Source organism: Poecile atricapillus, chromosome 5 (genome assembly GCF_030490865.1).
Source record: "Poecile atricapillus isolate bPoeAtr1 chromosome 5, bPoeAtr1.hap1, whole genome shotgun sequence".
Lineage (NCBI taxonomy): Eukaryota > Metazoa > Chordata > Aves > Passeriformes > Paridae > Poecile > Poecile atricapillus.
Window position 1 is genome coordinate 25,732,646 of NC_081253.1, and position 69,241 is coordinate 25,801,886.

General features: G+C 38.7%; 4 protein-coding genes and 2 non-coding genes across 11 annotated transcripts; 4 read left to right on the forward strand and 2 right to left on the reverse strand.

Annotated features, from left to right (window-relative positions):
- Positions 1-3,739: 3,739 nt before the first annotated feature.
- On the reverse strand, positions 3,740-18,677 carry NDUFS1 (NADH:ubiquinone oxidoreductase core subunit S1). Of its 4 annotated transcripts, none has more exons than XM_058839639.1 (19): positions 18,622-18,677; positions 17,642-17,709; positions 17,323-17,414; positions 15,815-15,922; positions 14,795-14,871; positions 14,626-14,707; positions 14,387-14,517; positions 13,477-13,662; positions 11,974-12,108; positions 11,472-11,586; positions 10,330-10,475; positions 9,723-9,851; positions 8,596-8,725; positions 7,954-8,114; positions 6,230-6,384; positions 5,493-5,668; positions 4,653-4,787; positions 4,383-4,455; positions 3,740-4,105 (listed from the first exon to the last, which is right to left on the reverse strand). In XM_058839639.1, the coding sequence occupies exons 2-19, from the start codon at positions 17,703-17,705 to the stop codon at positions 4,014-4,016; spliced, it is 2,187 nt and encodes a 728-aa protein (XP_058695622.1). In that variant the 5' UTR covers positions 17,706-17,709; positions 18,622-18,677; the 3' UTR covers positions 3,740-4,013. The 4 variants fall into 4 exon arrangements, with proteins under 4 accessions (XP_058695622.1, XP_058695619.1, XP_058695620.1 ...); XM_058839636.1 differs by lacking the exon at positions 18,622-18,677 and adding an exon at positions 18,173-18,312; XM_058839637.1 differs by lacking the exon at positions 18,622-18,677 and adding an exon at positions 18,173-18,285 and having other exon boundaries at positions 17,642-17,823.
- Positions 18,678-18,733: 56 nt separating this feature from the next.
- On the forward strand, positions 18,734-22,476 carry EEF1B2 (eukaryotic translation elongation factor 1 beta 2). Its single transcript, XM_058839640.1, has 6 exons — positions 18,734-18,910; positions 19,097-19,219; positions 20,293-20,416; positions 20,797-20,863; positions 21,540-21,665; positions 22,196-22,476. The coding sequence occupies exons 1-6, from the start codon at positions 18,831-18,833 to the stop codon at positions 22,348-22,350; spliced, it is 675 nt and encodes a 224-aa protein (XP_058695623.1). The 5' UTR covers positions 18,734-18,830; the 3' UTR covers positions 22,351-22,476.
- LOC131580015 (small nucleolar RNA SNORD51) lies at positions 20,645-20,724 on the forward strand. Its single transcript, XR_009277802.1, has one exon. It is a non-coding gene; the product is annotated as a small nucleolar RNA SNORD51 (small nucleolar RNA).
- Positions 21,173-21,306, forward strand: LOC131580018 (small nucleolar RNA SNORA41). Its single transcript, XR_009277805.1, has one exon. It is a non-coding gene; the product is annotated as a small nucleolar RNA SNORA41 (small nucleolar RNA).
- A 3,283-nt stretch (positions 22,477-25,759) lies between the features above and the next one.
- CMKLR2 (chemerin chemokine-like receptor 2) lies at positions 25,760-38,850 on the reverse strand. 3 transcript variants are annotated; one of them, XM_058839642.1, is made up of 2 exons: positions 38,705-38,850; positions 25,760-27,895 (listed from the first exon to the last, which is right to left on the reverse strand). In XM_058839642.1, the coding sequence occupies exon 2, from the start codon at positions 27,877-27,879 to the stop codon at positions 26,833-26,835; it is 1,047 nt and encodes a 348-aa protein (XP_058695625.1). In that variant the 5' UTR covers positions 27,880-27,895; positions 38,705-38,850; the 3' UTR covers positions 25,760-26,832. The 3 variants fall into 3 exon arrangements, with proteins under 3 accessions (XP_058695625.1, XP_058695624.1, XP_058695627.1); XM_058839641.1 differs by lacking the exon at positions 38,705-38,850 and adding an exon at positions 34,063-34,249; XM_058839644.1 differs by lacking the exon at positions 38,705-38,850 and adding an exon at positions 29,304-29,457.
- Positions 38,851-50,673: 11,823 nt separating this feature from the next.
- ZDBF2 (zinc finger DBF-type containing 2) lies at positions 50,674-59,338 on the forward strand. The gene is made up of 8 exons (XM_058840510.1): positions 50,674-50,727; positions 50,778-50,979; positions 52,064-52,170; positions 52,826-52,877; positions 53,442-53,493; positions 54,051-54,156; positions 55,015-55,142; positions 56,490-59,338. Exons 1-8 carry the CDS (start codon positions 50,674-50,676, stop codon positions 59,305-59,307), a joined length of 3,519 nt encoding a protein of 1,172 aa, XP_058696493.1. The 3' UTR covers positions 59,308-59,338.
- The last annotated feature ends 9,903 nt before the right edge of the window (positions 59,339-69,241 follow it).

Here is a 69,241-nt window from a genome sequence, read left to right on the forward strand (position 1 = left end):
GAGTAACCTGGGTACTTTGCTGATACCATTCCATCAACTAATATGTGTTACTGCAAGTGTCTTTTGGATAAAACCTTACACAGCAGAAAGGACCTTGACTTGTATAAGCCAACAGACACAGTGAAGGATTTGGTGTTCATTTCTGAACTAAGTTTTCCTTACCTTCCTCAGGTAATTCTGGGAGAATTTAGGCATTTTGACATTTTATGTGGTTATTGTACTCCTTATAAAAAGCTTACTGCAGTTGTCAGTTATTATCCTTAGCTCTCAGCTGCTCTCCAGAATTCCCCATTTACTTACTACTTTTTTTTCCATGTTGGTAGTCACCATGAAGACCTCTTCTTTCCATTTGCTTCTCAGCACTTTCTCTGTTTGTCATGTCAGTGCCTTGAAAGACTCATCTTCCAAACCTTCAGCACTAAAGGTGATTTCATCTTACTGCGTATTTGAAGGACAACACAACAAATTACTAGGAGACTGTCTTGTTTTGGGAGAGGATGTCTTGGCTTAGCCATTGTTTGGAGTATTTTATGAGGAGCAGGGTTGTGGGGACAGAGATGAAGTTATATTACCTTACCCCTTTGGATTTAGGCTGATGCCAGTTTGCCACCCTGCTTTTCCTTTAGAGCTATGATCCTGAGCTATTTTTCTGCTATATTTATTTTTTCTGTATTTTTCAACATTAAAGTACAGCACATCCCTCAGTCAAGCATGTATCAGACTGTCTTGCAAGAATCTTATCAGTCTCAGAAGAGGCACTGATCCATAATCTCGTACTTCTTGGGGAAATGCTACAGACACCTTCTTTTCTGCCTTGAGCTATGCTTCAAAATGCATTAAAAATGAGTCAGTTCCAACTGTTTTTATAACTGGCCTAATTTTGCTGGACATTTCAGAGTCTTATGAGGACATACCTGTTTGACTTGAATTCTGCTAGGTTTCTTTTTATTGAAGCAGCTCACTACACTGCCCAGGGTTTTAAGCACTCTCTCTTTGGAACTAGAGGGATGCACCCATGGTGGTGCTTTCAATGGCTACTCAGCAGGGTTTGAGGTTTGTTTTTTGAGGTGTTTTTTGGTTGGTTGGTTGGTTTTTGGTTTGAAATCACAGCTTTAGACTTAGATGCTTAAATTTGCCTGCAGTTATAGTTACAGTTTCTCTTTAATCTGAATGCACCTGGCCTAAACTTGCTTGAAACTGTAACTGCAGAGTATGGTTTTACCTTGAATTAATTCACCCTTTGCCTTCTCCACTTCCCACAAGCACCTGCTGAAGACTACAAAAAGGCAAGGTTTAATCTGAGTCATGTTTGGGATTAATAGTTTGCACACAAGAGCCCTGTTTACACAGGGCTGTGCTCAGAGAGGAAGACACTTAATGACCAACTCCATCCATTTCTCACCAGACACATTCCTGCTCCTTGGCAGGCTGTACAAGCAGGAGGGCACAGGAGCAGGCGAGATGAAGGTTACCGCACCTGAAGGCAACTGGTCATGCAGCCGCTGAGTTCTGCCAGTTGGCCACCAGGTGGAACCAGGGCTGCACTCGGGGAATTGCGTCTCCTCCGGGGCTGTGCTCAGCTCCAAAACAAAGCCTAGCAAAGCCCCTGCCCACCCCATTGGAGTCGGCATAAAGGCACCCCGCAGCCTTGCACCTGGCAGTGAGCTGCATCAGCTCACTGACGGCTCAGGCAGTGCTAGCACCTGGCTGGTCAGCCCTTACCGTAACCATCAGGAACAATACTCACTCAGAGCTTGTTTATCTCTCACCATCCCAGCTCTTCATTGCCACTTTTTCATAATTCTCTAACCTGAGGTTGCAGCTTCAGGACCAGCAAGTAGTAGCACTAACTGTGAACTTTTTCTCTTAAACAAAGAGGTAGGTTGTGTGAATAGCCCTGTTTCTGTAATTTTTGTTCCAATATTTTGCCCAGCCTATGTCACTTCCCTGCATTTGCAGACCCCTCTTATCCTTTTGTAAGTAGCTGGGTAAAAGTCCTCATATCCACCAAGTGTCCAGCCACCAGAGCAAACAGAAGAAATAAGGGATGGGCTACGCTCTAAACTCAGTGGATAAGAATGCTAATTTAGATTTCTCTTTCCTATCCAGTTTCCAACAATCAAATTTATGGAGAGCCTTGTTGCTATTACCAAATTTGGCTGAAAAATTCTGTACTTGACTAGTTAGGTGGGAAAGAGAGTAAGTAGAAACAGGACAGAGAGCACCACATGTACTTCTTCCCCTTCTTGCCTTTCTTGATAAAGGCCGGACCAGTTTTTGAAGAGAAACAAGAATCTACTATACGTACTAATTGAAGGATGTGGAGCTGTCAAAAAACCAAAAAGCATGCCAGTAGTGCTACAACATTTAAGGAAAAAAAACACATCTAAAGCTTTTGAACCTTTATAAATGTTGAAGTGATAACTGACTTGTTGCACAGCTTAAGTTACTTCTCTGTGTTTGTACAACATGGGGGCGGGGGTGAAAAGAGGTTTTCGTCTTAGGAGCCTGAGAACCAAATGTTTTTCTGAATACAGAATTCAACTGCACTTGTTCTTCCTAAACATTTTGGCATATGTCACACACATTTTTCTTTTGCTATGTGTGAATAAACCCCTGTTCCTCCTAAAGAAGTAACATTCCACAAGGACAGGAGGATTTCATGCTGTACTTAGTCCTGTGAACTGCCACATCAAAACTAGACTGCAGTCTCCCTCACTAACAGGCATATCAGTATCTGAATAAAATGAGCAGTTAACCTTTTCTGTACTACCACAAGAACTGACCCTGCCCCTGTTGGTAACTGGAGATGGCAGGCTGAGTAAAACCATGCCCAGCATTTAAGACTTAGCTCACGTGAAGACACTCTGATATACCAGGATGAGTCTTCTCCTGGGCAAAAGGAAAACAATTTTTTAAAAAGTTCCATGTTTGTTACTGAAAAATTTTGAGCATGGAAGAAAAATGGAAAACCAAGACTTCTACAGCAGCACCTTCACACACTCAGTATTATTCTACACTGAAAAGTGTAGCTTTTCCTCCTGCAAAATTAACTTTTTTTTTTTAAAAATAATACGGTTGGAAATTATGGCTTTATGATACTGTTCTCATTTTCAGAATTCCTGGAAGAATTACACTGAACTTTAGTACCCAGTTGAAAAGGAAGTTATCCTTCTTCCAAATTTACATTAACCAGCATAATACAGAGGAGAGAGTCATTGTTCTGAAGTTATTCTAAAGCATAAAACACCCCAACCACCCAAACAAAAAATACCACACACAACCCCTTCCCTCACTTTGCTATATAAAGATCAATGCACAAAAAAACTATTCTGAGATTATTTTCTATATCTGAACTGGTATAAAGGCCTTTAGTCTTTTTGCTAATTTTTAAAGCAGTTCAGTATGAGGAAAGCTACTTTCATTTTTTCCACAACATCAAAATTATTTGTATTTCCTCCAAGAGTACTGAAACTAAATGAAGAAACATATAAGTATCCAGAGCTGAGATAGGTCTGAACACTGACATAAGCCAGGTATGAGGGACAACCTGTTTTAAAAGTACTTTACAAAAATAGCATGTTCACATTATGACCAGGGTTTAATATTAACATACCTGGATACTCTGGAAAGAAGTTACAGTCTAGTCTTTTTGCCATGTAAACCCCTTCCTAGAAAATCAACTGAGTCTGAGTTGGTTACTGATTTCTTTTCAAGGAAGAAGCATGAGCTACATGAATTACATAGGTAATGGGTGGCTTGGTATTTATAATTTATTTGTATACAATCATCATGTACTCTGCCTCTGGGTACAGTAAGTTGAGTGCTGCATGTTCCTTCAGACACAAAAACAGTCCTGTAGTATGATGGGGCTATTTGAAGTGATGGAAATGTGAATGAAGGAAGAAAAAAAATACAACGGCCTGTCAAATAGATTTTGAAAAAGAAATGTTATCAGTCACAGCAATTAACTGCAACAAAAACCTAGAAGGTGGTGGCAGTCTGATTAGTCTCTAGCAGATGGATGGCTCTTCTACTGCATGGGCACCTTCAACAACAGCTTTCACACACTTGGCCATTGTCTGGGATGCTCTACTGATGGAATCTGTAAAAAAAAAATCCAAATTTGTCAGTGCACAGACACAATATAAAAGAAATTTAGTACAAGACTGGATACAAAGAGGATAAATAAAATCACTTCGTTGAAAATAGAGTCTGTGCTTTATGTAAATTCCAAATAATTTTACTAAAAAAATTTGTTTCTTCAAAAGACTCAAATCCTATGTATCTTAGCAGAAAGCTTTAAATGAATCATAAGTACCTTACTTTAAAGCTAAGTGAAATGTTTTGATTTCAGAATGGAAAGACCACACTATACATACCTGTCATATAAAAGTCTTTTATTGTGAGCTGAGGTGGAACAAGAGGATCAGCAAGAAGCTGTTGCTTTGCCAACTGTGGTAAGAAAGGAAAAGAAAGTCACCTATATGATAGAAGGTTGTTACCAAAGCATTTGTTTAGTGAATTCTGCATTCAGTGCACTCAGTCTAGGTCAAAAAATTCTTCTTGTACTACTAATATGAAGATTTAAAAAAAAGCATTATGCTATATAAGAGCACTAAATCATGTCAATATGCTTCAGTTTTGCTTACCTTTGCCAATTCATTTGCCTGGACGAAGTAGTTAGCTTCTTCCACATCATCATATCGAACAAGATTGGGTGATACCTCTTCTAAACGCTTCCGTATTTGATCGAGGTTCTCATAAGGCAAGGTCAAACCAGCCAACTAAGAGATTCACAGAAAGAAATGCCATCAAGTCTAGGGATTTAACTCATAGTGGTCTGGATTACCAATGCATTAACACCCCTAAAGTAAAATGAGAAAATGTCTACACTCCTGAAAACACAGGCAGTTAGAATGCACAGTGTTCTGCTGGACCTCGGATGCCTACGTAGCCAACACCCATGTTAAAATCAAGCTGTCCTGTTTACTATACAAAGGATAAAAATAAAGGAAGTACTTTTCTCCTTCCATACTTCCATTTTCCTTAGCTTACCACCAAATGAGATAAAAGTTGATGCAATTATCAGTGCATCTTGTTCCTCCTGAGTAGTGACCAGATATTTGACCTCATCTAATGATATCAGACCCTGGCCTCAGGGGCCATGCTGTTTTCTTTCTAAAAAGCAAGAAACTGCATGTTCCCACCAGCTTTCCCTAAAGCACTTCATAGAGACCTGCAAAATTTGCAAAGCTTCAACCATTAAGCATTCCAACAGCATACGACAGTGACAGTATTAGAGCTATCCTCAAAAGGGAAACAATATGATTTAACTCGCAGAATTAAAATAGGATTCAATACAGAACATACTTCTTAAAACTATGTGTTTCCCTGAAAAGCTACCTTTTTTTACATTGGAAAATGTTTACAAAAAGGAACTTTACCTCTCAGTATACTTTTATTAGAAGCAATTTATAGCAGCAAAGTACCTCAGAGACAGCTCTAATGATTTTCCAGTCTTCCCTTGCCATCCCAGGAGGTGTTACTGCTACCCTTGTCTGCTGCGCCCGACCTTCGGTATTCACATACGTGGCTGCCTTCTCTGTATACGCTGCTCCCGGGAGAATAATATCAGCCATGGGAGCTCCCACATCCCCATGATGCCCTAAATGCATAGAAAGAAGAAACATATGAGACAAAAGTAAGTCAAAATAAATGCTTTACTAAGACAGAATTTCTGTGTTCCCAGAAAAAAAGGATTTTCTAAGTTTTGCTTAGCCAGTAATCTGAAGCCCATGAGGCTGACTGCTGAGGTCTTACTTGGCTAATAGTCTGGGAAGAATGAATGGACAACAAGCAGGAGTAAGTGGTCTTCTGTTTCTGTAGTAACTCAGATTTGGGAGGCTCTTGGAACAAGGATTCTTAGATTAAGATAAGTTTATGTTTTGGTATGATAGAACAGCTGCAAACTAATGCTGTTTTGCCTGCCAGGTCTGAAGCCCGATTTCAGAAGCCCTATACTGGTTTGTATCCCTTTATTACTCATCAACAGTTTCCCATCTTTACCTAAGAAACAGGTAACCAGTATCTCAGTTATGTGTTAGAAGTTCCCTTTCCTGGCAGAAAACAAAGGCTAAAATTTCTCAATGGGTTTTATGCCACTGTTTCCAACAATTTCTCCAGCTATTAAGATAGCAACATTTCTTAATTTATATATACTAATTACCTTGATAAATGATAAAACACTCTTTTGACAAGTCTTGACGTGTTATACAACCTGAATCTGCTCCTAAGAGATACAATACTTTGGGAGAATTTTTCCTAATTGCCTCCACTCCTGGTTTGAAACCCAGGTCCAAAGCAGCGACTTGGCTTGCAACCCTGTAGGAAAAAATACATCATGACTAAGTAATTTCACAATTCTCCCTCTCCCATCAGAACCAACGTAACTTCTTTTTCTGACTAAATATTTTGAAGGGTTGTAAGAGGTTCCTAATAGTAACAAGACAAACATGAAGCTCAAAGGCAGCTGAAATTTTTGACATAGTATCAGTTAGTTTTGCATTTTGACAACCTGACACGATTTTGAAGTTTTCACAGGGAATCTCACCTATTTAAGATGGGATAGCAAAAATAAAGGCAGACAGTGAAAGTCAGGACCTAGTGGCAGGCAGCTCATTGGTGAAGCTTGATGCTGCAGATGGCATTTCAGCTGTGAATGGAACTCATCAGCCCTTTAATTTAGGGCACTCACATGGAAGATGAAACACCAACTCTGGGGCCATCAGCTGCTTGAAATCATCAAAGACTTAAGACCACTATTTCATCACTATTCATTTACTCACACATAAAAATACTTTAAAATTAATAAAATCATAATTCTCATTTTCTCACAGTCTTCCTTTTCCAAAGCAACAGTTTTGCATAATCCTCCACAATCAGGTGCCAGTCTTACTTAGAAGAAGAAAGAGTCTCTATAGAGTACAGATCTTCCAATGTAACTCATTTTGTCTGACAGAGTCAGACATAGAGGTTGCAGTAAGTTAAGTTGCTTTTTACACTTAAGGTAGAACGGATGGTGCACCCTAAGTACAGAAGTCAAAATGAAAGACTGCCAAACCACACTTGTATTGTGAGTGTTCTTTAACTCATCAGCATTTTGGTACTAAATATTTCAGTTTCAGCAACAGAATGTTATATTTGAGATTCCTTCAGAGGACCAAGCCCTGCTCTAACTATACCTTTTTTACATCAATGAAGCTGCTTTTGGCAGGATAAATTTGTTGAGTCTCCAGAACTGAGAGCCATTACATTTGGTGAAGTAATTTCTCCTTTACAGAGACGGTCAATTTGACAGTCAGAATTTTAGAAAGGGAGCGGTGAAGGACTGTCCAAAGAGAAGCTTGTCTATTAAAGGGAGTAATATCCCGACAAACTGAATAGCTAAGATCAAAAGGTCTCAAATGAAAATTTTTAAAACCTTTCTATTAACTACTCAGTTAAGAAGCTGCATAGTAAAAGGAATATTAAAAAAAACCCAAATGAAGAAACTTTTTTTAGGTATTTCTATATAAGAATATTATTTAAATACTCTTGCCATTTTGTTTTTCTTCCTCTAGATAAAATGCAGTCATTTAGCAAGTGACACTGGTCTGCTGTGCATCCTACTGAGCACTCTGGTAGATGTTATTAAGCTCTCTCGTATTCTATGTCTAAATCAAAACCTTAAATTCTACATTTGAATATCAGAAATTAATAAAAACTCATGGAGAGTCAGGTCAAGGAACCCATTTTTTTTTTAAGAAGTTTAGCTTGTATTTCTGGTTTTTATATTCCCTACAGGTTTTAACCCAATAAGCTGTTTGGGCGTATATGAAGCAACCTACATTGTGGTAACCTGTGTAGCACAATGCACAAGCAAGCTGCTCCTAAGAAAGTTTTAAAGCAAACCTGTGTAGGATGTTCATGACCTTCCAATCATCACCAGCACTGCTCTTGGTCCTGGCATTCTGTGCAATGGTGGAAACAGCAGCATGGATGGCAGCTCCATCACCACGCTGCAGGGCTGCACTGCCCACCACCACCATTGGCTTTTTGGCATGGTCGAGGACCTGTGAAAGCCAAGAATCAGAAATGCATTCCACAGTTACAAAGACAATTCTTGCCACAGATAATGTAATAAATCCCTGAATTTCTCCATAAGTCTTCCATGCAAATCTACGGTTCCAAAATGGTCATTGTTTCATTTAGAGATAAAGCCAAGAGAAACTGCTGTAAGCAGGAAACTATCTTGTTAGTACAGAACTGTATGCTCAATAACCATACATTTAAATGGAAACAGCAGCGCCTGAAACAGCTGTTTTATGTCAAGAAATATCCCAGGAGTTTCCTGCAAAGTTTTACACACCTGAATATATTACACAGTTTATACATACTTGGTGCACACTAATCATTACCTCATCTCTGCATTTGATTAAAAGCAAATAACCCCATCCACAACATGGTACTTTTCTTCAAATCTGTCTCTGGGGAATTCAGATTATTACTCAATACCTGTGGAATTGAACAGTCACACTCTTAAATTCTGTGTACCTTGCAGAAGGCATGTTTGCCAGAAGCAATGTCCTGAAGTATCTGTGGGGACTCTCCTAGATGTTTGTATGTGTAGGTCAAATTCACAGGAGAGCCAACAAGGGCCACTTGCAAGTCATTGTGAAGCCAGCTGAAAATACAACAAACATTTTATAAAAATTAAAGAAATACAGAGTTTTACCCAACCAAAGCCACCAGCTGTAACTTCAGCAGTAACTTAAAATAGGATTGCAAAGGAATTTAAATGGCATTCATCATTTTGGTAAGATGGAGTTTAGCTTTATTCTGATTGTTAAATAAGCCTCTAGGTTTCTTAGAAGGATTATTTCTCTAGATCTATTCCAGAAACTGTACAGCAATACACCTTACATGACACGTTCACAACTCAATTCCCTCCTCCCCACAAGCTTCTGCCAATTCAGTTTTAGAAATCTACTTATTTTTTAGATAAACACAGAAAAATTTAGCTGGTTAGAATTTTTTTTCTTTTTTGCAGCTTCTTGTGGCACAGACTTATAAAAATACATGAAAATATACATCCAAAAGTCTCACAACATTTCCTCCTTTCAAAACTTCAATGCCATTACTGTTTAAAATTATGTATTTTCAAAGATCCTAGCATTAAAAAGGACAGGGCTTTTATAGACCTCATTAGCCTCATACTGATATATCTTATTAAAACTGAATTAGCTACATTCAAAAGTTTGGGAAAGCCACACTACTTGGCAAAGAAAATGTTAAACTGAAATGACTGCTCCTAAAGTCAGCACATCTGATTTGTTACAATACAAAAAGCAATAAACTGCTGCTGAAAATAAATCTTTAAGGAATATGATATAACAGACTTCTATAAAACAGAAAATTTGAGGTGTCTGTGTAATGTAACAAAGGAATAAATGTCTGAGTAGATGAACTTAATGTAAAATGTCAAAGTGAGAATGAACTAGCTCTACACTACAGGGTACTACCCTTTTTCCACACATAAATCACCATTCCCTTTACTAAAAGGTGAACTAAATCCAGTGATCCCATCTGAATGAACACTCTAAAGTTACTGCCTGCAGCTCCGAGCACTGTTCCAAATCCAGATGGATTCACATACTTATTCACCACCAAGGAATACGAACCTCTTTCGAATTCTAGCATTAAAAAGTGGTGCCTCAAACCGTGGATTGGTGCCAACCAGAAGGAGGACATCTGCCTCCTCCACCCCAGCAATCTTGGTATTCAGCAGGTAGTTAGAGCGTAAATCTGTGCTATAACAAGATGTAACAAAGAGGATGAGAATTCAGTAGAGGGAAGGAATGAAGCTATGGTAAAGATTGTAGATGCTCAAAATACTTTTTCATCTCAGGAAAAGAAAGATTTCTCAATCCAAACTGCTAATCATAACTGTACTAAGGTTTTCACACCACAAACAGAAATAGACTAACTTTTTCAGCTCACAACAGCATGTAACTGGCTTTCAGTAACTCACTGTCAAACTGCAGCAGCCGTACATTCAGTACAACAAGGGGTAAAGTGTGCAGCCCTTGCTGGAGTAGAGACTACAAATCAACTCACAATCCATAAATACTCTCTATGTGTGTGGTAGTACTGTAAATTCAAATAAATCCTGCTAATGCATCAGCAATTGTTATCCTTGCTAATTTCAGAATATTGCCATGAGATGATCTGCAGACTAGAAAGTTTATTAACATACTAATTACAGATAGACATTGCCTGTCCTCTTACCCAGCTCCAGCAGTAGGAAAGATCTCTTCAGTGCAGAGCGTATCACAATTCACTCTATTCAGCAGATCTTTCAGAGCTATTAGTGCTTCTGCATCCACCAGCCCTCCTACAACTGCTGCTATATGCTTACCTTCCACTGCCTGGAGCTGGAGAGAAAGGAAGTATAAACATAAACAAAAGAAACCACTGAAATAAATTCTCACTTAGCCCAGGTAAATATCTGTTATATTAGGGTGTGCCAAAGTCAGCAGTGCAAGTGCTGGCCTAGAGCAGCACGAACAGATCAGTGGTGTCTGATTCCTGCCAGGCAGCAACACCAGCCCCTTCAGAACGCATGATAAGCAAAGAGCTCTCTGTATTCTATGCAGGTCTCTCCTCCTCGAGTCACCACTCAGATGTAGCTAATTCTCATTTGGTGTGCTGAGAGAGGAAGGTTGGTGAATGCTTTTATTTTAACAAAGCCACAGTGCAGACAGAATACAAACTCCTGTAACATAGTAGTAGTAGTAAACTTAACTCAAAGGTATTATCTGAGAAGAAGCAGCTTTTGTTACTAACCGGGCTACTGTACCATGGGCAAAAACATCCTTGAAGAAAGTTCAATTACAGTTATTCAATTCTACTTCACCCCCATAAAATTTTTAATCAAAATCCAGAGCACTCATGCAGCACTTCACTTGAGCTGCAGAATCAATCACCACGCAGAGAAAGCACTGAGGAAAGCACAATTCAGATATAAGTAATACAGACTTAATGTCTTTGATAGCAAAAGTGGTGTTGGCACAGTTTAAATAAATTTAAAGGTGTCTTCAAACAGATCAGAGTATTCAGAAAAATTGCTTCCTTCTAAATTTCTGAAGAAACAGTTTACTTTCCTATTTAAAAAGAAGTAATTTCTCTCCCAATGCTCCAAATGAACCCATGATAAGAAAAAAGTTCTTTAAAAGGTCCAATCCATGAAACAGGAATTATTTGTGAAAGTAAGAAATTTAAGTGAAAACACAATAGATTTGCAGTCAAATGTTCCCATCTAACCTTAAAGAAAAAATTATTTTTAATATAACTCACTTGATATTAATATTCATAATACATCCAGCTTTAGAAATTAATTTTAGACTACTTATATTGAAAATTGTTCTTACCACACCAGCAACACGAGCTAATACATCCTCCCATGAGGCATAAACAAATACTCCTTTCTCGTTTTTGATCATTGGCTGAGTAAGTCTCTGACGCTTCAAACCATCATAAGCAAACCTAAGTGAACACCAAGAATATTACAAAAGAGCAAAGAAGAAGACAATTGTTTAATTCTGTGAGTTTTCTAATTGCAAGCTTTTAGAAAAGAGAAAACCAAGCAATATTTCCTTTGAAAGTTTAACTTCTCCTTCTCAAAAACACACAAATCAGTAACAGAAATAAAAATTACTATGAAAAATTGTTACAAAAATTAGAACATTAGAAGTTCAGTGACTTCAATTATAGAACTAAAAAACTTGTTTTATCAATTATTCTTCTTCACTGTAGCTTTATAATACCAGCAGCTGAACACCGAAGTCAGTGCTACTGTGCACATTTCTGGTTCTGCCAAGTGTGCCTTTAATACATGCATAAACACATGTGGTCATAAGCACATCCACACACCTTGTTTTGTCAGATATCCATTCCTCATTGATATCCTCATGCAGCCTTGGTAAAATTCTCATCACTTCTCCAGTCCTCGTGCTCACTACAATGTTGCTTCCAACTGCATCAAGAACATCAATGGACTCTACCTTCCTGTTTAGAAGAACAAACAAACCACTTGCAATCTTTCATATATAAGCAGCAAGTGTCCTATTTTTGGCCTGGATAGAGACAGCTTTCTTCCTAGTAACTGGTATAGAGATGTCTTTTGGATTTAGGGTGAGAATAGTGTGATAACATAGGGATGTTCTAGTTGTTGCCAAGCAACATTTACACCACATCAACGACTTTACAGCTTCTCACCCAGTCCCACAAATTTTACATTTTTCCCCCCAGTTTTCTCTCCTATGCCCCATGGGGGACTGAAAGGAGCAACTGGCTTAGTGGTATTTAGCTGCCTGCTGAGTTAAATCACAACAGTCTTTTAAAGCATCCAGTGTGAGGCATGAAGTGTTGAAGTCACTACAGATCTGACCAGAGGTTGTGAAAACAAATTTGTTATAAGCACTCATTGTATTACTTTAACAAGTACTGGTCTCGGAGTTGCTGCACATGTTCTCAGAGCCGTGTTATGTAACCTAACACCTTGCTGTCTGGATGTGTTCCTTGTTTGGTGTTTCTCATCTCTTGAAAGTGGGTTAAGGATGTAATTCTGTCGCAGTGTGCCACTGGTTTGTGACAGGACAAAATTGCTGGTGGAGACTGATCCGGTACTTGCACGCAGTGCAAGGCTCCGTGCTTCGGGAGCCTTCCAGCGGACACGGTTGGTAATTACACCCCCCGCCTTCTGGAGAGCCGATCTGTGGGGAGGCACCTACCTCCGCCTTCCCCTGCTCCTCCAGACTAATTACAACAGCTCTTGGGGATTTGGAATGTCCTTGGGATGGTCAAACCAGCACGTTCCTATGTTCGAGGCCAGGTTGGATGAAGTCTTGAGCAAACTGTATCTAGTGAGAAGCGTCCCTGCCCATGGCAGGGGTGGTTGTGACTAAATGATCTTCAAGGTCCACTCCAACCCTTAACGTTCTGTGATTTTGTCTCTTGAATGTGTTTCAGGTCTTGTTTAGGGTTAAACAACTAGCTAAGAAAATCACACAGAGAACTGCGCTGAGGCTGAACAGCTTAGTTTCACAAGATATTTTACATAATATCCTCACCAATTAGTGAGTTAATGAATTTGTATTTTCCTTTATATGCATCTTTACTAAGCAATCAGCAAAACCTGCAAGTCCAAAACATTTTAGGGCAAAATAAGGGAAAAACAGTCTACAAGCTATAACATGCTTCCTTTTCATAAATAAGCTGTAACAAAATTTGTGTTAGATTCACTCTATGGGAAAGTCTACAACGAAAACACAGAAAATAAAAATCAGAGAAAGCCCTTGGTATCACAGATCGACATATTCTAAGACAAAGTATACAACAGAGAAAGCTGTCTTCACTATGAGTTACAACACCTACCTTGTCTCCCATGGGCGTGCAGTAAAGGCATATGGCTTGGAGGTAAGAGCACCAACTGGGCAGATGTCAATAATATTTCCTGATAACTCAGACATAAACATTTTCTCAACGTAAGTACCAACTTGCATATCATTTCCTCTTCCGGTTGTTCCCAAGTCATCTACCCCTGCAATCTCACTAGCAAACCTGGTAGATGCACAAAGAAGGAGAAACACATCTGGCATGTACAACTGCAACACAGAACATTTTTCAGCCCTCATCTCATTTTCTTAAGATAAAACATTAGTTCGTACACCTGAAAGAAGAAAACAATTGTTTAGATGCATTAGTCAGCACCATCACATGCAGTACCACCTGCAGAATTTCATTCAGAAAGGGCTACAAAAACTAGGGGGAGTTGTATCAAAAGACACAGCAGCTCAGTACTCACTGTATTACACAAACTGAGACCAAGATTAGTCCTAACTAACAAGTTCTTTCTAAAACTAGTTGGATACATTGTATTCTTTCCCATCTGGCTCCAGTTGGCAAGTATAGCATTCTAGGGCTATAGAACAGCATAAATATAGCTACCAGAGGCTATCAAAAATAAGTAAATCTTACAACTTGTGGCTGAGGAAGTCACATATCCATTCTGGCACCAACACCATGGGACCAGTTCTGCCCTGCAGAACATTGAATTCATTCAATGAATTCATTCAATTCATGCATTGGCCATCTTTCTCTATTTCCTGTCTGGTAGCTCCAGGAAACCAGCTATCAGTCACTAACAGAAATAAAATTTTTAAGTACAATCAGAAAAGAAATGTTTTAAAAACTGACTACCCCTCATGGGGCTTCCTTCACTAGTAAGAAACTGACACAAACATGCCTGCTTAGTACTCTCCTCAGTGAAAGTGAAGGACTTTACCTGATGCATCGAGTGCACTGTATACACCGAGTCATGATGGTTTTGACTAATGGGCCAATGTTCTTGTCCTCCACAGCACGTTTGCTCTCCCTAAATCTGCTCCTATCACTGCCAAACATCATTGACTGGTCCTACAACAAACAATAGAACATACACATATCCAGGCTGCTGGAAAGCACAATTTCACCTAAGATAAGAGCATTATACCTAAGTCTACACAATTTAATTGGATGTTGTACCTGTAGATCACATTCTCCACCCTGATCACAGATAGGACAGTCCAATGGGTGATTTGCCAGCAGGAACTCCATTACACCCTCTCTGTTAGGTTCAGAGAATGAAGTTATTGTCAACATCATTTAGCAGATAATACAACTAAGCAGCCAAAGGAGGCTAAAAGAAAGGTACCTTGCTTTCCTGGACTTCTCAGAGTTTGTCAGTATATTCCAGCCCTTCATAACTGGCATGGCACAAGCAGCAACGGGCTGTAATCACCACAATAAAGTCATTAGAAGCCACATTTATTAGTAATCTGCTATATAAAAAGGTTAAATTAGCTATGATTTATTTAAAATTAAAAATTCTACAATTCCTGGTCCAAATTCAAACAGTTACAGCATCAAGAATGTCAGGTGTAATCCAAGTCAAATCAAAGAGCTTTAGCAGACATCTGGAAAACCTTTAGAACTGAAATTCAGAGTATGAATCATTTACAAGACATTTATTTGCACAAAGACTGTATTAAATTTTGGTATAAAATTCTTAAGATTACTGCAAGATTAACAAAACCTCCTGCTTAGTAAACAAATCCCTCTTAATTTTCAATCACATCATGACTTCTACCTTTAGTGATAACCCAACATTTCCAAAGACACAAACATCAAACTATGGAACTGAAGTTGGGGTGAGCTAAAAAATTTTATGTGTCAGTATAAATGTGTAATCCAAGACTGAACCCCAAAAGAATGTGCACATATTTTTTAGTACTGCTGAAGACAGTGTTCCCTCCTGAAATCAACTATCTCACAACAGATGTCAATGCATTCAAATATAAACTACTAACTGCAATCTTAGAATGAACCTGTAGGTACCAATCCTACAGCTAAATTCATACAGTATCTGAAATTTATTATTTATGTAGTAACAGCTGAAAATGTGTGGCTGAAGCTTGAACTACAAAGCATAAAATGCATCTAACACACAGCTATCAAATGTTCATGTCCAAGAGCAAGATAGTCCATAATAACCTGAGAACTGACTCTACTCATAGGCAATCACTGCAGTCCAGTGGGGAGATGAGAAAAAAACTGCTTTTAGCAGCTGAATGACAACAATTATTTACAAGACTTAAACTAGGCCCAAGCACAGAAAAAAATTCCTATTGAATTCCATGTTGCGTATTCCATATTGCAGTTCCATAAACAATACCTTTGGAGCTTTCTCTATTTCCACAAGACACATCCTACAGTTTCCAGCAACAGAGAGACGATCATGGTAACAAAAACGAGGTATCTGAACTCCAGCCTTTTCACAGGCCTATAAAAAAATAAGAAACAAAGGAAAATTAAATCTATTAGTTAGACTTTTCAGTTCCACCTCAGAAAACACTATGCAGCTTTTCAAAGCTCACAAATAGAGTGCACTTGACCTTTCATCTTAAGAAGTGACCATAAATAAAAAATTGTGACGAAGCAAAAAAAAGTCAGGATATCAATTACAAATACAGTTTCTCTAGCCTTTGAAAGCGACTGAGGAAATGAGAACTGACCTCTCTTTCATTCTTTCCTCCAATAATAGACAGAATTCTCTGCAAGAGGGCACTAGCAATACAAGTAACTTTTTAAAGAACACATATACTCTTTAAAGAACGGTGCAATAAAATAAAAATTGAAAAACATAGAGCAACAATGGGCATAATGATTCCTGATAATTCAACAACACAGATACTTTGTATAAAGATACTCCAGAACAGACAATCTTCAACTTCAGCAGACCCCAAACTCAAAGACAAGACAGAAGAGACAGGAGGACAGAGCCAACAGATCTCCAGAGAACAGAGGAAGACAGCCTTTCCTGCATAAAACCTTCACAGCTAATGGGACCTATGCTACAGCGTTATAGCTATGACTGCCAGAAGATTACCCCCAAATTTGATAAAAAAGCTCTAACAAGATCTAGTTTTTCTGACAATTTTCACCATAAGCAAAAAGAACCACGTTAACAAAACTGAAAGGCTTATTTAAAAAATAGCATTTAAGAAAAATTTACACTAGGTTCTTGCTGGGGGCATTCTAATGCCTACATAAATTAGGAACTTGCATCCAAAGAGCAAGGGCTATATCTTGAAATAAATTGTGTACTTCAATGTTCTAACTCATTATACCACATCCCCATCTAATGGCTTCTTAAAAAAAGCTTTACTTGAAATGTTAGCCTGAAAAGTAACAATAATCAGTACAGGCTGGGAGATTCAGGCTCCCTTTACTCCCACACCAAAAATAATAAAAGCAGGTAAGGAAGAGCACTCTGAATCATAATAACTAATAACTATAAGGAGATAATCCCTTCATTTACCCAAGACACACTGTAAAAAGATACAAATTGTACAGGTTCTGAAAGAGGTCACATAGTGTTCAGAGACAGAAGTTCAACCAGAATTTAACAAAGTCTGTTATTGCATTGCATAAAGTTTTGCAGCTGGAAATGATGCTGCATGAATCTTCTTTCAAGGAACCATGGCATATTTTTCTTTTTCAAACACTGAATTCCCCCAAGGATTTATGTCACATTAAATTGCATCACAGTCAGTTAAAACACCTCTAAAGAATAGCAAGAAACAATGTAAAGACAAGTGGCTTTCTGCTGTATGGAACAGAACATGCTGCCAAGAAGTGAGATGGCAAGTCCCAGAAAACTGAGAATGCCATTCCCCACACCTGCAGTACTGTGGTTCCAGGGTTCACCAATACAGGATGGCCATCCACAAACACCTCTATTTGGTTGCTGGCTGCTGTTGCAGTTGTACGCCCTGAAGGACATGGAAAAAGAAAAACAACTTCCACTTAGTGCTAGATGGAAACTATCAGACTCTCCCACTCCTGATTTTAGTTATAGAGTGCTGATAGAATCACAATTCTACCAACAGTGCAACACAGAATCCCTTAGCCTGTAAACCGAGTATGCATGTGCCCTTCAATAAACGAACCCCACAGACATTTATCACCAGAGACCCAGATATAAACTACAGACACTTACCACATACTCTGGAGGATTGGGTGACCCCAGCTAAAGTCCTGGGGACAGCAAGCAGTCGAAGCATGGTGCTTTGGTAAGAGAGAAAACAGCACTGTTGTTATCAGTTCAAATGGTTGCTGGCAAGTTCTAAACAGGCAAATCAAGAACTTCTGCACCAGTTGCAAAGGAGCACATATGCACACCTATATGTACAGTTATGGGAGAGTGAGTTACCTCCTTCAAACGCAAGATACGATTCTCTAACCATCTATACATCACACATAGGAATGTCACCGAGCGGCCTCTCCGCCTGGAGCGGAGTGCCGGCCCCGGCCCCGCTCCCCCACAGACCGGACGGCGCAGCTCGGCAGCGGCGAGCCCGGTGTCGCAGTCCCCGGGGCCGAGGGCACGGCCGGCGACAGCGCTACCGGCGCGGGGGTCACCTTGGAGGCGCCGCCGCCTGCCGGGCAGCCCCCGGCCCAGCGCCCGGCCCGTCAAGGACACCGGGAGCGGCGGCGGCGGAGTCGCCCGGAGCAGCGGCACCGCCGTTACCTGGCGCGGGACGGGCGGCGGCGCCGCGGGACGGCTGCGCTCCGCCTCGGCCTCTGTGGCGGCGACCTCGGGCCTTTCCGCCGCTGCCCTCAGCCTTCTTCGGCAATCTCCGGAGCCTTCTTCGGCAATCTCCGGAACGGGCAATCCGGGCTCGGCAACCTCCGGAGCGAACTGCTTCGGGTATTTCCGGCAAGCTATCGGGCGAACGGTGTCACGGGAAATTTCCGCCACTAGCCCGCAGCCCTTTCGGCCACCGTCACACGCACTGCCCTTCCCTCGGCTATTTCCGTCCCTTTCCGCCTCTTTCTTCGCCCAACTCCGGCAACTTCCGCTGTGCCAGCGGGGCGGGGTGTGGCGACAGAACAATGTCACAAAACCCCTTTAACGCCGCAAACCTTCCTAGGGCTTATAGTCAGCCTCCCTTTTGTTACCTCGACGCTTTTCCTCACCTCTGGTGTCCCGCCCGCTGCACGCCCTGCACTGCAGTAGCCGACCCGTGAGGAGCTACCTCGTGGCTTGCTATCGCGGAGGAATACACTTACGTGCTCTGCGCGGAGGGATACTGGTGCTATATAAGACAGGCGCAGGCGCGCCGAAGTCCTTTCCCGCGGCGGTGGCGGTCAGGGCGGGCGCAGCGTGTGGGCCGCGCGCCGCTGCTATGGGCTTCGGGGACCTGAAGTCCGCCGCGGGCCTCCGCGTCCTCAACGACTTCCTGGCCGACAAGAGCTACATCGAAGGGTGAGAGGCGGTGGGGGGGGGGTGCGGGGAAGGTGCATCGGGCCTGGCGGAGACAAGCGGTGGTGACGCGGGAGGGCCCTGAGTCACCCCGGCAGCTGTTCAGGCGGCGCTATTCGGTGGCCGCCGCTGCTCCACGTGTTCCTGCGTGCCCCGAGCAAGGGACTTAATTCGGTTTGTTCTTCGCAGGTACGTTCCTTCGCAGGCTGACATAGCAGTGTTCGAAGCGATCGCTGCCCCGCCGCCTGCAGACTTATTCCATGCTCTCCGGTGGTACAATCATATTAAGTCGTATGAGAAGCAAAAGGCAAGGTATGGTTAAACTCTGAAGCTGTAACATCTCCCCGAACTAGCCTTCAAATTGTTGCGTTTGTTTTTCCGAGTTTGAATAAAACTGATTTCTAGTGGCACAACGTGGCATTTTACTTTGTTGGAACATAAACAGCTCCGGAAACAGGGCAGATCTCTTCTATCAGTACGGAGGACAGAATTAATGATTTGCAGTACCGAAGGACACGGAAGGAACAGGAGATATGAAAGGAAATAGTATCTCTTTTTTTCTTTCAGTGGTTTTAAGTGTTCATGAAAGGTGCTGTATTGACATCCAGGGAGATTGCAGGCCCCTCTGAAAAGGTACAGCATAAGTAGGGTCAGTATTGCTACACTGCTTTGTTTGAGCCTCAGCGCTTTTTGGAGGAAACTTCCAAAGACGAGTGGTTCAGTCTCCAGTCCCATTCTGAAGCTTTTGTAATGCTAAAGGAGACTAAGATTCTGAAGCGGTTTCACAAACTACCTGGAAGTTGCTTACAGCTCCTGAAATAAAAAAACGGGTTTATGGTTCCAGTAACAGCTGTTCCCATTAGCAATACAACTGTGAGCTTATTCTAAGATATCAGGACTATATGAGCTGCGAGAGAAGGTAAATTCAGGGAGTTCTGGTATTTTGTCCTGTTGAGAGTGAGGGTTTAGGGTAAAGTACATAGGAAAGTAGCAGTTACTTCACAGTAATGCGTTTTCAGTGACTTACTAATTTTTAAACAAGTGAAAGTAGTTCTATGAAAGCATGAACAAGAAGTTGGTAATTCCTCCTAGACAGAATCTAGTGCAGATAAAGCATAAAAGGCAGCTTTTGCTATCCATGTACTTAATTGGGCAGGATCATACCAGCATTGATGAGCTACAGTAAATCCCATATTCACAGATTGCTCAGCTGGCATGTCAGGAGCTTTAGGGGTTTCACGGGGTTCTGATTTCAGGTAGAATTGGATTTTTACTCTTTTTAGCACAAGGTTTTCATTACAGATGCATTTGTAGGTACATTGATAAGCTGGCAGTGATTGTATTGATGTTTGAGTAGGTTCCTAATACCTGCATTTTTCTTTCAGCTTGCCAGGAGTAAAGAAGGCTTTGGGAAAATATGGTCCTGCTGATGTTGAGGACACAACAGGTGCAGCCACAGATAGCAAAGATGATGATGACATTGACCTTTTTGGATCTGATGATGAGGAGGTACTTGTCACCTTTTTGGTATTGTTTTTATTGCTTTTTAGAAATTAACACAGGTAGGCAGATTTTCACCTTGACCTAGTTGAAGTTACTTGCATTTCTGACCTTGATAGCAGGTCCTACTTGAAATCCTTAACTGTAGTTATCTTTGCAGAATAGGAGAGCTTGGAAGGTAAAAACTCAGAAGGTTGAAAGTAATGTGTCAGAATGGGGTGAACTGTCCAACTCTGACTGGTTGCATGATGAGCAAAACAAAAAATCACCATCTTTCGGCTGACAGTTGTGATGATTTGTTTTTATCTGAGTAGATGCCAGTCAGTTTGGTAGTGCTTTGGAGATGCAGAGGTTTGGTGCTTTCGTGTAACTGCAAATTTCTCTTTCAGGAGAGTGAAGAAGCAAAGAAACTGAGGGAAGAACGTCTGGCCCAGTATGAATCAAAGAAGTCCAAAAGTACGTGTGCTGAGAACTTGCTAATCTTTTACACTTGAGTTAATTTTTATGCATTTGAGCAGGATGGCTAGAAACACTAATTAACTGTAATAACAGTTCAGTTTGACTGGAATGAGACAGGAGTAATGAGCTTCACTTGAATTGCCAATGAGCTTAGCCTTCACATAGCAAATAGGAATGTTAACATGCTTTTTGTTCTGGTTCAGATACTCCTGCTTGTTCTTTCCAGAGATTGAACTTTCTAAAAATGGAGATAACACAAAGGATTTTCTTTAAAAGTTTAGAGTAACTGCTGCACTACACAAGTTCCTCCACAGCTACTGGCCTGGAACTGTTCACGACTGTAGCAGTTGCAGTATTCCCTCTGTGGAAAATTAACTGTTACACAGCATTAGGTTCCTTCTCAGATGTTCTGAAAAGGACTTCCTATGTAACAGACACTGTCAGCTACTTAAATTAAATCTGTGTATACATAATGTATCTACATACTGAATGTTGGGATGTACACAGCTGCAGTACTTCAGAAATGTACATTGGTACGAGAAGCCTGTCACAGCAATGTGAGCAGGAAATTGTTCATGAAATTTGATAAGTTGCTCTTGTGAAATCAGTTTGCAAGTATATTCATGAGGTTTTGAAAGATTCCTACATTTTCACGGCAATTTTCTTCCCCCAGAACCAGCAGTTGTTGCCAAGTCATCAATCTTGCTTGATGTGAAACCTTGGGATGATGAGACAGACATGGCCAAACTAGAGGAGTGTGTTCGAAGCATTCAAGCAGATGGCTTGGTCTGGGGATCTTGTGAGTATGGGGAAATCCCAGAGCAGGGAGAGGGAGAGTGCAGGCCCTTGGGATAGTATATATGACTATATATGAGTAGTTGGACTTGTGGTCACTGTTTGCTGATCTCTGAAATGTAGGTAGCTGTAATGTGGGAACTGCAATCCTGCAAGTACTTCAGTGTCTTTATATGGTCAGAAAAGGTGTGTATTAGTGCATCAGCCTGGTTAAAACCTGATTCAAATACAGGTTTTAAAAGCTGCAGAATTTAAGCTCTGCTATCCTGCATCTCCCTGTACAGTTCCTGATGCAGCAAACACCTTTACCCCACCCACATCACTGGCTTGGGGAAGGGGTGGAGGTCCACAGAGAGAAACTTTTTCAGTCAGTTGTAATGAATGTTGGGTTGTTAATTAGATTGTCCATAATACGGACTAAAGGCTGTTTTTACATATTCCTGCAAATTGCTTTGGTCAGTTCTTAGTTTAATTCTTAGTTTAAGACATTGGTCCAATTACGGAATACTAAATGTTTTTTTTTTTATTTTTCAGCCAAGCTAGTACCTGTTGGCTATGGTATCAAAAAGCTTCAGATCCAGTGTGTTGTTGAAGATGATAAAGTTGGAACAGATATGCTGGAAGAAAGAATAACAGCTTTTGAAGATTATGTACAATCAATGGATGTAGCTGCTTTCAATAAGATTTAAGTCCTGATATATCTAGAATAAATGTTGTTGCAAAAAATGTGCTGTGTCTGTGCTTGTTTCAGAATCTTAGAGTAATCCAGCTCACAAATGGAAAGTTTTCTTCATGGGTAAAGTAGAAGCTGAAACCAAATTTCAAGGCTGTTCTGATGCCTCACTGTAGTACCCAGGAACATGAGCAGAGCATCACTTCAGAGTTAACCGTACCATGGCTTTAAAATACTGAAATGCTCTTTCCTCCATCTTTGGAGGGAATTGCTTCTTTGGAAATGTCTGGGATTCTGCTGGAAGGAGGGATGGAGGAAGGGAAAGAAGCAGGGCTCAGTCAAAGTGCAATGTTTTAGTGACTGAACATTACGAATTCCCTTAGTGTAGTTAGGGTGGTGACTAACCAAATACACCACGGCTTTTGTTATTAGCTGAAACTCCAGTGAGAGAATGAGAGGAAGCTCAAGTGACTTGCAGTGCTCTAGAGATAAGGCCTGAGCCTACCCTGGTACCGTGCCACTTGTTCTGTATCATTTGGAACTTTTTTTTTTCTGTTTTTCTTTCTCCTCTGTGAGGCGTGGAAACATTTGCAATGAAATAACGTCGAGTTTTGTGTCTAATAAAGCAAATGATGTTGCCGGGGCGCCGCTTCCCTGCGGGGCGCGGCTGGTGCCTCTGGGCGGCGCTGCGAGCCCGGCGCTGCCGGCGTGCGGCACCTGCCCAAGGAGCGGGACAGGGAACGGGAGCTGCCCACGGGCTGCAGCCGCTGCAGGGATCTGTGAAAAATACCTGTAAAGGATATAAAAAACACTGAAATTAACAGCGCTTTGAGCTGTTTACTCAGTTCCAGATTGGTTTCTAGATTGATTTTGACATTTATCTACTGAAGAGCCTATCAGGAATAAATCCCAAAAACTGTCTATAGGAATGATACAAATGTAGAAGCTGTCAAAGTTGTGTAGCTTTTAAACAAATTCATAATTCTAGGCCTTGCATTGGACTGACAGGATTTGTGACCATGAAATGGAATCCTTTTATGTGCTGCATTGGTCACTCTGAGATGAAGGTTCCCAGCGTCCAAATCTGACAGCAGCAGCTTAAGTAACTCTTGCTGTTCTTCTCACAGAGCATCTGTGTGGTTATCTGGCACAGCAGGCTCTCTTTCTCCTTGTTTAAGGGTCTGCCAACTTCAGATTATGTAAGAGCTTTGTTTATAATTTGTCTCAGAAAAAAAAAATTAAAATCTGCCTGCTAGAGGCTTAAAGCACTATTAATGATCTGAAAGTGGGTATTGTTACAGGCTCACTTGCCACCTTCCATAAACCTAACTCCTAAACAGTACCATTTCTGTGGCAATTCTCTAGCTGTTGCTTCTGCTAAATCATGTAGCTTAGTTTTACCAATTCTGTCATGGTGCTGTTAAAAGCAAGAAATTAGCAAACACCATATCAGAAAAATTATTTAAAATTCTGCCTCAAAAATCCAGGTTTTCTTCTCTTGGCCATCACTGTTTCTGACCTCCCGTTCAATGTGCTGCTGACCTTGATATTCTTTTCTTGGCTTCAAATTAAAGCCCTAATTAGATGAAATTATTTGATTTATAGATGGTAACTTTGTTAAAATACAAAGTGATTCAAAACCAAGTGATTCATGTGACCTGCCAGACTGGATTTGCGTGTGTTACATTTATGCTAAGCAGGCAGGTACAAACTCTGGTTCTTGAGATTTCTTGTGTGTTGGGTTTTTGCAGGGTTTTTTTTTCTCCCTGATATTAAAAAGAAAGTTGCACAGAAATGAAAGAAACAAAAAAAAACCCTAGAGAGCACAGTATTCCAGTGAAAAAATAGGTAGGTGTCTGGGCAGGAGTATTGCATTCAATCCATATACATTTGTGTTAGGTGTTTCTGGGTAGTGTTTGGGTATGTGCTGGTATATTTCTGTGTCATTGAGCCTGTGAAAAATTGGCACCCTAGAATAAATGAGGCAAGTATCCCAAGTGCAGCTTGAAACAGAGAGAACAGTAGAAAACTCCATGACTTCGATATGTTCTATATGGGAGTACTGGGAAAACAGTTTTAACAAAAACCGATCTACATTAAATCCTTCAGAAACACAAACTGCCCAGGAAGAAGATAAAGCTAACTAGAACCTGTCCATTATGAAATGTGTCAATAGCTATTTCTGTAGTATCTCTTCACATGATGACACAGATTCCTTTCCTTTTTCTGGCCCGTTTTTTCCACTGTGCTGAGTTGAATGAGTGTTCTTCAGTCAAGGCATTGTTGGTATTGTTTTGGATACTCTTTGGAAACAGAAACTTAGAGCATTATCTGTTCTGTTTAGACATCTTGCATTACTCTTGGAGAAATTTAGATAATTCTGTAACTGATCTTGGTGTGAACGATAGCAGTTACATTGCACAATTGTTAATCCACTTAATGCCATAGATCAAGGCTGATTTTGGCCTTATCCAATTCTATCCTATCTCTTTCTCCCACCTGCTTCAGAACACACTTTCTGATCCTTTATGCAAGATGGGACATAGATGCTCCCCAGTTGGAAAATCAGTCTCTGTGCTGTACATAGGAACATGTGTGTGCAAGAAACATGTGAAGAAATGTGACATGAACCTTAAATCCCATAGTAGAAAGGGCCAGGGCTTGATTTCACCTTCCAAAATTTTTGGGAGGGAGCTGCTATAAGAAAAGCCAGTCACCATGCATTGCTGCTAAGAAAAGCAAATGAACATGCTCTTCGGAAACAACAAAATTTTATTACTTCACTTGTACTACAGCCAAGCAAGTACATCATTCTTAGAAAGATGTTAGGGAACATGTGAAGAAAAACTGCAAAATGTTTGATTTAGGAACATACAGCAGCACGGTGCCAAAATATTATGATGAGTAACTATGTACCAGGCAGCAAATTACTCAAAGGAAGAACGCTGCTTACCAGCTTTCCAGCCCAAAGGGAAATACACTGAATTTCCACTGATCCCGCCTGACTCTCTCAGACTTTGGAACTAGAGCCCAAAGAAATAGTTACAGACCAGAGTCAGGCTTTTTCTATTTGTGCAGCTACCAATATTGGATGTACTCATGCATGCATACTTATATATATATTATACAAAAGCAAATCTATTTACATATAAGGCCTCAATTATAGCATAAATGCTACTAATGTGTTGGCAGGCCATATAAACTAAGTAAATTATCTGAAAGGCAGTTTTATTCTCTATGCCTAGGTCAATAACTACGAAAAAACAGTTCAAATTTACCCAAAGCTCTATGCTTTTACTTTCAGTGGAGTTTCATCCCACATTCAACTTTTTAATTAAGTGGTATTGCATCAGAAATTGGTTCACTCCACATAGCATGTATATATATATATTTACATTGGTGATATATATATATCACCACCATGTATATATATATATTTACATTGCATGTGTGATTCTGCAGCAGGCAACAAGTTGGAACGGAACACAGCAGAACTGGGACTACTTCATCTTTCTTATGGGAGTGAACTCCATTTCCTGGATGAACTGTCTTGCCTCTTATTTGGAAAAGAAGTCAAAATTTGGCTAGAGACTTGTAACAGACTACTGATGAATTCACTCCACCCATTTTTTTTAGCTTGACATTAAGGCAAACAAAATGTTATATTATTTCTTTACCTCTGCTTGAAAGAGTAATAGAGAGCAATCAATAGTTGAAAACCTCTGTAGTACTACAATTTTAAACATAGCATGGCATAGAAGCTGTAAGAAATATTTTCACTAATTTTTTGCCCATTTTGAATGAGCCTAATATCTATATGAAACATCTGCTCAGTATTTTGTACCCAGCTGGTGTTAAAAATACACTAAGTTACCAGAAAACACAGGGTCTCCTGTCTTAGTTTTGAGTGTAAGATAAAGAACATTGGGAGAAGACAGTGGTTTTTTCCATAGTTTTCTTTTTTTGACAATAGAAGGCAGCAATTCAGTGTTCTCCATCGTGAGATTCTTCTCCAGTTGCAGAGTGGAGCCACAGATAGCTTCATTGAGGTGGGTGGGCAGGGGATTCCTGCTTGGGGCAGTAGCAGGCAATCAGGAGACTCATGACCCAGGGATGTATGGCCACAGCCTCTTTGATGAGAATGCCTCAAATAAGAAAGGTATCATCAATGGCAAGGAGGATTATTTTTATTAGTGTTCTTTTGATATCAGCGAGGTATGGAACCACAGCAAACCAACAGGATTACAATGATATTCCTCATCAAAAGCCCAGTTACATGCTGATAACTTTCAGTTCAGGCTGGATGTGCACTGCAAGGGCGCACATCCAAATCATGTGTCCCTCAAAAACCCTCAAATTCAAGCAGCAAGTGCAATTAAGCCAGCTGTTTACAGAAACCTGTGTACGTAAAGATGCACATCTGACTGGCAGATGTGAAGTCAAGAACACCTCCAAATCTCCTATCAGCTCTTTTGGAGAGAGCTGGTGACACGAGCAGTCACTGGGCAGTTTCACAGTAGTGCACAGGCGCGTTGTCTGAGCTCCACAGCTGCTCGCTGACCGTTCCCGAGCGGCTCACCTCCCACAGGGCCAGCTTCAGCACCTCAGACACTGTGCTCTTGACCTGGGCTTGGAACTTTTTGCTAATCAGAACGTAGAGGATTGGGTTGAGGCAACTGTTGATGAAACCAAGGCCAGTGGAGAGGGGAATGCCATCCTGTAGTAAGTCATGCAAGTTTTCATCATGGTGAGCAGACAGCTCCACAATGCTGAATATGTGATACGGTGTCCAGCAGACAAAAAAAGCTACAACTACAGCAGTGATGGTCCAGAAAAGCCTGCTAGAAGTCAATACAGTTCTCCTCTTCACTTTGACAATCAGCAGTGAGTAGCAAATAACCATGGTCACTAAAGGAAAGAGGTAACCAAACGCAAGCCTCACCCAAATGAGAATGTGATGTGTCAGCAAAATAAGTTCCTTGTCATGCACATGGAAGTTGTTGTAGCAAATGGTGACATTGTTGAGAACTGTAGCTGTGTCTCTAAAGTATAAGGCAGGGCCACCAATAATTGCAGCTGACATCCAAATGACCCCACTCAGAACGAGGGTGTTCTTCACAGTCCTGTATTTGTAGGAAAAGACCGGGTGGACAAGGCGGACGTAGCGGTCAAGGCTGATGAATGTCAGGAAGAAAACACTGGCAAACATATTAAGCAGTGCAATGAATGAGTTCATTTTGCAGAGCCACTTCCCAAAAGGCCAGTGGAAGCCCATTGCCACGTATGTAATATAGAGGGGCAGGAAGAGAACAAAAATGAAATCTGCAATGGCCAGATTCAGGAACCAGAGTGTGGAAACAGATTTTTCCCACTTAAAGCCCATAAACCAGATGACAATGGCATTACCTGGCACTCCCAGCAGAAATGCCACACTGTAAAAGAAAAGGGAAATAATATGGGCAATGCTGAGGGAGGACTGGGGTGACTCATCTTCCTCAGACAGATCATAGAAATAAGAGTAGTTCTCAAAATCTTCAAATGTCATGTTGCAGAGTGGCTTTCTGGGAAGAAAAGAAATGAAATGGTCAAAGGAGAAATGTTTTACTGCACTGTAAATAGCAAACTGCAATTCTTTCAACTTCTTGGTCATAAACCAAAAGCACTGCCCTAGATTGGCAAACCTGTCACCTTTTATCTGTCAGTTACTAGCACAAAACTCCTGAAGAAATTTGGTCACAGGCATTTCAAGAAATGTTCAAATCAAAACAGAACTTGAAATCTTCAAGAACTGTTTTCCTTACATTAATTTCTTAACAGAGCACTGAGGACAGTATCACTGAAATTTCTAGGAGACTAGATACGAAGTTTTACTGAGGCATGATTGTGCTACTCTTTTCTGGTCAGGTTTCATATTTTACTGCTCTGTTCCTATGTGAACCAAGTTTTGTGGATTATATGTGTCTAAAATCAGAGGAGCATTAGACATGTAGGTAGGAAAAAAAATTCACTTAAATGCCAGGAAGCCAACTTTTATAAAATTTCGCCCACTGCCCCTGCCTCAAATTATAGTTAACAAAATGACAGCAATTTCTCCAGCAACTAAAAGTTCATGGATTTATTCATCTCTTTCATGTATGTCTTTGTGTCAATAAATTACGATTTTTCAGGCCCATTTAACATATTGGATTTCCTTAACACAGAAAAGAATGTAGAGAAGGAAATACATAAAACATATTGCAGGGATAATACACTCTGTGGAATTCTTCAACTAATGAGCTGAGAAACAGGTAATATATGAAAGAAAATAAAGCTTCCCATGAGCAAAAAACACATTGTAAGAGCTATAAATGAAAATATTCTTGTGCCTTTTTTTAAAGACAATTACAGAATTTTCTCAGTTTTCTTCTCTTGCAAAAGCTTCTGGAACTTGCAATTACAACAAGATTTTTCACACAGAAATTCTTTCTGTGGGTGGAAGGTGAAGGGGAGGGGAAAGTGGAATATAAACCAAAACTGAGGGGGAAAAAAAGAAATTAATGGGAAAACAGACAGGAAACAGAGCCTGAACAACAGAAAGAAAAACAGTCAGAAGTTATTTCACAGTGTTTAGTTTGCAATATAAACAAAGCTGCAGCATATCACAGGTGGCCACAATCAGACAAAAGTCTCTGCAATGATGAAAACAATTATTCTGCTAAACTCTGCCATCATTTAAAGCTGAATTTTTTGGCTGGACTCAGCTGCACTGAAGACCTGTGCCTGAGAGCATTCAATTAGCTATATTATGATTTATCTTACCGCTGAATTTCTGAGTTCTATCTCCATTCCGAAACCGAAATTCAGCCCGCGCTTTTGGAACTCAGCTCCGCATTCCTGTAATTCCATCAATTATGACGGGCTAAGGACAACAGGAGAGGGGTCTCAGGAGCACACCGCCTGCAGAACCACATCTGCAAACTTTGTACTTACCTTTCCACCAAAAAGTAGTTCACTCACTTTGAAAGGATTACTCACACCAGTGAAGCTACGCATGTGCACATGCATTAGCAGGATTAGACTTCTCATTTGTAGGTGGATAGACAGGGAAGGAAAAAAAATGGTTGTGTAATTTTATATGTCTTGATTAAAAAAATATGTAGTAAGAGTCAGCACAGCCTGTTCTGTTAAGAGGCTATGATAGCATTTGTGATTTACATCAGGCTGAAAGAATGTTATTTGGTTTGCTGTCCTGATAAATGATACTTATTGGGCTGCATTTATGTAATTACATGCCCCTTGGGGGTGGATTCTGCATCAAATACCACTACCACCCATCTGACTAATTTTTTCAAACAGCTTAACAGCTGCTGAGAGAAGAGTATAAACATGGAGCAGTACCACTAACATCTGGAACATTATATTTGGGCGGTTTCAGAGGACAGGTTAAAAACCGGATTTTTAAGTGGGTTTGCCTATACAAAAAAATATACCTTCAAATCAAATTTATGCAACTAAACAAAAAAAAATCCAGCTATAATGACAATGATAAACATTTGCCTACTGCCCAATAATGTTAATTTTATATTTAGCATTTTAAAGATGATGTATCACAGGAAAAAAAAAAACACATACCCAAATAAATGCCAAATATTTCCCAAGCCTCCTGTAGTTTAAAACTCCAATGGAAGACCACACCTTTAGAATGCAATTATTTTTCCAGGCTTATATTTTTCCTCATCTCTAACTCTAGTCTTCAATGCGGGAACTCTTTAGTAGTGGGAGTAAAAAAGCAGAAGGAACGTTGTTTACCACTGCTCCCAGTGCACAGATGCTGAAATTGGACTCTATGGCTAGGGCTCAGCAAAGACTGCCAATTACATTTGCAAAACCCAGACTTCTGACACTTCTGACATATATGAAGCACTTCTATAGCAGGACTCATGGTGTTAAGCCCTGTCCTGAAAAAGATAAGCAGTAGGTGATTTTCAGTGGAGTTCTACTGGTTTACATCAGTGAGGACACTGATTTTTTCCATTAACTGTAATTAAGCACGGATGTTTCTCTGTGGTCTTGAAACACATTATCCCTTAATGTATAACTCTGTATTTAATAAATTTCCAGAGTCAAAACTGTCTTGCAGTTCAAGTCTAGGTCTTGTGAAGAAATGCAATTGTATACCTCATCCTGTCACTAATTAGCCGTATGATCTTTGACAAATGGCTTACTTTCCAAGCTGGAAAAATTCTCATGAACATGTTTGCAAACTGAGGCTCAGTAGAGAGAACAATACTTTCAGACAGCAGTTTCTGCTTGGCTTTAAGGCAACTGCTCAAAAGGGTGAGGGAGGTTTGGTGCTGTTCGCTGGCTCAGTGTCTTCTGGTCTGGGGATACTGTGCATGGAAAACATTTTTCAATAAACAGGAAAGTGTGGTTAGAGGCCTGCCAATAAGCCTTGGGATCAGCTACAGGTTACAGAACAGTGTTCTATTGCATATGGATTAATATAACCAAGTTACAATTTCATCCTGTTCTTTTTTTTAAATTTTATTTTAAAGAGTAAGCACCCTGTGTAAAGTGTACGCTCAGCAGTTGTTTGACAAGTCTGTTCCTGTTTGGTGAGCCACAAGCAGCTCTGAAAACTGAGCCTCCTTGATTCAGTTGCTTAATTATGAAAATAGTTGACCAGGAGGTTTCATTTCCTGTCCTCTTCTGTAAAACAGAAGTTAATTTCTAAATTACTTTATAGGAATATATTAGGATGGCTCTTGACAATTTTAGATATTGGGGCAAAAAGCAGCTTTATCAAGAAATGCAGATCATCAGGAAATATGTCTAAAATATGAAGCTACAGAACTGCAGGAAAGAGTCTTCACCACGTGTTGCATGAGCAGATTTTCTCTGAATTTCTGCAGGGAATTACAGACTTGGATCTCAGTTGACATACTCACAGCTTTCTACTAAAAGTACCTAGAGTTCGTGTCCTCTGCCACTATTATAGCTAAGCCACAATGACAACTTGGACGAATGATTGGATCTGTCTAAAATAGAACAGCTCTTGTCACACCAAGAATGGCCTTACAGTTATGACATGGGACCAGTTCTCTGGAATCTATTCATGGCTATGCCACATGCATCCTGTTTTACCAGGGGAAGTCATTTGACCTCTCCACACCTCAGCCCTGAGGTCAGTGCAAGGGCTTTGGAATTAAATTACATTGGGCTTTCAGTCTAAAATAGAAAAGAACAAACAAAAAAGTTGCAATTTCCACCCGCCTCACTTGAAGCAAGGTCCTTCTGGGGGTTTGAAGTTCCCTGGGCACCACACAAGTTAGGACCTAACTGAATTACAGTGGCAATCTTTACCACAAATTCAGGCTCAGCCCACACAACCTCTCTCTCTCACATTCAGTCCTTGTTACTTTTGAATTTTAAAGAAAGGTCGAAGGGAAGAATTTATTCATTGCCTATGTTAGTTAAAAGTTACCACAAATATTTGAGTGGTAGTCCCCAAATCTATTTTTTCAGTGTGATAACCAGTGTTTAGAGCCTCTGGCCAGCTAAATTGGTTCCAGAGGTCACAGTAATGGGTCCTGACTTACTAGGAAAATTATGGTTTGGAGGGCTGGCTGTCTCAACAGTTCAGTTCCTAGAGGGAAGATACTACACAAACTCTCCTATCAATGCCTTTTTGAGCAATTGTGAGCACATCACATTCCATGTGTATTATCTGTGGATAAAGGAAAGCTTATTTGGTTGCATCACTTCAACTTTGCTCATTGCAAGAGTCAAAAGCTGGAGAACAACTGGTTTCACAAAAGGTCACCTAAAGCCTGCTTGCCATACTGTGTGTCAACAGGTTTATCCAGGTATTGAGTTCAGCTGAAAGCCCTCATAACTTTTTCTTGGAACTTTGGAGGTGACAAATTTTGAATTTATCTAGCTTCAAAAACATAAACATGAAATTCACCTGGTTGTTTATCTGTAAAGTTCAAAACTCAGGAGGTTGAGCAAATTCATTAGAGGTACACATGTATTTCTGGCAAGCATTTCATAAAGACATAGGATGGATTCAAAAGCACACAAGGAATGCTGATGAAATTACAGACCGTCATAGACTCTTACTTCTCCCTCAAAAGGACAAAGCCACTTGTCTCTATGCAGAAACATTCCTACAGCAGGAGGTGCCTGATATACTCATACTACAAAATTAAATCATAGCTATGCTACAGATTAAGCCTGAAGTTGGCCCTGCAGACAAAGCTACCAGGTATGGAGCATTTTAAACTGGTCTACACAAAGGCAGAATCAAGGCTTGTGTCAATGTCTTCTTTTTCACAGACACATACACAAACAATTGTCTTTTGGCTATAATTTTAATGGTGATTAGATACATGATAACTATTTCATATGTCATCCCGAATTCAGTAACTAGAACGGGTCACAACAGATACAACATGTGACTGGAAATGTTTTTTGAGCCAAAATACAGATGTATTTGTTCTAGCAGATAATAAAAGAATGCAAATAACAATCATTCTCCATTACGTCTCTCAGTGAAGCAGTGTTAGAAATGTATTTTCAGTGTACTAGCTAGACATGTCCTAGAACTTAGGCCAAAACTAACTTTCTTCAAGCAAGGCCAAACACGACCCTGTTAGTCATAACACATCACCTCATCTGCGGTATTGAAGTCCTTTGACCAGATGATAGCCTGATAACACTTGACACACAATGTTACAGGATTAACAAACTTGTATAGCACAGACTCAGTTAATATTGGTAAATCTACAATTTCAGACCAGCAGTTTTGCCCACACAGAAATGTTAAAAAAATGGGAAATCCAACTCGATATCTAAATAAGGCTGCTGTAGTAGGAAAAGTGTCACAGTGGTTCTTGTCTGAATATAAAATACCTTCCAGACAACAATTGCAATTGAGCAGTGTACCATTTCCACAATCAGGGACCTGATAAGTGTCTGCAACCAGCAACTGTCTATCACTGAGACTGATTTATTTTCATGCTGATCCCAAGCACCAAGTCTTCCATTCCCAAAGACGACAAAGAAACACAGACATCTCCAGGATATGCACTGGAGAACGGGAGGGCACTTGATAACTCTATAGTTAGCATTTGTTTTTGTCTTATTCCCTTCTGTTAATGCAGCTGAAAGTAAGAATATAATTTTTAATATTTCTTTGGAATGTAAGGAGTTGATGTAGCCACTGCAAATCACGTAACCACAAAAATCGTACATCAGAGTCAGGAAAATGACTGGTCATATCTGTGAAACTTAAAAGTAGCACCATTTTTAGAGAAAAAAATTCTAATGTTCTTACCAAAAAAATGTAGAAATTCAGCTAAACGGTGACACTTGAGATTTAAAAATTCCCTAATGTATTGTGTGTGGCAGCACTGCCAAAGTATTTACATAACCAGTCACAATGCTTCAGTACTCATAACCCTTACTGAAATGGGGTTCAAGTGAGAAGTTATCATCAGTCTGGATTTCTGGAGAATGCTAAGAATGACTTACAGGAAGTCTCTGATCAAACCAAGTGCTAAATCCAGAGTCCCTGCCTAGTGGTTCAACCACAGTCCTATCCTCCCTTCTTAAACTTAGCACTGACCCTTCTCTCATGGTGAAGTGAAGAAACCACAGCTTCACCTCTGGGAGACCTTTCCCTTCCTGAAGGGAGCCTCCCTTCTGTGCCATCATGCTCATGGTGGTGGAGGAAGACAGCACTTACCTGGGCAGCCCTTGCTGCTCCTGGCCTGTTTTCACTGCACAGAAAAGAAAAGCAGCCTGGATTTCCAGCATTTGCTTGCCATCCCCACTGTTCTGTCCTAGCAGTGCCAGGATACATCTCAGAGCCCAGCAGGTCCACCGTGTATCCTACTGGATACAGTGCGAGGTAACACACTAATCAAGTATTGTTCGTGAGGTAACACACTAATCAAGTATTGTTCTGTGGAAGCTTCACATGTTTTCTATTCCTCCTCAAATGCCAGCAGTATTTTCTTTGGCTATAAGCCACCATAATAACTACATACCTAGAGCAGCAGCGATATCTGATTTTAAAAAAAAATAAGTGCCTCAGCTTCACAGTGACTGGACTGATGGGATAATGAATGCTTGTGTTTCTAATTAATTATGGCTTTTTTAAGGTTTTCGTGCAAAAATTACTTGGAATTTTTACTTTGCATCTGTTTCATATATTTGTGATGAAAGAATATTTTGACTAATGTTCATGTGGTTGTTACATGATCATGCAGCTCTGAGCATGTTTTTTAAATGGTTGTACAATTTCACCAAACACATGCTTTGACCACAACTCCTTCCTCACAAAAAATAGTGAAGTGAGAGTAGACGATACAGAGTAAATGCAGAGGTTTTTTTCTGCAGTTAACTTGGCAGACTAATTAAGGTCAATTAAACATATATTCAACAACAGCCATTCAAAAGGGATTGCAGGGTAACAACAGTCATTACAGAAAAAAATCCAAAGTAACCCTCCAGCAAGATACAAAATATCTATCAAATAACAGATAAAATATAGGTTACAACCTGCTATATTTACAGCCCTTTTAACAAGAAGAGTTAAGAAATAACCCCAGAGGAAACTAACACCACAACTCATTCCTCTAATATGCCTTCATATATCCTACTCAATTTCACAGATTAGTTTCCTAGTCATTAACTACAGTATGCTTGGTTGGGACTGCCCTCTAAATTGATCTCTGTTTTCCTAGGTTTATTCTACCCCTCATTTATATAACTCAGCAGTTTCTTCTAGCATAAATGTAACATTGCTATGCTTATATTACTCGTGACATATACTCTTGCATGTGTATATCAGAACATCCAATTCCAAAATACTGCTAGTATATATCTTATCAGCTGGAATGTTTTGGATAACATACTTTATTATGTTCTCACAGTTAATATACTAGGATCACTGTGTACAGTAGATTAGGGTGTCTACTCGTGTATCAGTGTTACTCTAATTTTCCTACTCATACAAAGCCAACTATTCTTTTGCTACTTTAAGATCAAGTCTATAATAAGTACTGGCTTTATTCCTGCAAAACTGAAAAACTCATATTGTTAAACACAGTTTCAGGAGGCCTAGATTTTTACCTGTTTCTGTAATATGGTACTGGGAACACCCCCCAGCACTGATAGGAATAGATGGCACCTATAATTAAGGTGTTAAATTAGGAGCTTGGAAATACTGGTTTTACAGGCTTCCCATATTACCTTTACAAATCACTTCTCACTTGACTCTGCCAAATATGGTACAACACCCGCATTTAACATTGCTCAGGTTTCTTAAATGGGCAATGGTTCTTAACATTTCCAAAATATGTCATTAAAATGATGTGGGGCTGAAGCTCATTAAAAGGGGAGATGAGAGTGTAGAAAGTGGAATTACATTGACTGTACAGGACTTACTACACATCACTTTCTCTCTCTCCTCTAGAAGGCCTCAGAAGGGAATAAAACTTATGTGCCAGGCTGATACTTGCTGAAAGAAGCACGTATTTTATGTTAGGAAAGTACCCAAAGGCCCTAGTCCTTGAGATCAAAGCCTCACTAGATCTAGGCACTATAAGCATGTAATGAAAGACAATTCCTGCTTTGTTTACAATTAAACAGAATAAACACATACAAGAAGAGTAGGGAAAGGATGAGACATATCTTGCCCAAAGCCAAACAGTTAATTTGAGGGTAAAGTTGAAAGCAGAATAACTTGCCAAAAGAATAAAGAGGCAAATATCTTCAGTGGGTAGATGGAAAAGATGCTGGTTCTTCATACTTGTGCCTTTTGATTCTTTAAATACATCCTTCAAGAAGTATAAAAAAGGGACAAGAGAGCCTGGGTAGGGGAAGAGGAGAATGCTACAAAGTTTTTGCTAGCTAATATCCCTGCAAGAACTGGAGACCTCTACAGTCCCAGCCTTCACAGATAATCCTTGCAAGCTAACCTAACTTGCAGCAAAGAGTTTGGTTAACTTCTCTCTGAGCTCAGTAATGAAAAATTATTGCATCTGCAGTAAGGTCTATTCAGCTCGTCTGAAGAATGGCAACAAAATGGTGGGCCAGGTATAACAGAGCTGCAACAGGCCAGCAGAAATTCCTTTTGGAAAAAATCAGCCATGGGCTAATACGCGAATTTTTGGTCCTGCTTTAAGGTCATCAACCTCTGGAACATACTGAAGATACAAAGAGTACAGAAGTGGCTGAGTTGCCCTGTAAGTACTATATGCTACTTTTGACAACACTTAACTTTCTTTTTATCTTAGAAGCCTCAAGCACACAGTAAAAGTAAAAGCAACTGAGAGAGAGTTCATCTCCACACAATAGCATCTCCCCATCCAGAAGCTTTGTTTCTTGGACACTGCCTACCCCAGTCACAGCAATCCCTTTCTTCTGCTAAGAGGCCACGAGAAACTGCTCCTCAGAGTCAGCTCTCTTGTGCAAAGCCAGCCACAACAGAGCCCGGCACTGTCGTGAAACTGCAGCTTCAGACTGAATGAACATAAATTAAACCATTATCAGAAATAATGAATGCAAATTAGCCAGACAACCAGCCACCACAGTAAGAGAGACAGCTGAACTGCTGGCACATTCCATAAAACAAAATAAATAAATAAACAAATAATAAGACCATTCAATAGATTACAATCCCCTGGAAACCTAGCTGCTGCTTAGTGCTTGGAATAGCAGAGTTATTAATACAAAATGAATATCAAATAACAGATCACAAACTTCAAGTGTCTGTTAAAAAACAGAAGAAGAAAATCCTTTAAGGCAACTGGCTTTAATAGGGAATAGATAAAAATTTTCCTCTTGAATCAATCTATCAGAAATAAAAATCAAAGCATTTCAGAAGTTGCTTATTTAGTTGTCAGCAGAAAAAGAAATTCTTAAAATTAAAAGAAAGAATGTATAATGTGCAGGACATAGAATTTGCATTACTTTGATCAACGCTTTTCCTCTGCCCTCACCCATGCAGTAAAAATCTGTAGTCAGATCCTGCCTAGGAATCCTTAGACAGAGCTTTCCTGATTTATGATCCTTTTCCACAAAGGTGATTAGAGAATCCAAATGATAAATTCATTCTCCAGAGTCAAATAACTTCCACTGTGCCATAGTCAAAGAGATTTTCAGTTCAACAGAAGTGGACTCTGGTGTCACTCATGGCACACAAAAAATCCCTAGGATTGATGCAAAGTTGATAGGACTTCCATCCTGTCTGCCTGGCATAAGTTGCTGATAATGCTTTAAATTCAGTCAGAAGTTGCAGTGATATTAAACCAAAGTAAATCAGGTTATCAAAATATTTGCATTTCCCAGTTCTGAGGCAGAACAATAACATTACGATAATGGAAGTACGGTATCCTATCATAAGTAAGATAATCCTGAAATCAGTTTCTACAAATCTGCTCAGACAAATTCCTTTACCTTGACGTACCCTTAGTCACTCTTCTCCTTAGCTATGAATTAGTAAGCATTTTATATTATTCAGTGATACAATTTTATTCAGCTAGAAAGCAAACGTATTCTAATTTGCAGACAATGTTCAATGTATAAATGCTTTCTAAGTCCACAAAAGCAGGTCTGGGATATTGTTTGGCTTGCAAGATCACATCTAGAAAGGCAACAGGTGACAATGACACTGTTATCACTAAGTGTGAGTAGTAGGTAGAACCTATTCCTGTCTCATTGTGTGGTAGTATACTAGGCTTCAAATCTTATTGTCACTTCCAATACACTTAATGGAAGCTACATCCATATCCTTATTCCACACTGGTTAGGGAAAACACACACACTTTCCAGCTGAGATCACAGAAACCTTACTTAATTCTGCAAAACTGTAATTCTTCAGAAGTATTTTGTTAATCTGCTATATAAGTTGAAATTATTTCTGGTTTCTGTTCTAGAATCTGTTCAGGAAAAAAAAATCAGAACTGATTTTTTTTATTAATTATACTGGAAATTGCTATAGCTGTAGAAGACACACTATCCCTGAGCAAATAAAAAAATTAAAACCAACACACTAGGGGACACAGACAGGAGAGAGAGATTTAAGTCAAGGTCACTTACCATTTGCTGACAGGATAAAACTCCTGAAGCATGTGTTAACATATTCAAAAGTAATTAAAAATTAAATTCACACACATTTTCATATCTTTTCTTGGTGCTGGGGTGGTTCAAAGTAATCTTTGAAGTAAATGAGTATCTCATTCTTTCTTCCAAGAAGCTCTTTTAGCCAGTATATGCTATACCACCTTACATTTGCCAGCAAGTGCTGTTGCAGCTGTAGAGACTCACTATTTAGAAGGGAAGGGAGAGAAAGGTCTTAAATATAAGAGAGTTTGACCCACCTTGCTTAGTTCTTTGAAACAAAAGGCACTGTAAATCAGGGATGTGAGGTCTGTAGCAGGAGGAAGAGTGAAATGATCTGCAGAGTTGAGAGTAACTTCAGTGTGATTCCAGCTGCTTCACTTGGCTACTGCCTTCCTTCTAATAAACTGCAGAATGATATAACGCCGTGTTTGTTTTCAGCTGAGGAAGTTGTTTCCAACTTCCCTTGGTTTTCTAGACCCATTTTTGAAATATTGCCACGCTGTATAATCCCAGTATTTCACCAAAAATAAATGTTAGACATTTGAATGAATCATTTTGGTCAGTGTCCAAGCAAGCAACAGATGTGGTGGCTGATGAATGGAAAGAGACCTTACAGTTGTGGGCTGCTTTTTGTTCTGCAGAGAAGAGGTTGAACAGTATTTCTTTGTAAGCACTCTGGTTTATAGAAAATAATGTTGAATGAGCTGAAAGATGTTTAAAAAGTCTCACTGAAAGCATCATTTTGTAACTGTACAGTGTGATACATTCATTTGGTATTTAGGATTAGTAGATTAATCTCCTTTTGTGTGTAAGAGAGAAGTAAGCTCCTCAAAACACTAATTAGTGACTCTCTGTCAGATAGTGTAACACTGGTCAGGAATTTGAACTGGATTTTAGGTAACTGGGCCTGACTCCCAGTTCTGTAAAGAGCCTGATGAGGTTTTGTGGCCAGGCCTTGTGATCTCCTTGTCGTTCAATTTCTCAGTCAGTAAAATGGAAATATTATTCCACTAGTATCTACCTACCACAGCTTACCTGACTGATGGTACTTCACTAATCATACAATTTTAAATCAGCATCTGTCAGCCTACCCTGCCAGTGGAAAAAATAATTTAACATTATAACAGTGGTACTCTCCTGTCACGAATGCAAAACCTATAACACGTTCAACACTGATCGAATCTAATCTAGGCCAAATTTTCCAGATATCAAATCCACTGATTCCAGTGAAAAATTAGAAAGAAAAATCTCAAAAAAACCAACCAAGCATTAAAGAAAAACAACCAAACCTCAAAGAAGAGTGAAGTGCTTAATGAGATCATCTAAACTGGGATTTCAGCATTGGTTAGCAAGGCAATCAGTTCTTAAGCAACTCTCTTTAGGTTCACAGATTCTCTTGACAGGAACCAAAAACTCCTTCTAGCAAAACAAGTCTTTGTCTTTCCTTCATGACAGTTCTTCTTGTTCTGCCAATACAACTTTAAACACTGAGAGTTATACATGTATACTAAAGTTTCACATGTACATTGTACATGAGTGGGAAAGCCTCTAATTCCATGAAAGGAGCATGGGGATCATGCACAGAGCCCCTGGAACATAAGGAAAGGACAGGGGAGCAGGATTCCTGTGAATATATGGGGACAAAGAGAGGGGGTTGCCTGAGGAAAGCACCTCACTTGTTTATTTCTTGTATTTTAAAGATATCCTGTTTTCTCTAGGTAACTGATTGGTGAATCTTCACTAATAAAAGCTCTTTTAACAGTAATTATCTTCTTTTGTAAATACTGGGATAGGGTAAATACAAGCACCATTTAACAGCTGATCTGCTGAGGGTTTTTTCGCCTGTAATGGCATGTAAGTCTGTGTCTCTAGGTATTTCACCAAGTCTAGTTATTTTAAGGCAGTTAATTCAAAGGTTTGCTCAGTATTATTTCAGCAGGACAAAAGAGGAAATTAAGAGGTAGATAACTCCCAGACATGAGGATAGAACCCCCAGCAAATGGTCACAATTTGCCAAATGCTCTTCACCTTCTTGGTGAAGGGAGCATTCTGGAGAGTGCAAAAGACTCTTACAGCATGGGGTAGTGAGGAATTGTCCTTAAGGGGCTGTTCACCACAAATTAAAACAGGTTTGTGGCTACTCTAACATATATTGGTGTTGATACCTCAGCTCTTACATCCTTCAGAACCAAGGAAGGATTAAACCCCATTTAGCAATTTTCCTCACCCTTCCTTACCACTGCACCAAATATGAAATACCAAATGCTGAAGGCATATTCATAATACAAAATGACAGAAGTAATTTTGCAGAGGAAAGATCTCATAGGAAATGAGATTTTTTTTCAAGAATAGCAGATTACTGCATTTAAAATAATTTTTCTACCTCTCTATCCTACTTACAGTTGCTCCTTTTCCATTGAAAAGGACTTCTGCTTTGATGAGTAATTACCCAGCTTGCACAGTATAAGTAACATAGTAACATACCTGGGCGAAAAACGAAAAAAGAAAACAGATTTTTACAGACAAAATTGCATTCAGTCTGAAAGGTTGAGTTCTGCTTGTTTTCTCTTTAAATCTAAATACAGCATTTTAGTCATATATAGTTTTGATTAACCACAGTGGAAATCTTAAATCCCTGAAGAATGTAAGTTAGGCTCTAAATCTTTCATTGTTTTAGTTCTTTCTATGCTCAGACGCAGTGAAACTGGAATGCTGAGTCACAAATTACATGGTTTTTTAATTAACACTGTTGTGCAACCCATTAACCACTGGCATCATCTGAGTGTGATCTTTCCAGATAATTTTGTGAAAGCTATATGCTTGGAAGAAAATTAGTGAAGGGAAAAAAGGAAAAAAATAAAAATAAAAATAAAAATAAAAAAAATAAAAAAATAAAAAAAAAAAAAAAAGCTTGTTCACTTTCATGTCTTCTTTCTCTTTCTGGAAGTTACATTGTATTTTGCCGTGTTATTTGTGTTTTTTCAACTGGGTAGGTTATCAAAGCCCTGGAATTTTTACTCTTCAGTATGTCAATGTGCCAGGGAGCTCTGAAGAGGGGCATGCATTCATGAGCATATGGAGCACGTGGAGATTGCAAAGCAGGCAAATACTACTTTATACCTGATGGAAAAAGAACAAAGGAGAGGATTTGCGTACAGATAATAGACATTGGGTCGTCCAGCAGCGAATAAACTGGATCTATGGAAAAGCAAGTTAATTTTAAAAGCACTTCTGATTCTTTGGGGGCTTTTTAACCCTATAAAACAAAACAAAAGCACAAGATGTGTGGAAAAAAATACACACTGGAAAAGCTTTCCGAAATTCTTTACTGGTATTAACCAAAGGACAAATTACAAAGCAATAAGAAAGAAAACCAACAATAACTTTTAATTTATCTAGATTTTCAATAATTGCCTGATAGTTCTGATAATTATACCCACTGCTGGGACCACTGGATCTTATCAAGTTGCCTGTTAGTATGTGCAGATAATCTCAGCACTAATCAACATCCCATCAATGTTCCGTAATTCAGTTAAATTGTACAAACCACGAATTTGCAAATTAGGTCAAACAGAAGATATTTCAATTTCTCAGGGTTAATTTCAGCTGAACAACACAAGAAAGCAACTACTTACTGTTGTTTACAGTTCGGCCTCTTTTTTTAGAAAAGTAATTCTTCACTGTTCCTTTTTCCTCACTGTTTGAATACCTCATCGACTAAAACCCACTCTGGAAAGACTGCGTTTAACTACCTGACAATCAGGAAAAGGGTCATTTCCTCCCTTCCTGTGAAACTAATGGCTATTCATGCCTACCCTTTAGGTGAAGCTGTAATGTTTACTTGTGGCTTAACTACCCACTGTATACCAGAGTCAGTAACGGTGACAAAATTCTCCAGCGACACATTTGAACAAACCACCCCATGAAGGAAGGTTTGGCTCATTTAGGCAGGTCCACACCTCTTTCTATGCTGATATCAACGATCTGGAAGATCTTCATGTATAACACATAGAAGAAATTCAATAAATCTGCAGAAGGCAAAATCCTTCCTCATTACTTTAGTCAGATCAAGACACACAAGCATTTATTGCTATGCATGTATATATGAATGTATGTACATACCAGTTCAAGCTGCAGCACTTCATGTAACTCCTGCACACACAATCAGCAGTGTGTTACAATCTATGAAATAATATTAGAGAACAATTTATTACAGTATATATTCATGTGATGTATGTACTATATGTTATTATATAATGTTTGTAAAGTATCATTATAGAATGTATTTTTATATGATACCTGGGAGAAGGTACCATTAGAAATATCCTTTTTCATACATAAATTTTGCTTTTCTATGTGCATTTTTTCTCATTTTCCACAAACAAGTAGGAATTATTTTCTACATAACTTTCAGACCACAGGTATTCAAGTTCTGTATTCATATGACAGTAATATAAGAGATTATACCTGCCACTCAGATAACATTTGAAATCCATGGAATTTTCAGAGTGTGTCTTGACAACCAAACTTCTGATGTATGTCATTGAGTGCTAAAGATTATATTAACTGAATAGCTAACCAGCCAACTCAACAACAGTATTTTTCCATTTTAGCCAAAGTGCTGTCTCCTCCCACAGAATGGAATGTCAGTGTTTGGAAAAATGATTTAAGAGAGATCTACAGAGATTAAAGACACAAAAATAAAGCTATGCAAACTATAGTTGTTTCACTACATATTTCACAAAATATTTTTGTATCTTCAGTACTTGTATACGGATTAACCGACTTGCTCTTTTTCACCTCACATAAATTACATGCAATTCCAGAGCTGCCTCTGTAGACAGGTCCGAGGAGTGAAGCCAGAATTTATTGCAGCTTGGATAGAGTCATATATCTCAAAACCTGCCCAAAGCCTAGCCAGGTTAGGTTCAAAGAAACCCAAAGCACAGGGATGAACTTTGACCACACCTCTTCAGGATTTAAGTTGCCTCCACACACTCAGGATTTAAGTCACAGCGTAATTGCTTACAACAAACAGAGATTTTATTTTCCTTTTAAAGTGCAAAGACTCAGTTTCCACCTTTTACATCATGTGTCTTTGTATGTTCCCCAAATCCATAGTTCAAATAGGATTACATTATGATGCTACAGCGGGCAAAACTCCTGAGCCAAGAGGTGCTTCTGTTTCATGTTCTGCAGTCAGCTATTAGCAATTCAGAGTCGAGTTGCTGAAGACTATTATGATGAATAACAATGCATAAAGCAAGCAGACTTGCATGAAGGAAACAATCGCAGTTCCTGTCCCTCACTATTCAACAACTAGATAATCTTAATTAGGCTATTGCTCTTGGCTACCATGATCACTGAGATGCAGCTAGTCTTAAACACAAAATGGAGGCAGAGAAACTGAAAAGGATTCTATTTCCCTGCAAAAGACACAGAGCAAAACTGAGTGTTCATACAAAATTTGGGCAGTTCCCTGAAAACATATGCTAACAGTCATGGTGCCTCTACAGGACTCACATGTGATCAAACAAGGTTGCTGCTTTGCATCATTAATGCTCAAAATCTTAACTGAGTGCACATGTGGAATTGTAGAGCCTGCTGGTTACTCTTTACAATACTTGATCAGCCACTGACATTCCTTACAAATCATGAACATGCTAAGGTTTTAAACTGGACAGTAGTTCCTTGCAATGAGGAATGGTTCCTGAGCACCAAATGCAAAGCTGATGCAAATCAAATCTAAATCAAACTCAGTCGCCTATAGATGTTCTGAGATGCTCCTGGCTTGGTGGTTTCAACACATATTAATTTGTACTTTTAAAGTTGCTTTTTATAGTCAGCTACATTTGTTAGACTGTTTTTCTGTTTAGTGGATGTAAATGAATTTTGAGAAACACATAACCATAACTCCACAAGGATTTAAGTTATTTATCCATAGAAATTAATGTGAGACAGGGAGAACCAATGCAAGTTTCTGTCTACTGCTCTGCATTTGTCCTCTCTGATAACAATTTTGCTTCTAAATCCTACCTAACTCTCAGCCTCTAATGAGTTGGGAGCTGATAAATCCCTATAAACCTGCTATTGTGATAGAGGCAAAGCAAATTGTTAGATGCTCTGAAAAACACTTTACTAGTTAAGGACTCAATGTATAAGTCAACCTTAACTCTTTCATTGCCTTCAATAAAAGCAAAACCACCACCATGTCTAATAAATCAGCAGTGAACTCAAGGGATGAGGCATAGGACATCAGCCTAAGTAAAGAGACAGCTAAACGCCCCAATATTTCTTCGTCCATTCTAGTTCTAATTCTTAAGCTCTATCAAGACATTAATATTAAATCCTCCTTACTTTGCAATCTATTTTTTAAGACTATATGACCCAAATTCAGCACTTAGCATGAAACTCAATATGGAATCTACATGAATATAGAGATTGGATTTAGAATTTTATATAAAGGATATTTAAGTTGCTACATGTCTTTTCAAGAAAAATAGTCTCCCTTCTTGTAAGAGAAGAGAAAGGAAGCTTGTGGAGAAGGAAACAGGCACTTCTCCATTTCAGGCTGAGAGACTAGGCAAAGGGAAATGCCACTAATTGTATGTACCTTGGGTGCAAACCAGAAATTGAACTCCAATTATTTCAGTATTAGAAACACAGACAATCTAGCAACATAGAATTGATCAGAAAAAGAGAGAGGCTAAACTCTGACCCAAAGTAATAGTATGTGAAACGCTGAAGAAACACAAATCAAATGAAAGGCTTTTTGTTTAAAAGTTCTTTTTCTCCCTTTTATTTTTTTTTCTGTGAAAACCTCTGTGTTTTCAAACTATAAGAGAGACTTTTTTCAAAGGTGAATGTTTTTTCTTACCAGCATTCCTAGCCTAAGATTAAGTTTCGTCCTTGGGAAATAAACCCAGACCTACTCTTGCTTAAATTTCTGCTTGCTTCCTGAATAGGATAAAGAAATCTTTCTTTAAATTATTCCCATGGTAAAGCAGAGAGTCCACTTTTTCTCAGATGTAAGGAAATATTTATGTGGTTTATTGCAGGAACATTTAAAAAGTTTTACATGATTTAGAACAGCCAGAGCAGAGAAAAATAACACTTACTTAACTACCTTGGGAATACATTTTGACCCCACCTTAAACTGACTGCAGAACATTCAGTGACTCAACATAATAGAATATATATTTGGAATTCCTCAACTCCTATAAATTACACTACAGAAAGGAAGCTGCAGAAGCATTTTACATTCCTGATTATCTTAAATTAATATCTATTATCTAGTCAAAATCAAAAAAGTTCCATTAAAATGGATGTATATAACCATTTAATTCAGAATATTACAAGGGGTAAAGGCTGGTTTGAAACTTCTGGGAGCTTGAAAATTCTTGATAAGCAGAATTAATAACCTTCCAAGCAGCTTTGAGAAAATTATCTCTTTGTATCAGAAAGACATTATTGCCTGCTGGAGTAATGGGAATTAATATTTACTTAGGTAAAAATGCTATGAGTTCCTGCTATGACAAAATGTGAGTTAGGCTATAAGGGAGTATTAGTCATCTACTATACTTATTTGAAATATTTCAAGACACTCACATTGACATCTGATTAAAAGCCACATTAATTTGTTACCTTATCTTAATAAAAAGGATGGTTTAAAACAGGCTAAATAAAACTTGATGCTATGCAGACAAGATAAATTCTGTTCTGAGTATAAGTGCATTTCAGTCACATTATCCACCTGTGGTTAATACAAGAACCTACTGCTGTTTCTGTTCCCTTCATAGCTGAAGGCTCCCAGGCTGCAGAGTCCCCTTCAGCATGAAGGAAATGGAGTCATATCACACTTTTCCACTCCATCTTCCAGCACATACATGTCAGAAATTATCATATATTTCCAAGTAATTTGGTAATCAACAATTATATGTGAAAATCTTACAATTCTCAAGGGTCAATCTGACTATCAAACAGACAATTTTAAAATTGGTATTATATTTGAAGGTAAATGGAAATGAAACAATGGAAAAACAGAATAGAGAAATTCTAAGGAACTGCTGTTTTTGAGGCTATAAAAAAAACTCCATGTACAACATGTAGCTCCAAGAATATCCTTCAATTCATGAGCAGTCACCTTCTGGCAACCCCAAGCCTAATTACTGACCTAGTCCTTTCCTTTATGTCACTACCCTAAAAAACCAGGCAGAGTTATTTTGGAGAGATTAACTGACTAAACAATCATTTAACTGAAAACAGAAATTACTGTAACAGTAAACTATTCAGCATTTTATGATGAAAATATGTTCTCTGAAAGCAGAATGCTCTTTAGCATACAAACTTCTCAATTGCTAATTTATTTCCTCTACATTTTCTTTTAGAACAGAACACCCTAAAACAAGTTAATTTAAGCTAATGGAGAGATTCAAAACAATTGCAGGAAAGCTAGGGGATGGATTTGAAATCTAACGTAAAATGATTAGAAGCCCATCATACTGAAACTTTCTGAAAACCCTGGATTTGGATACATTTCATAGCCATACTATTTAAAGTAATCCGTTCAGAGCTGTCTCCTCAGCTGTTCTTTCTGAACAACCTGCCAGCAAATGAACAGCAACAGCAATCCTAACAGCAGTAATAAAACCCTCTGGGTTCAGTGCATCCCAGAATTTTTCTCAGTACTATAAATATAAAAATATCTTTATTCTGTACATGTATACAGAAATAAAATATAGAGATCAATTTTAGTAAAAAAAATGTGTAGAACCCAAAAACTGAAAATATAAGCCTGCGAAAGCAGCAGCATGGCCTCCAAATAACAATAAAATACAGACTAGGGGAGGATTTTCTAACTGTGTAGTATTTCAAGTTACCTTTTAAGACCTGATTACAAGAAAGTAAAATAATATTTTTAGGAGACAATGCCCAGCCCATGCATTTCAAAAGCGATTTTTTTAAAGCTGTCTTTTTAAGCTTCTAAATGATATTTCAAACTTTTTTCTTGGTCACTACCTAATAATGTTTAAATTATAACACAACTGCCAAGCTTTTTGATTGATTGAAAAATTAAGTAATTAAGAAAATTTAAGTTTCAAACTTTTAATCTTAAGAAGGTTGTTCTTGCAAGAAAATGAGAAGCAAAACCAATAACCTTAATAGTATCTTTTAAGTTTTGGGGTTAAGCTAATATCCTGCATATTGAGGGTATTTTTGTTATTAGCTCAGGTAAAGCTCTTATGCTAAAATTAAAAAAAAAAACTTTGAATACAAAATAAAAAGCAAAGCCCGGTTTTAGATAATGAGAAAGCAAGCAGAATGTCCATAATAAATTTACCTCTTTTAAAGAAAGAGAAAAAATTGTTTCATTTAATTTCAGTGCCATTTAAAATTAAAGACCTTTTTTTTTAAACATGTTTTTTATTCAAAAAATGAGAAAAATGCTTGTTACAGAGAGAAATCAATGTGAAATAGTAATGTGTGAACTCCAGCAAACTGTTTGAGTAAAGCAGAACAAAGAAAACAAGCAGCTCTGTTTTGTAAACAGATTATCCTTGACTTTTACACTCGTGAGGAATTATTTTTTTTTACTTTGAAAAATTTTATTAAATATCACAAAATTCATACTAAAGTGGAAAACTGGAATACCACAGAGGATCAGATAATTGTTCCATAGGTCTCATACCTGATATCAGTTAGTGGCCAACAACAGATTTTTCAGAGGAAGGCAACAATTACTTCCTAGGAATTAAAGGTTTTAATACAGTGCCAGGCACTATGGAACAGCCACTCAACTGTAAAATTGGAAAGATACTTCTTCCCCAAGATTACTCAGAATATGAAGTTCTCTGAAATCTACACCTGTGGTCTCACTGCCTTGTCATAATCCAGGCTAAAACTGGCAACCCATCTTTGGGAACATTTGGCAAAAGTAATCTCTGTGTGGCTCAAGCCCCAGACCTTCAACTGCTGTCAGTCAGTCAACACTTAGCTCAGATCCTTTGAAGAACTTTACCAAAACAACGATTTAAGGATAAATTACGCTTATAACATCAGAATGTATAAAGTACATATGTAACAAAGTAAAAATCGAGCCAAGAGTTTCCTGCTGGCTCTACCAAACTTGATTTTCTTTCATCACATTCTCTCTTTTCCAGTCTGAACCCAGCTGCTGTGAGAAATTTAAGACTCTAGGAAAGAGTCTGTTAATTTGTCTTAATGATTCCATAGGTACAACTCTGACTTACATTTGGATAACAGACGTGGAAACCACAACAAATCAAAGTAAAAGTAGAAAGGAGTGAAAGGTATGGGGCAGTTCTAAAAATCTCAATATATAAGTAAAAATATCATCAAAGAGAAAAAAAGTCTGATGCTTAGATCAGGAGAAAGTATAATTTTTTAAGCGGCAAGGAAGTTTGTCAGCCCTATTCAATGTTCATGCACATATGTCAGGAGTAGTTTACTAGTAGGGAAGAGGAGTCTGAAGGAAAGAAATCTCTCCCAATACCTTACATGAATTTGAATCAAGGTGTAACCTCAAGCTCATAAATACAGAAAGAGTTGAAAATTAAAAAATACTTACAAACACAAGCCTAAATTCTGCTACCTTTGAGTGACAGTCCAAGAGATAGAATGTTACATTCTATTTCACAAAAATATTCAGGAATATTCTGAGGACAAGTTGTATGGCATTATAAAACAGACTGCATAGATTTCTCATTGCTAAAAAGGGCTTCTGTTTCACATGAGCCATTCTGGAAAAGAAACTTCAGTGTCTCAATGCTGTAACCAAGCTTCCTTTATTTTAGCAAGCTACGGAGTTAGCCGAGCCACAGTAACTCGCAAATCCTGACATAAACCAGAAGCAAACTATTTTAGCCTAAGATAACATGTCTATATGTGTTTGCCACATGTTCAAACCATGAAGCTCTGCTGATGTGCAATAATTTGGGCACATGTCTGAGCCTTCCATGCCTGCAAATGCTCTCATATAAAACTCCTGCTTTTCTGAAGTTATGTATCATACCAGGCAACAAAATATCATCAGGCAACTTTTGTTTTGTAATAAGTATTTATTTTTCAGCAAGAAAGATACACTCATAGGTATGCATGTATCAAAAGACTCCAACAGCAACTAAATTCAACCCTCCTCAAGAGAGGCCTTCTCCTACTTTTCTGTCATCTGAAATTTGTGTTGAATTACTTGCTCAGCGTGGGTGGACATTTCTAAGCTATGGTTTCATAATTACACAGCCACACAGCAGTGCCTTTTTACAGCAACCTCTTTAAATTTTCCGTATTACAGTGCATTCAAGATTGTTTTCCTTCCATTGCACAATCCAAGCTTGTATCTGCACCTGTCTTCACACATAAGGGTGTTGTGTTGACTTTGTGTCTGCCTGGATTGCTTGTAATACCCTGCTGCTTCAGCATCATGAGACAAATATGCAACGCCTGGCTTCCCATAGGAGACCAGATAAAGGTCCAGAACCCTGTAACTGAAAGCAAGAGAACCTGAGGTAAGGTCACATTCTTAAGCCCACTAGTAAGAGAAGCAGCTCTAGCATTAACTCTGATAAGTCAGATCTTAAGGTTCTGATAAAACCTACTTGAACAAGCCACACCACGTAAAGCAAGCTACTTTTACTGGCCGAAAATAAATAAAAAAAAAAATTTTAAAAATCGTTTAACCTGTTCTCAAGTACATGAAATAATGTGTTTTGAAGGAGAAAATGCCGAGTTGTTGAAATTAAACTTAGCTAAGAGGTTACTTTTCCGTAACAGCCAGGCGGCGCTGACAAAAAGACGCCACCCCGAGGTGTTCTGGAGCAGTTTTCCAGCACCTGGGCTGGAGAAAGCGAGGTTTTGGGGCACCGTGCGAGCTGCGTCGAGCCAGCTCCCCACAGCCCGGCCCGCGCGGCGGCTGCGGGACGGGATCCGGGCCGGGAGCGGCGCTGAGGGCGGGAGGCACCCGGGCCGGGAACGGCGCTGAGGGCGGGAGGCACCCGGGCCGGGAGCGGCGCTGAGGGCGGGAGGCACCCGGGCCGGGAGCGGCGCTGAGGGCGGGAGGCGTCCGAGCCGGGCCGGGCCGGGCCGGGCCGGGAGCGGCGCTGAGGGCGGGAGGCACCCGGGCAGGGCCGGGAGCGACGGCCTGGGAACTGCAGCTCCCGCCGTTCCCGGCGCGGGGCGCGGCCCGCCGACCCGGAGCAGGAAGCCGAGGATGGCGTCCCTTGACCCCAGCGCGGCGCTGAAGAGCGAACGGGGAGTGATGGAGGTGAGACGGCGCCGGGAGCGGGGAATCGGGAGCGGACGGCTCCCGCTCAGCGTCCCCTCAGCGCTCGGCGGCGGGTGCCGGGTCCCGGCGGGCCCGGCGGGCGGAGCTCCCGCGGGCACAGCCGGCCCCGGTGCCTCGGCTGCCGGTCGGCCCTGCGGCTCCGCCCCGGGCGGCGGGGCCCGGCGGGAGACGGGGCGAGGCGGGACGGGCACGGCGGGCTCGGTGCAGCCGGGACGGGACCCGCGCCTTGCGGTGAGGCCGCGGGGCAGAGGCCGCTCCTGAGAGGAGCTGTCGCCTCCCTGGTCGTGGTAGTGCTGTGGGACGGCAAGTCCTCTGTTTAGGGGAGAGTTTCCCCTCCTGTTCTCCCTCTGCCCGCGCAGCACAGTTGCTCGCAGGTGAAGGGGTGGCAGAGGTGTTTATGAGGTGTATTTCGAGGTGCAGTTTTTATTGCTTTTTCACCCTTTTATAGTTTACTTGTTGCGGTGCAAGAGTGACACTGTCTGGAGAGTTTATCTGATGCCTTTGGCACCCAGATGCTATCAGAATGCACCGCTGATTTTTTTTTTTTTATTTTTTTTTTTCTTTTAGTGTGTACGTTTCGTACTCTTTGGTTGTGTTGCTAAATATGATTGAAGTTTTTCGTTCTCTACCTGCTGTACACAGAGTAATTCAATGAAGCCAAAACGAAGCATTTGTTTTAGAGACAGCTGCTAAAATATCTGGGTTAGAATTTTACAAAATCAAGTATTTCTGTATGTAACTGGTTGCTTATACATTTGTTACAATTAAAAGGATTTTTTTTGTTGTTGTAAAACATTTAATCTTAATCTTGAGCAGGTATTATTTTCTCTTAATCCAACAGTTTAAGATAGTTCCCACTGTAAATATCTTAGCTAAGGCAGAATTATGCAGTCTTTCCTTGGACATCTGAAAAATCCTTTGTGCATTTATAGCTGTAGTCCCTTTTTTTATTACTACCTAAATTGCAACAGTATAGGAATATTTCTTCTGACCATAACTGCTATAACAGTTATAGACCAGGCATTTTATCATGAGCAGTGTAGAGTCTGGCAAATGACAACAATGTTTAAAACACGGGGCTCATGAGGAAGAAAGAAGAAACAAAGTTATTCCAGAAGGAATGGTTAACATTTATATAGGAAAGACTGTTAAAATTACTTCCATATTAAAAAAGATGTGCTGTAGACTTCAAAAGGATTTATCCATTTGTTCAACTGTTTGCAAAATCGTACAGAAAAATTTACATGCCTTAGGGCATGTAATACATGCATTATTAATGTTATTTTAAAAAGCTCTTTAATTTCCTTGCTGCCAGATGGGATGAGAGAAGTGTCCTGCACTGCAAATGGCCTCTTGTTCAACATTTATTGCTTGCTAGTCTGGAGTCAGCTTTGGTGGCTGAGGAAGGTTGGTGACTCTAAGGTAAGTACTAGAAAGCTGATTTAAATGCTTGTGTTCCATGTAAAAGGCCTGCATGACACCTGGAAGTCCTTTGTGTTTGGACACACTAAAGCACATAACTGCTTGTTGCTGCAGTCATATTTTTATTAAAAACTGTGAGATTCAAAATTTATTTACAGATCTTTTGTGTAATAAGGATTACTTTTCCAGCCCAGATAATTACTTTGTGTGGTGTAGGTCTCATATGGGTTTTCTTACGTCTATCTCTTGTCTTAATTGTTAAGGTAACTTAGGAAACTAAGCAATTAAATTACTTTGACAAGGTTATTATTTAATAACCTTACAAAGTGTGCTCATAAGTATAGTATTTGATTTCAATAATTAAAAGTTAGCCCCTTCTAACAAAGTTGAAACGTACTGTTAAATGTAATATTAGGATAACCTAGTAAAGCAGAAGTTTCTTTTTAGAATGCAGCTTTCTTTAAATCAAGTATCTGTTGGACTCGATGATCTTGAAGGTCTCTTCCAACCTAGTCATTCTGTGATTCTGTGAAGTATTGGTCTATAGCTGAAACAGTTTCGAGCTTCTAGAGAGCTTGTAGCTTGGACTGAAGGAGGAGCTTCAGGATACAGTGAGTATGAGGCTGGACTGACTTTAAAAAATTTTTACTTACAGATGTTTGAGAGAATCAAGCGATCTGATGAAGCTTCTGCTTCTTCAGCACAAGGTAAGAAGCTGATAAAATTCAAACTAGTTTTTGTTGCAGTTACATTTAAAAATGTAATAACTATCAATAGAAGCATTAGTTCACCTTGTAGTTCAGTTGCATACTTTGATTTCATAAATTTCATTATGGAACTTAGATGGAAGGAGTGACTTCTGAATCATCCACAAAGTTTCCATGTAGGTGTAATTTTCTTGTCCTGTTGTAAACTGTTTGAGACACTTTACATTTTATCTCAGCGATCATGGATGTTGCAGTACCAGTGTAGATTGCCTAGTCTTGAACCCTGACAGATTAGTAGAAAAACTCACTCACCCCAGCTATGAAAGAGTAAAGCTTATTTTACGAAGCTGTTGGATGAACTTTGTGGACAAAAGGATCTCTTTGTGCTTTTTTGAACTTACTAAATCTTTTCTCTTCCTTTAAAAGTAGTTTTGACAAATGCAATGTAAGAGAAGTAGCTAGCTGCAGGTAAAAACTCTCCATCTCCTTGATACTCTGTTGGTTTTTGTGTTTTGTATGTGTGTTTGCTTGGTTTATTTCTTGGTTGTTTTTGTTTTCCTGTAGGAATCCAAAGACATGGTGTTGAGGGCTCTCCACGACAAGACAGCAGTAGCAGGTAAGTTAGGTGATGATCTAGCTGGCATCTAGCTTACTGCTTACCAGAGTAAAATGGGAGGAATCTGCTTTTCAGCCTTATCTGTTACCTTGTGTAATGGATGACAGTGGCACAAAATGGATTAAGTGTATGATTGGAGGTCCTTTGTATCTTACACCCATGTACTGTTAAAAACTGTGGGGAAGGCACATTGTAGTGCTCCAAACTACTGTGTGGATGTCAAGTGGTTTTGGTCTTTTTTTCTTTTATTTCAAAATACTAACAAACAGACAAAAGAAAAGATGACTGCCCTTTTCTTTAGAGGCAATTATTTTCAGATTTCAGCTAACTGTGCCTTTAAGCTGTTATCCTTTGTTCTGCATTTAAGGAAGAAGTTCTTTAGTGACATTTCCTTGAGAATACTTTCAAATACATAGTCCCACTTACCATTAAAAGTCTGAAACAGAAACATTAATTTTTCAAGTTTTTCTCATCTCTGTAGAAAGATAGATTTTTTGAATTTCCATGGTAAGGACATGGCTTAAACAATCCAACATAATATTACCTGCTTCTTTCAGTTTACACAGAAGAGGGCAAGAACATCCTCAGCCTGGAGCATCTGCTGCGCAAAATAGACAAGGATACTGCAACTGTTGCCATGTACACTACAGTAATCTGGAACAGGTGAGACAGCTTCTGCATAATTTGGCAGCAGATAGCAGGGAGTAACTAAAGGCCTTATCAACTAATAAATATCAGTTTCTTCACTGAACAGCCAATACTGAGTGAAAAATAAGCAGTTTGTGAATTGCACAATGTGTGGCCTGAGGAAGATACCTTGCCTATTTTGTTACCTGTTGTAAAAGATGCCAGTGGAGTGGCACAGCTGCTGCAGTCTGCTTTTTCAAAGTGCCATACAGCTCTGCATTGCATCCATTATGGTTTTTTTCTCTGTCTTTAATCTTGAGATCTCTATATATTTTAAAGTATTTGGGTTCTAGTAATATGTCAGATATCAAGGCTGGGGATGTTTGGTCAACCATTTTCAGTTATTTTTTTCAGTTTCCTGTCTTACAGACTTTTTAAATTTGGAAGCAGAAGCCTATTTAATCTTCTACACTTAAGAATATTCTTGTTAATTAGAGTGAATTATAGGATGTTTGCTCATATGAAGTTCAAGAATATTATAAGTCATTTATAGCTACATTTATAGTATTTGTTCTGGTTAAGAGACTTGTGAGCAGCTGGGAGATTTGTGAGAGTATTTTTACTAGTTAGAAGAGATTTGTCAGCAGCTACCAGAACCACTAATGCAAGTTCTGACTCAGAAAGATGTTTCAATACATTTTAGTATTATTTGAGACTGCCTAAGCATATTTAAAAATCTCAATTAAGATTTTAAAATAGTAAAAGAAGGTTTTTCTTTTTATTTAAATATTTTCATAGCAATAGTGTAATGTTTAACCTGGAAAGGAATTTTTAGGAATAGGCCTATGTGTTAGCAGTAGCATTAGACTAATCATCTGTTGTATCTTTCACCAGCATATTTTCAGCTCCCAGCACAGACATTTTACAACATACTGTAGGAATCGTATGGGTACCAGTAGCTTGATGGAGCGTTTCCTTCAAGATGTTTTACAGCATCATCCCCACAGATACCATGACAGCAGGTATGATACAGAAGGCTTTTTTTCTAAATATGTGTTAGTGGAATGCATGTGTTGGGAATTCCTATTTCTGTTCTACTGCTGAGCAGTACATTTGGCCTATTTGAGGTGTAACTTGCTCAGTGAAGACAATTTAGAAAGACATGTATTTATATAAACAGCATGCAAGTATATTGCTTTACTGTTGTCTCTGCACTTTTAAATTCTTTTCACCCCTCATGGATTTGAAATAACACCACTGATAGCTTAGGTGACCAAGAATTCATGCAAGGGCAAAACAGCCCTTCAGATGACAGGCATTGTTTGATTATCTGATGTATTTGATTACTTTGCATTCATGTAGTAATAGTTCTTTTTCAGTGTTTCATTATATGAGATTTCTCTTGCTTAATCAGTCTTGTATATCCCTTAGTTGTATGTAGTCTTAGTTATATAACCAAGGAAATTACTGTACTATAAAATTTGTTTGAGTACTTCTGTTAGCTGATGCCTGCCATGTATTAAAGTAAGCATCCATTTTGGTCTCGGAAGATCTGGTTATAATTTTTGAGTGCAACACAATATTCTCTTCTTCAGTTATATTTACATATTTTAGAAATTGTTTTCACTGAATTTGCTTAGCTGCTACACATTGTAGCCTTGTGGGTTCCAGTGTTGCATAGGAAAAATACTCCATATCTGTCACTGTGTTAATTCTGGAAGTCATAAACCCTTGTGTTTGAGGCAGTCTTAAAGACAGAACTGCTAGATACAGAATACAGAAAAATCTGTTGTCACAGCAAGACTGAACAATCCTAACTTGGCGTCTTACAGGAGTGAGTCAGAAGCTGTGGTATGTCTGTGAGAAACAGTAAACATGGAATTCCTTGGCCACATGTGCAGAGTTCCTATCAGGCAGCCATGTTTTTTAGGGAAAAGGTCATTTATACTCAACAATGATTTTATTCCATTTCTCTACTAAAGCTCAATTTTAAGTAATGATAGTATGACCAGTGAAATGATCTCTTTACAGGCTTACCACTTCAAACAAAGGAAGTATCTTTACTTTTCCTGCTTTGATGTATTTATAAAATTATTGTAATCTATGTTTGGCCATTCTTAATTGATGATTGCATAAAGAGGGTGATAGACTAATGCCCAAGTTTAGCTTTGTGGAGCATTTCCCACTCCATAATTTTAAGAAAGGGAATATCTCTGCTAGAGTAGCAGAAACCATAATTTCAGCTTCTTCATTAGAAGTGATGCAGTCTAGGTAATGACTCTTAAAAAACGACATACTGCTGTTGTTTGAAAAATTTTAAGCATATTTACAGTATTTATATAAGCTGTTTTTTCTCCCCTCCCCTTTAGACCAACCTATGATGACATGCCACTCCCCATCACTTTGGAGGCTCCTAGAATTTCTCGCCTGTCCTCGGAAGAGATGCAGAAAAAGAGGAGCGGTGAGAAACAGGAGATTTCCAGCAAAGACCAGGCGTCCATTCATGAAATAGGCTCTTCTGATCCATGCCTGTCTCGTGAGAGCACAAAGAAAATTTCTGTTACACAAGGAGGTTTTCAAAAACTTCAAAGAGGCCAGGAACATGTTCCAGGAATATCCCAGCAGTCTACTGGCATTTGTAGTGATAAGAAGTGGGTAACTCTGAAAAATGCTCGAATTGCAAATCATAACCATGAAGGTCAGTTTACAGCTGTGAGCGCTGTACCTCAGCAGTTTTCTCTCAGTCCTACAAGCCACAGTTCCTCTGTTAATCCTAAAACAGGAAAAAATGTTAGGGATTTGGCAGCATCAAATCTGTTTCCGCGTAGCAGATGTGATGAAAGAGCAATGGAGGGCTGCAATAGTGATGTGTTACTGAACCCACGCTTGAATCCTGCTCCAGCACTGGGTCACTCAAAACGCCCTTCAGTTTCTCATCAGAATCCTACACACAGCCACAGCAATTCTTCCTTTATTACCTCAGGTCAATCTCTCTCAAAGCGAGATAGTTTACGAACTCAGGATGAAACTTTGGTGTCTGATCTCCGTCTCAGGGATACTGTGGGTATCAGCAGCTCCCTAGATCTTGGGACATCCCCACAACTAGCAAGATGCAAAAACGCAAAGACAGTCAGAGGCGATGAAAGTTCAGTGGATGAAACTATTGAAGATGTAATTTTGAAATACTGCCATGAAACGACATCTGAAGAAATTGATTTCAAAGAAGAGAATAATCCCAGTGTACCTTTTTCGTCACTTCTGGACCATACTAATGTAGAGGGCTCTGAAATGAGTTTTGACTGTGATGCACCGATACAGGTAGGAACAGATTTACCCAAGGCAGCTATAAAAGATATAGAATTCCTGAAAGAGGTCCAAGTATGTTTGCAGGATAAAGACTATGGAACACAGCTCTCTGCTGCTTTAAAAACTGAGTTGTTAGAGAAAACAGAAGCAGTGAAAAAGGATGTCGTAGTTCATACCGAAGAACCAGTTCTTCCAGCCCTGCCTCACGTGCCTCCTTCTTTTGTGGGAAAAACTTGGTCTCAAATAATGTATGAAGATGATATAAAAATTGAAGAACTTGTGCGTGATTTCAGGGAAGGTCGTTTTCGCTGCTACTTTAACAGTGAATCCTCAGCCAAATGTACAGGGAAGAGAATGAAGAAAAAAAAGCAGAAGGATGAAAAAAGGATCGATATTATTGAGGGTAATAGAACAGAAAGTGCACCAGTTAAAGCGTTGCCAGAATTTAATGATGCTTTAAGTGGTGGCTCTGATTTTGATAACCCATCTTTAGCCTCAGATATACTATGCAACCCACAAATTGTAAAAATGCCTAGGAAAAGGACATGGCGCCTGGCTTCAAGATGTCAGGTGGTAAAAGTGAGCCATGGCACCCAAACAAGTCTGCTGAACTACCCTGTAGCAAAAAGGAAAATGTCTAGAAGAGAATCTGATCCGGCTGATCAGAAAGCAAGCATTGCGTGGCTGGAAAATGAAAAAACTCCAAACATGAAAACTAGACTATGTGCCCTTAAACTTCCAGAGTCCTATAGCAAGATCATGAGTCCTATACAGCCCAAGACAGTGGTGTATGTGCTCTCATGCCCAGAGGTAAAACAGTGCAAAGGTAAACCTATAGATATTCCCAAAATGAGGAAAAATCATCACTCCACAGATAGCAAGGACTCTGTAAAATATAAATACAAACAGTGTTCTCTCAAGTATTATGACCCACTGACAAATCGAATTCTGAAAACTCCTCCAAAGAGTACAGTTGGAGAGAAGGCCAAAAAGCCCTCTCATGTCCGACAGCTTTTCAGAAGTCTCAGCTTTGATGCAAACATGAAGAAACTAGCTGATACACAGAGAGAAAGCACTCCATCAAAGTCACTCAATTGGTCAGACTTTTGTAGTTCTTCAGCATCTTTCCTGCCAGATCAAGATAAAGGGAATGATGCAGCCTCAAGTCAAAAGGCAGATGGACCTTCTGTTTCCACAGAAAGAACAGATTGTCTTGCGTCTGAGAACTCTTTTAAACACCTAATCATATCACCTTTGAATTCCGTGATAGAAGGTGATTATAGATTGATTCCATTTAATAGAATTACCAAAACTCCTCTGACCTCCATCAGGAGCGAGTGGTTAGAGAGGGAGACTCCAAAAGCACTATGGAAGAGAAAAGAAGGCACTAATAAAGAACCAGTTTTTTCCAGAAAGGCTGCAGGGTCTAAGTCTGTCAGATGTACTATTGGGAGGAGAGGAAACAGAGTAACCACAAGCAAACAAACGTCCAGAGCTAAAAAGCAGCGGAAAGAGGGGATGAGAAGACAACTTCAGCCTTGTGCCCATAAATCTGCTTTCTCCATCCATAGGTGCCAGACAAGGAAAACTACAGTGGGGAAGCACCCTAAGAAAGAAAAGCCTGATGCTAAAAAATTAAAGGTGAGGAGGAAACCAAAAAGGGCTTTTCTGAACTCAACAGTTGTAACAGGGATTCCTGAAAAAAGGCGGAAAGTCGCATCAGAATCTTTTCCCAAGAAACCAGAGCAAGCTTCCTCCAAAGTCAGGAACTGGGAAGTAAGTGGAGATCGGGGTCATCCTGGCACTGTGAACCGGCCCTCTAGAAGGACTTCTGCTGTACCATTACTTCGAAACTGTCTTGTTCTACCAGGTGAGAGCTAGCTACCAAAAGAACTTTTTTTTTCTTTTTTTTTTTATAGCCAGCACCTGGAAGAAGGAAGAGGAAAAGAAGGAGGTCATAGACAACGCGGTTGAAGTGCTAGAGCTCCAGGAAGTGCTAGAGCTTCAGAAAGTGAAAAGCCAGTCTAATGTGAAACAAATACAACTGTAAATTCAGCTCTTGTTCCTGGAATATGGGGACACAATATATTGCACTGTTCTACTGTGTAAAGCTGCAGAAATTGTGGATTTGATTTAAAAGCACTTAGAATCATATTGACTAGTCTTCACCTGTACATCAGCAAAATGACTTTGAATGGTATCATATTGTTATTATGGTATTATCCATGCATAACAGTGCACTATAATAGGGTAATTTACAAGCTGTGTAAATTAATTGTGCCTATTTTAATTTTTTCACATAATTCTAAAGTGCAGGAGATGACTCAATTGCTATGCTAGAAATTTAATGAAGATCAATTGGGGCTGAAATTTATGTATGTATTTTGTTTTTGTGTATATGTGCACCTTCTTCAACACATAATATATACTTGCCTGTGGAATGGCATTAAAAATAATACAGTATGATACAATTCAGATCAATTCAGTGCTTTCTTGAAATGAAATATAATTTTACACATTTTTCTATTGACTTCTTTGTTCCTGAAACCATGTCCAAAGCATTTTTTTTGGACTAAAAGTCACTGTGGGCTCTCATCAAGCAATAATGGACCATGCTGGTAAGGAAATAATGTCTCCATAGGGGACTGTTCAAATGGTGGTGGCTGAAGTGAAATCTCAAATTCTAATAAAGGGGTAGGTTTGGGGGGTTTTGTTTGTTTTCAATAACTTATTAAGTTTGTAGGTGAATTTCACACTCCTTAGTGAGGGGGATGGAAAAGTTTTAATGCAAAGAAATAGCAGTAAGTTGTTTCAGAATGTCAGCCCTGAGTTTGAGGTTCTGTGCTTTTCTGTGTTGGTTAAATTTTTATAGACTAGAATAGAAACTTTATTTCTGAATTTTCAGTAAAATACTTAAATAAACCTAACACAACATCCATCTAAATGTATTAGAGTTCAAATGTTTGGTTAAAAAACCTGGTTGAATTAAAATTATATTCCATAGAGGTTCATGTTTGGCCACTGATTTTCCATCTAGTATATTTTTATGGCAAAAAAACCCAAACCCAGGGTGTTTTACCTTAATATTCTTTTTTTTTTAGTAGTTGTTATGATGACAGTTTATTTAATGTGGTTAGGAGACATAAAGCCAGTCTTACAGATGTTTCTGTGTTTTAAAACCCAAGATTAATGGTTCATTCACAGTAAATTAAACACGTAGTTAAACATCATCATAATCCAGGCTTTGGTTTTCAGATCTTCAATATGATATATTATATAATCTATTTTACCTTGAAGGTCTTCATAAATTTTCTAATGGTACAATACATTTTTCAGAACACAATTAAAACATGGAAAAGACCAGACCCTGCTGTCTCTGGCATTGAACATATCTGCACATTTTCCCCTCAGAAAACAAAATCCTTCTTGATTCTTCATTCACTTCTTTCTGAAATGTCAAGGGTCGCAGATTTGGACTGAGATAAAGGTAGACTTAGAAATGGTTTATTTTAATATACATTATCTGAAGGAAATATAAAAGCTGTCATCATAAACCACATGTTCAGAGAATATTTTGGAGATTTTTTTCATGTATATGCATATTTCCCTAGATAAATAAAAGATGTGCATGTGTCAGCTGGAAAGTCAGTTCCTTTATGAGTCAAATATGATCTGACGGATTTTTTTTAATTTGTTTTGTTTTAATTTATATTTTTTTTATATAAAGGTTGATTTCTATGGATGAATTTTCCTATTGTTGTCAGTAGACACAGAATTGTATGACTGTATTGCAAGTCACTGGAAAATGAAGGGCTATAATATAAAGTCTTATAGCCCTCAACTAATTGTGCCTGTATAATTTAATATTTTGTCTAATATAAAACTGATGTTTTTAAAGCAAAGTTTTAAAGGAATGGTTTTTATAGAAAGGCTAATTTTTAGATAAAGCAAAAGAAGACTTTTAAATAAAGTTTGCTTTAAAGCAAAGCTTTAACTATAGATAAGTCCCATTCTAACATATTTTTATGATACAAGAATGTGTTCCTATCTAACTACTTCCATCTTATTTTTCACAGTATTTCACATGTGAAGAGCATGAATTTGTTTGTGTGTGAATAAGTTTTAATGCACACTGTACTTTAAGAACACTAGTGTATATTTGTTTAGAGTCGAAATACTGTTCTCCATACTCATTCATTGTACATTTGTCTTACTCCAGTGCACAACTTTTCCTTGAAATCTTGAATAATAAAAATGTGTTGAGGACTATAAAATGACTAATATTTTTAGACTGTAATGTCTTTTTTCTGTTGTTTTTGATAATGTACCCTCTTATCAGGGTGGAGTTTTTAGAAGAAAAATGTTATATTTAAATAAAAGTGTAAGTAGCTATATATTTTCCTTTAAAAAAAAAGAAAAATATAAAAAAAAAGTATGAAGTGTAAGAATTTATTAGAAGAATAAGACTTGAGGTACAAATCTGGAGACATTTCTGTGGTTAACCTTGTCAAAATAAGGTTTACTGTAGGCTTTGATGTTAATCTATGCCTCGCTTCTGAGTGTTTAGAAACCTCTTCTGTGCATGCTCACTGACCACTAGGAAAAAGAGGAAAAGACTGTGACATGAGAAGTAAATGCAGAAACTGCTTTGGAAGGAGAATTATGAACATATTTGCAAACCAAACTATTGCAAAAATACTCAATATCATGTGCAAGAAGAAGAAGATTCTGGGGTCTCGAGAAATAGGCAAGCACTTCCTGTTAGATAAGTAATACACTTTCTGCACTTATGGAATAGAACAGTGTTTCATTAGCAGCGTGGCCAATACTTCAAAGCATGATTGTGAAGTCTACACAAATAGCAAACTTGAAAACTGAAATACTTTCTCTCTGAAATTTCTGGGCAGGTTGGTTGTTTTCTGGGTGATGTTTCTTGTTTCTTTTTTTGTCTGTGTTTCTTTTTTCCTTTTGTGTTTTTTTTGAGGAGGGAGCAGGGACTGGGTTCTTTTAATGTTAGTGGACCAAGATGTTTTGTCAGTATGTTTGCATGTCTTAATATACAGAAGCAAGAAAAGAGCTGGAGTAGAGAGGAATAAAGTCATGCTTTTTGAATTAGATTGGCAGCAGTTAGAGCCAGTACCTTCTTTAATAGTTGAGAAAAATGTTACCATGTCATCTTCAATACATATGCAATTTTGACCTGTAAGTTTGTAATTTTTCTTATATATTTCATAATTTTTAAAAAGTCTCTCCACATATAAAGTACTCATTCAACCTTTCAAAACAATCTTATTCTAGGCAGATAGATTTTTATTATTCACTAGTATTGTGAATCATGAGTGTGACCCAGTCATATTGTGCCAGGTGCTAACCAAACATAAAATAGCAATCCCTCAAAACTTTAGATATCTGACTCTTGCACCTCACAGCTCTTCAGTTAATTTTCTGATAGGATTTTTTGCTCTCTTGTTCTTTCTGATGGGTTTGTATCCCATGTTCTTGTAATTGTGTTATGAAAGTACCCTTCTCTGGGACTCAGATAAATGAGATATTTCTGTTTATTATGAGCCTATGCCTTCATCTGAACTTGTTTAAGTTTCATGCTAAATTTGTGCCCAAATGAGAACTTGTTTTGTGGTTTTCATATTCTTATTATTGATAATGTATTTTGCATAATTTTGCTTGATGTTGTAATTTTTTATCTGCTTCTCTATCTCTTCTGCCTGTGGTCGTTTGACATGATGTGGTTTTGTAAGGATACAGCGCTACTACAGACTCATCCAGTGCTGTTGCTGGATATTCTTTCTCTGTTGTATCTTTTGCTCATTTTATTTCAGATTTATTGTTTTAATTGTTTTTCTCAGTCCTGTATTTGGATTTCTTTTTTTATATTGTAAAGAGCTAAATTTCAGGGCAGTATGTTCTGTATGGAAGTAAATCAGTGGCAGGTGTCAGAAGAGGACATTGTCCCAGTCTGAAGTGCAGAGAGCAGGTTGGCACAGGTGCTCCTGTGCTTGGGAGTCTGCTTTACTTCACTGAATAGTGTGAAACAGGAGTGGAAAGATAATTCTTGATTCCTTTGCCAGTCTTCCTTTCTTTTTCCTTTAGGGTCATTCTGCCTGAGAACAATCTGAACTCATACTGGAAATAAATGTTTTTCAGCTTTTGGTGTTTTGGGGAAAGATAGGAAAAGTAAAATATATCTCTCTCACTAACGTAACTAAAATCACTGAATTTTTGTCTTTAATGTTTTATCTGATGAATTAGAGCATTCCTGATAATATCTTTTAGAAAAATTTGTAATAACATAGTTCTGAGCATGCCCAGAAGCAAAAGTTTTGTTCCTTGTTTATTTTGCAGTAATAAATTCATTCATTCCTTCAGCAGAACAAATCTTATTTTAATAAAATAAAAACTGAATATGTGCTTTTGGAGTTTCTTTATTCTGGAAGCTTTATTACCTTGAAGCTGTTTGCTATAATTTGTTGTGGAAAGAACACCACAGAATGCTATGGAATAAGCAGAATGAAGGCAGACAGTCATAATTTAAACAACTGTTCACAATGGTGTGATATCTTGACTCAGAGATGCCAAGATTCATCCTATTCTGTGCCAGCTGAAGCAGTGACACCCTAGGATGGCATTGAAAAGATGATAGATACATTTAAAATGTCTAACTTCATTTTGGCAGCATGAAACCAAGAAGCCCCAGCCACATGGCAAGCCAGATCCTTGCAGAGCTTACTCATTAAGAGGTTTTTGAGCATGTGCACTTACTATATGAGGGCAGGGGCTGGAAGTATCATAGTCTTAAGCAGCTTTCTACTTTATGCAAAAGTTTGGCATCTGTAATCAGACCAAATTAATGCGAGCAGAACTCTCCAAAGCTGTGTGCAACAATATTTAAGAGTATGGTAAACAGATTTCTGGAATTACTTGAGCGGTGTAATACCTTGTTCTATAAATTTGGTAGTCATTTGCTGCTTGTAGCAGTGCCTGTTTAAACCAGTGTGATCTTTTGCAGGAGCAGCACAAACAGATGTGTCAGATCAGTAAATGGCTGAGAGGCAGTGGCATGTGCTTTCCTGAGGCTTTAGTAAGTCATAAAATTTCAGGACACGCTTTGCAGTTTTCAGTCTGAACTTGAAAATAGCCGTGAATTATATAGTTGGCCAAATGAAGTTAACACTGTGCTATCAAATAATGATTAACTAAAGATATAATTGTTCAGCCATCTAAATATGAAGTTACAAACATAACCAAAGTTTAAGTCAGGTGATTGGTCTTTCATGGGAAATAAAAGCAATTAACAATATGCTTGTAGAGTGTATAAGGGAGATCTAGTTCAAAGTGGTGTCTTTGAAAGTTATGATGGAATTAATAGCATAGTTTTAGTTGGCTTGGGATACACTGGAGTAATTAGTGTTATAATTATTGTGTTTTGATGATTCTGGAAGTCATAATTATTTTCTTGGAGTGCAGAAGCATTTCTTATGAAACGTACGAACACATCGTTATTGCAGTTTGTGATTTAACAGTTTCAGCATTTCTAAACTTAGATTCTTTTTTATCAGTGTTCTACTCTTAAGGAAAACTGAAAAGCAGCTTTTCCCAAGTACGGGGATTCATAAACAGGGTTTTCAGTATCACACGTCCTCAAATATAATTGTACTTTAATGTTTTAAGGCTGGTCAGCTTCTTATATTTGCTGTGTCACACTGCATTAATGTTGGTACTGGTGCATCTGAAAATGTTGATTATAGCTTACTGAGTTATGATTGATATTGTGCAAAAAAGTTGCAGAATCAAAATACACCCTTGCTAGCCCATGCAGAGAGCTTAAATACTGTGCTGGCCTGGAGATTGTGCTGTAAGAATGAACAGAGAAGCTGAAGGCAGAGTCCTTGGCATGTGTTCCATCCCCTGTGGTTGCAATGACTTTTTTTTTATTACACTGAAATTTTAAGATGAAGAAGGAGGTAGAAGTGATGCATAAGCCTTAAATATGTATTTTAGATTGGAACTAGATCAATGAATATTCAGCTTTGGGGGTTTTGTTTGGTTTTGGTTTTTTAATGTTTGTCTGAACCTTGGGAACCAGTTGTCAAAATCCATCTACTCCTGTAGCAGTGCAGCTCAGCAATCTTCTGGTATGTTACTTTTATTTGCTTAATGCATGGATAATACTTTAGTGCTGCTTGTTTTATACTTTCAGCCACTGGTAAGGGGGGAGAAACATTTACTGCAAGGATTGTGCATGTACACCCCTTTGAAGGCTAAAGAGAAAAGTTGTAAGTCAGTACGTGGCTACCAGCAGATTTCTCCACATGCCAAAAGGAGCTCTGTTAAAATTCAGGTCTAATGATGAGTAATAAATCAGTTGCCCAAATGATGATACAAACACTTTTCATTTTGTTGGCATTAGATGCAATCTGCATGTAATTAAAAATAAACATACTGACTTTTTGGTGACAGTTATTTTATGGATTTCTAAATGTGTCTAGTGTTTTAATTTTTCTATCTGTTCTAGCAAATTGTCATTTCCTGAGTTATTGCCAACACACTCTAGTTCTGATTGAATCTGGAGTCAGGGTAATAATGGAGTCAAAGTCAGCATGTTTTTACCTACCACAATTAGTTACTGTTCATACAGCACTTTCTGTGGATGTAAAGAACTCTTAAGTGTTTAATATTATCAAGAATTATCTTTGTATTATTCTTATTTTGGACATTAGTGTTAAATGTATTTTTAAAAATGCATGGATACATTTATATTATTGTGAATATAAATGTGTATTTGTCATTGACAAGCACAATATTTTTTTAGAGGTCAAAGGAGAGCACTAATGAAATAGTATTTTATGAATTTTTATTTCCAATTATATAGAGACTATTCACTTTTTCTGTGCTTAGCAAATTTCTATTTTTCCTCCCTCACATTCCACCATTTTAAAATAAGAATTCATCTGCAATGCAGAGTTCTCCATCTTTATTTTCTCAGAGTAGGGTGTGATGAGTGTCATTCAGATGTATCACAAAGATGGTTTTATGTAATTATGTAGTTATTGCATATGCCTTTATAACTACCTCTGTCTTTTCCTGAAGTAAAGGGGAGCCAAGCATCCCTGTCTGGTTCTCGTCCTGTTGTCTAATTTTATTGCCCACCCCATCCTTCTTGAGCTCCCTATGCAGCCAGTGGGTCAGCTCCCCTCTTTTCCTTTATTTATTGAGCTCTACAGTATGTTGGGAAACAACCATTTTTAATTCACAGGAAAAAATAAGTTGAAACCATTTTCAACCATTTTTTTTCCTGTAAGAGACTCACATCTAGTGCATGTGTGGAGAAACAACAAAAATCTGACTTATATTTTGGCAGGCCTTGTGTTCCCACCATCTCCCCTAAGCTCACAGAAGTGCAGTGAGGGCTGAGGTTGGCAGGCACCTCTGGTGACCATCTGCTTCAATCCCCTGCTCACAGCAGGCTCAGCTGGAGCAGGCTGCTCAGCCACATCCCACGGATTCTGAGCATCCCCAGGCATGGACATTCCACAGCCTTTATAGTCAACCAGTTCCAGCACCTGGCCGCCCACACCCCTCATAGTTAAAAATGTTTTTATCTCGATGTTTAAACAGAGTTTCTGTGTTTCAGTTTGTGCTCACTGTGTCATGTCCTTTCACCATGCTCTGCAGGTTTGTTCCCTGGGTGGCAGCTGGACCAGCGCTCGTGCCCCCGTGTGTCCCTCACTGTGCTGGCACTGTCCACAGGGGCTGTGGGGAACAGCTGGCACTGACACCCAGCTGTTCCAGGGAGATTTTCTTCAAGTGGGGAGCCCAGCTCATAAAGGTGAAGGTGCCAGTGAAGACTTGTGTGAGTTTTGGTTTTCCTGGGTTTACCTGGATACTGTGGCAAATTCAGTCCTCTAAGCCAACTTTCTAAGGCTTGATACTCCTTTTTATCCTACAGGAGTTGGGTTGTTTGCATTTTTGTTGTGTCTTTTCTTTTTTCCCCACTAGATTTTTTTCCTTTATTCTCTTGAATATTTGAAGTTCTATGGGTTTGCTGACTGCAAATATAATACTTCATACTTATGTACTACAATTTTCTTATATATAAAAAAATATATATAAACATATTATATATTAATATAATAATAAATAATACACATATTATATATAATTCTCTATACTTCTTATGTATGCTCCTGTAATGACTTTTTTCTTCCTGTTTGCTTTTAGCTCCATTTCCTCTTGATTGAGACTTCTGTAATGGTTTACAATGAGTCCAAGATTTTTCTCTAATTGGCTTAGTATTAATTTGGTTTGATAAATATTTTACAAAGCTGGCATTCAGGGTAACTTTCTGTGGCTTATTTTATTACAGATTTTTTTACTTTTTTTAATAAGAAACTATAAGTTTCTTATTGTTTGTTTTGCTTCTTTCTTTTGTACAGACTTTCTTGCCTGTGTTCATAAAGAGCTTCTGTTTGGTTTCCCACAGCTGATAATTAGATTAAATAGCTTTTAATGAGGAGGGCTGGAGGAGCAGGAGTTAAAAGAGCCCTCTTTTGCTGACTCGTGCTCCCATTTCCTTCTCCAAGGCAGCTCTAGTGGCATTGTGCAAAAACCCAGCCTTTTATCATTTTGTCACTTTATCTCCTTTCTTAAGGATAACGGGTGTCAACTCTGTAAAAATATAGGTATGTAGATTATAAATCATGTAGAACAGCTAGAATAGTAACATTAGATTAGCACATTTCCACTGCACTCTCCTAAATTTGCTGTGAACAAAACCTTGATAAATTTTTGTCAGATATCAGAGAGATGAAGTTACAAACATTCACAGTGTGAGAGCTCGCAATGTTTGTCCCTCCTTTTATGTTTAGATTTATCTTTAAGAGGGCATTTTGGTTTAATTTTCTTTTTGTTTGAATACTGTGGCATGTATCTGTCATCAGTCTAAGTTATTTCTCTCAGTCCATCTTAGAATGAGAGTGCTGTATCTTTTCTTTGCTAATATAATTATTTCTCTTAAATTTTTAGGGGGAAATAATTAACATTTGCTAGAAAGTGACTTGTAAATCTGAGTTCCCCATCATCAGTTGGTGTAAAACTTAGTAAATTCTTTACTTATGTCTGAAGACGTGGGGAAGGCATGAGTCTGCAACTCACTGTGAAATTTTATGTGAAATGCTTAAGTTGTGGTGGGTTTGAGTGCTTTTCCTCCTTTCTCTTTCTTCGGCTTATTTTAAAGAGGTACTTTGCGCTTTTAACAATGTCTTGACAGTCAAAATTCTCAGCCTGTGAATGGATTTGAAAGGACTGAGTAGTAAAATTCAAGCACTAGTTGACTTGGTTTCAACTTTCATTTTCATATTTTTAACACTTAGAAGTGAATAGGACTACTCTTTGTGTCGCATTCTCAGCTTTGTACTTTTAAGGAAGAAAAATTTTCTTTCTAAATGATGAATTATGAAGGTATTTGTATGTTAAGTGTGGCTGGTTTGTTGAGGAAAGGTTGTGGTAGTTTTTATTTTTATTTAAAGTAAATATTTAAACTTAATGACTTGCTGTAAGCGAAGGTCATGTAGCATCTCAGATGTCATTTTTGTAAGCAGCCCGTAGGAGGATACTTGCTCTTTTTCAGCCTCTTTGTATTATGTCACTTAAGGCACATAGAATTTCTCTTGCAATTGCAAAATACATGTCTACTGCTCTGAAAATTAATGTTGGAAGAGGTACTAAGAGGCTGGAAACAGTCTTCTTGATTAAAAAAAGTTGTTGAATATAGTATGAAAGGCCTTTATGATGGCATTCA

What these genes read in the sequence shown, in the direction of transcription:
- NDUFS1 (XM_058839639.1), bottom strand. Translation starts at nt 17,705, where the DNA reads ATGCTTCGACTGCTTGCTGTCCCCAGGACTTTAGCTGGGGTCACCCAA. An exon ending in CCAATCCTCCAGAGTATGTG is followed by an intron (nt 17,415 to 17,641) that starts GTAAGTGTCTGT and finishes CATGTCCTTCAG; the next exon opens with GGCGTACAACTGCAACAGCA. An exon ending in GTGTTTTATCATTTATCAAG is followed by an intron (nt 5,669 to 6,229) that starts GTAATTAGTATA and finishes CTATGCATTTAG; the next exon opens with GGCATCATGGGGATGTGGGA.
- EEF1B2 (XM_058839640.1), top strand. Translation starts at nt 18,831, where the DNA reads ATGGGCTTCGGGGACCTGAAGTCCGCCGCGGGCCTCCGCGTCCTCAAC. An exon ending in GACAAGAGCTACATCGAAGG is followed by an intron (nt 18,911 to 19,096) that starts GTGAGAGGCGGT and finishes TGTTCTTCGCAG; the next exon opens with GTACGTTCCTTCGCAGGCTG. An exon ending in TTGGATCTGATGATGAGGAG is followed by an intron (nt 20,417 to 20,796) that starts GTACTTGTCACC and finishes TTTCTCTTTCAG; the next exon opens with GAGAGTGAAGAAGCAAAGAA.
- CMKLR2 (XM_058839641.1), bottom strand. Translation starts at nt 34,133, where the DNA reads ATGCTGGAAATCCAGGCTGCTTTTCTTTTCTGTGCAGTGAAAACAGGC. An exon ending in GAGCAGCAAGGGCTGCCCAG is followed by an intron (nt 27,896 to 34,062) that starts GTAAGTGCTGTC and finishes TTTTCTTCCCAG; the next exon opens with AAAGCCACTCTGCAACATGA.
- ZDBF2 (XM_058840510.1), top strand. Translation starts at nt 50,674, where the DNA reads ATGGCGTCCCTTGACCCCAGCGCGGCGCTGAAGAGCGAACGGGGAGTG. An exon ending in GACGGGACCCGCGCCTTGCG is followed by an intron (nt 50,980 to 52,063) that starts GTGAGGCCGCGG and finishes CCTTGCTGCCAG; the next exon opens with ATGGGATGAGAGAAGTGTCC. An exon ending in CGACAAGACAGCAGTAGCAG is followed by an intron (nt 53,494 to 54,050) that starts GTAAGTTAGGTG and finishes TGCTTCTTTCAG; the next exon opens with TTTACACAGAAGAGGGCAAG.